Source organism: Catharus ustulatus, chromosome 9 (genome assembly GCF_009819885.2).
Source record: "Catharus ustulatus isolate bCatUst1 chromosome 9, bCatUst1.pri.v2, whole genome shotgun sequence".
NCBI classification, from domain to species: domain Eukaryota; kingdom Metazoa; phylum Chordata; class Aves; order Passeriformes; family Turdidae; genus Catharus; species Catharus ustulatus.
Genome location: NC_046229.1, coordinates 19,671,757 through 19,740,976, shown reverse-complemented (window position 1 = coordinate 19,740,976; position 69,220 = coordinate 19,671,757). Strand labels below are relative to the sequence as shown.

General features: G+C 39.4%; 1 protein-coding gene across 4 annotated transcripts; it reads right to left on the bottom strand.

Annotated features, from left to right (window-relative positions):
* Positions 1 to 22,331: 22,331 nt before the first annotated feature.
* On the bottom strand, positions 22,332 to 51,390 carry SNX7 (sorting nexin 7). 4 transcript variants are annotated; one of them, XM_033066858.2, is made up of 10 exons: positions 51,070 to 51,253; positions 44,834 to 45,016; positions 42,890 to 43,000; positions 42,299 to 42,463; positions 41,172 to 41,373; positions 39,141 to 39,340; positions 35,947 to 36,033; positions 30,519 to 30,671; positions 24,439 to 24,524; positions 22,658 to 22,743 (listed from the first exon to the last, which is right to left on the bottom strand). In XM_033066858.2, the coding sequence occupies exons 1-9, from the start codon at positions 51,241 to 51,243 to the stop codon at positions 24,471 to 24,473; spliced, it is 1,329 nt and encodes a 442-aa protein (XP_032922749.1). In that variant the 5' UTR covers positions 51,244 to 51,253; the 3' UTR covers positions 22,658 to 22,743; positions 24,439 to 24,470. The 4 variants fall into 4 exon arrangements, with proteins under 4 accessions (XP_032922748.1, XP_032922749.1, XP_032922746.1 ...); XM_033066857.2 differs by lacking the exon at positions 24,439 to 24,524 and having other exon boundaries at positions 22,332 to 22,743; XM_033066855.1 differs by lacking the exons at positions 22,658 to 22,743; positions 24,439 to 24,524 and adding an exon at positions 25,496 to 27,317 and having other exon boundaries at positions 51,070 to 51,390.
* Between the last annotated feature and the right edge of the window lie 17,830 nt (positions 51,391 to 69,220).

The window sequence follows — 69,220 nt, the reverse complement described above, 5'->3', positions numbered from 1 at the left end:
CACCAAGGTAAGCAGAACACATTACAGTTTGACTTTTTTTCCCAGCAAAACCAGCTAATTTGATCCTTGTTACTTCTGATTGCAAAGGACCTGGTCCTTCAGCCAGTCTCCCCTAACTCTACTTAAAAATGGCTTATTGCCTTGGAGACTCCTGTCCTCTGTAAACTTGCTCTTTTCAGCAGCAAAGAAGCAGCTGCTTAGAAATGAGCACTGTTCTTGTTTCTATTTCTCTCTTCTCCTGGTCTCTGTGTCCCTCCAGCTGGTAACAAAGAAGCAGGATGTTGCGGACAACAGCAAAAAGGTCTGAGCCCATCTTTCTCTTCCCCTATTTTTCAAAAATTGTGTTTTAAAGGTCACCTTAGTTGCAGATATGTTTGTAGCTGTCTTATTTCCTTTGCTAAATGGAGTTTAGCCTGATTTGTCATTCAAGATCTTAGTCATTTGGATGAGAAAATCTGTAGTACATTTTGTATTCTGGCTAAGCTCCAGGTATATTCTGCCTGACTTAATTTACTCAGTGCCACCAACAGACTGATAGAGTTTTTGCTTCCTGTACTTCAGTTTGGTGTAGGTTGTTGCCACCACTAAACCTGCCAATTCTAGGTGGTCACTGGGCAAAATGGCAGTGGCTGTGAAAAACACACCCTTGGCCAGCCACACAACACCCAGCAACACAGTGCTGGTTGGTGGTCTGGCCTCAGTAGCTTAGGGGATATTGCTACCAAGGTCCTTAGGAAGCTTTCACAAGGATGACAGGTGCATAAACTGTGTCCAGGCTGGGTTTTGGAATTTGACTCATGTTTACCTTGTTTGGAAAGAGTTTCATAAAGCAGGAAGAAGAACTAGAAGAGAAATATTACAAGGAAAACTCTGTCTGTGGGCAGGAAGAGACATAAGTTAACTTTGAAAGGCATTAATAGTTCACTAGGTTTCATATTTGCATATTCTGTGGCCCAGTGATGCCTCTCAGGGTTTGGCTGAAGTCTGGCAGAGATTGGTAGCTGAGATTTCTCACACCTTAGTGTCTGTGTCACTGTAGAAAATAGAATTAACTGAAGAACAGTGAGGTAAATGCATGAAACATTATTATAAAGTGCGAAGGAACAAGGGAATAGATGGGGAATACAGAGCTGGAAATATGGAAAATATGTTTAAAGGAGGACATTCAGTCTGGAAAGCAGTGCATACAAGAAGGCATATGCCCGTGCTTTGAAAGTCATTCTTCACAGAGAAATCACATTCTGATTTGTGTTTTGTATGGATGTGTTCTTTTTTATTTTGTAAACTCAAAAAAGTTCTCTAAGTGCTTATAAGAGATTACATTATTTATAAAAGTGTTTAATTTCCTTTTTATAGCTATTTTTATAGTGGTAGATTTCTTTTTGATTACTGTAAGCTTGAATTTAGGCCTGAACAGATGGTAGTAGAGCTAGCTTAGGTGGGTTACAGCTGACTGCTGGTAGCAATTTTGATTTTTTCTGTCTTTGGACCAAAGTTTTCAAATGCATTTTAACTTTCAAAAGTTAGTATTTTTTCAAAGGTGTTAACTGCTCATATCTATTTGAATGTGCTTATGTGAGGATGAAGCAGTCTAATATTAGGCTAAAAACTTGGATTTGGGTTTAACTTGCTGGCAGTTACGAGCTAATGCTGGAATGATCCTACAAGGGGCAGTTGAAAAGCTTCGTTTTTTTGGCTTTATGCAGTGAAGGATGACTGCATAGGATACTGAGTTGTGGAAATACATTGCTGTGGGACAGACACAGTGAAGGGCTTCCAGACGTGCTGAGGAGCTCAGCTTGAGGTTTTGGATTTCTCTCAAGCTCTTGATGAGCTCATTGGACACAGCCAGCAGGAACTGAAAGCACTGAGTGCCTCATCACTTTCTTTAGGGGGCAGAGGAGACCCAAACAGTCCGTGCAGAACAGATTAGCCTGGAAAGATTCCCAGGAATGGAAAGTATAAAAGCAGATTATACCTCCTTCCAGCAGGGTGGGGGAGAAGGCAGGCCTTGAATTCTCCCCTCTAGCATGTGCTCTGAGGACAGGCATGGCAAGAAGTGCTCTCCTGCGTGCAGTGGCCTTGCTGCTTCCCTCTGAGGTGTTTGTGCTGGCCGCATTGTCGAGATTGCCCAGCCAGCTCCTGCTAGGCCATGAAATAGTCTCTGCAGGAGGCTGTTTCTTTAGGCTGGGAAAGAGTGCTTGTATACCATAGCTGAGGGATTTGATAGAGTCTGTAGAAATGAAATGTCAAATGCTTTGGTTTCTGATGGGAGTTCAGAAGATTTTGTGTGCTTATGAAAAGCACTGTCTGTGCTATTCATTTGAGAATTTCAAGAGGCAGATCCGCGGGTTCTGAAGAACCCTTTCTTTCATAGTTCGTGGATTTTTAAAAGCTCTTACATTCCATATTAGAATATTGCTTCTGAAGGAAAGAAATCTTTAACTAGTGTACATTAGGAGTTTTCCCATTGCTTACAGGAAAGAGCTTTGCAATGTTCTCTTTGGGAAACCTAGTTCTGCTGCACTTAGCACAAGCAATTTAGAAGTATTTCTGCCCCCAGGTGTCTTTGAATAAACCAGAAAGAAAACAATGCAAGGCTAAATTTTCCAGTATCTCTGATGTTGACTTGAAGCTTCTAGTTTAGATTAATATCTTTTGGAAAGAGGGAAGAGAGAAGAGAGAGGGGAGGGGAGGAAAGGAGAATTGTTTTTTGGTATGTAGGCTGAAGGTTGGAGTTTTTAACCTCTATGGAAACCTGGGCAAGTCACTGGGAAGCAAAAGCCTATGACTTGTCCCACAGCTACTGAGCAGGCATCTAAGAGGAGTTACTCTAGGGTGGCTGACCCTTCAGAGGATGGAGAACCATTCCTGCTTTGATTACTCACACATCACAGCATGGATGATCATTCATGTTTTCCCAGTGTCAGTTTTCTCTTGGTGGTAAAACAAAGCAATGGCTCCTATAGGCGGGGATAGTGATTTTCAGGGCCAGATTGGTAATCCTTGTGATGCTGCTGAAAAGGAAATATTTACCCTGCTCTGTGGATTCTCACCACCCCTATCAATTTCTCTTGTATTCTCAGTGGTTGTCACAAGCTATCATGATCTGGTCACTGAATTTTTTTTCCACTATTTTAAAAATACATACTTAAATGTAATTTGTTAAATGAGGTCCCTACCAGTGGTTCTTGAGAACCGTGTTTTGGTCCAGGACAAATTAATCAAGGTACAAGTTTGTTTACAGAATAAACAAATTTGAAATGAAAATGCAGTGAAGTACTAACTTTGAAAGCACCAATGGTTCTGCTGTAATAAGTTTATCTTTGTGCCTGCAAGCAGTCTTTTAATGGAAAAAAGTATTAAACTGTGTTTATGACATATTATGGCATTTCCAGCATTTCATTGCATAATAATATTCCCATGTTAGAGAAAAATCTGTGTCCTTGCATTTAAGCATGAGACTGTTTCTCTGATGTTCAAGAGTTCATTTTAAAATGAAATTTTACAGTCCTTACCACCTTATAAACCCTAGCAGGATTTTATTAAAAATACTTTCTAGTATATTTGTGATAATTTATGCTACTTTGTCCAAACAACTGAACATACAATTTAATTTAGAGAAGCTTGTGATGATTAAAATATGAAAAAAACAAATCATACAAAAGCTGAGTTTCTTCTGTAATGCAATTAATATAATGAAATTCGTTCTGAGATTAAGTGCAGTTCCTGTATCTATATCTTATTTTTGTAATTTTTTCAGGTAATGATTTAAACTCTGAAACGTTATTAAAATATTTTAAATTTATGGAGTTATTCTGGTTATAATTTTCTGGATTTTATTCAACCTACCCACTGAGTTATAATACAATGTTAATAATACATGATATTTTAATTTTATTTGGTAATGTGTACACATTTAAAATAAGGGAAAAATGGTTCTCCAGGACTCATTGATGATTCACTGTAGTGCTGCACAGTGTACTTGAAATTCATTTCTAATATCATCTGCAGCTGTTACAACGGTGCATTGTACATTTGCAGGCTGAGATCACTTGGAAATAAAACCAAGATTTAAAATATTTCCAAGTAGTAAATAAGCAAAGAATGATGTGCTTTATGCTCTTTACTGCAGATCCTTTTACAGTTACTTCAAAACACCTCAGGACCTACCTAGTAGTTTATAGATAGTAATATCTAATTAAACTATATAATTTTCCTCCACTTATTACCTCCCTGAAACAGGCAGGTGGACGGGGAACCAAACAGAGCATGTGGAGGCTTAATTTTTGTTGATTTAGTGTCAATAAATTCTGTCTGGTAGTGGATTGCTGCCAACTGAATAGTTGTTTTTTGTTTCCTTTTCCCCTTCAGGAGTAGGAAAACTATTTTTTAAGGGGGCTGGGAATAGAAATAGCTTTATATGATAGCAATGATACAGGAAAATTACCCTTACTCTGTTACCATGTGTGGCTCCTGGAGCAGTGATAATCACAGTATCAAGGCACTCCCTTACATGAACAAGAAAGAGCAAGAAAGAGCATTTATTGAAGGAAATAATGGATTTAAATAGTGTACATCGTGGGAAACAATTTACAAACATTTCATTGAACAGAGGAGGAGACACCCCTAGAAATACAGTCCGTGCGGCTAGCCACATGCGCCACAGGTGTTATATCTGTGGTTTGGGTTTGTGTCCTTGAAGAGCCTGAGAGCCAGGCTCAAGCAGCCTGAGAAGCTGGGCTGCTTTCTTGGTTCCCAGCAGTATTGTAACGACATTACTCAATCATGCATCTTGCACAATTTTTACAGCTATTTCCAACGTACTAGTGAGTATTTATTTTAATGGCTATTGCTGACACTTGTAAAAACTGTTTGCTGTTCATAACCACAGTACAACTTCTGTGTGTGTGCGTGTTACCACAGACTTATTTTTAATTCTACAAATGGCATTGTGGGTTTCTGAGAGCTAATTTTTCTACCCTAGTGATTTCCTCTGTCTCCTCTTTGCTCCTGCTGGGTTTGGAAGCTGACATGTGCCACGACTCAATCTGTCACCCATCCTCTGTCCGCTTGTCTTGCCACAGCAGTGCAAGGAGTGCCTGCTGTTCAGGGGACACCCTCTGACCGCTCCTCCAGGCCTGGGGCAGTCCTGGCACTGGCACTTCTCTAGGAGAAGTTAACTGTTTCAGCAGGAATTGTGCCCCCCCCATTTGATTGGGAAGATCTAAAATACTCTATTGCAGAAATCGCCTGCTGTTGTGAGCAAGAATGGTTTAGAAAAGTTTCTGATTGCAAGTTGAAGTTTCTGAACTTGAAACTGAGCTCTTTGTAGCTGCCAATCCCTGATGAGCACATTTTGGGATAAAAGTCTTTATTCTCTTCTTTTCTCACTAGAGACTTACCTTGATGTTTAGCAGTATTTACAGTTTAAACTGACCTGATTGGAAGTGAGAAAATCAGGAATGTGGCATTATTTCTGCTTTCTGCCTGACTAAATATACAGATGCTTTATTAAAACAGAACTGTGGTTTAAGTTGTTTTGTCAAAGTGGGTTTTGTCAGTAATAAAGTACAAGGTGCAGTTACTTCATTAGGGGGAAATAATATTGCAAGTTTGACAAAGATGATTTGTGCAGACAGAAAATAGTGTGTGGCTCATAAACTGCTAAGGAAAATAACATAAATCATGGCAAGGCATAATGTAATGCACTGCAATTTCTTGCATGTTGTTTTCTTAGCCAGACAGAATTTCTTCTGATATTAAAAACTGTGGAAAACTTTTTCTTTTTTTGTTTTTTCAATAGTAGTGTGAACAGCATGGAGTAATAAAGAAATTATAATACAGAGAAGAGACATTATTTTTTTGCAGTACTAAATAGAGATAAATTAATGATTGTGCAGATTACAAGAATATGAATCACTGAAAAGCAGCATATAGAGACTGTGGTGCACCTAGAGGAAGTGTGGTTTCAGGGCTAGAGCTGTTTAGCTGTAACCAGAAATCAGGTATAATGTAAAAGTTTTGGGGTGTTTTAGTTTAAGTTGTAGAACATTTACACTTGCTTCACTTACACTGTGGAATGAGCCTGATCAATGTTTAAATTGATTAGCAGTTTACTCAGGGGTTTTGACTTCCTAGGCTGATGCTCTTCCAATATTTCCTACATTAAAAGTAATAAACTGCAGTAAATCTGATCACCACCAAAGTTAGTTCTTTGAGAATCAGTAGTATTTTTAAAAGCTAAATATATTGTTATCTCTTCAACTGGGGTTTTTCATTTGAGAAGACACAGCTATCTGAACACACTGTGTGAACTGAGCAGATCTGACTGTAACATTTTTAGCTTATTGTGTATCATACAGTTTTCCACAATATGCAAGGAGATGATGTTTTGGGGCAAACTATTGAATTCCTGTGAGTTATTATTTTGATGTGGTTAATTACATGTACAGTTGTAAGCTTAAGGTATTCCATTCCTTTTGGCAACAATTCATCAGTGCATGAAATTGTAGAGAACACCCTGGATTTTCATACATAAAATTTCTTTCCTTCCTTACTGCATTTCAAAACCCCTCCTCACTTTGCAATTGTCATTGCTGTAGGAAAAGTAGTGTTTTCAAAGGCAGTCATTTAATTGTGATAACATGACAACTGTAATATTTTTTTCTTGTGAGCAGATCTGTGTGTTTCTCTTAGGTTTTCAAGGAAGTACCTTCCCATAACAAATGCTACAGTCTGCAGAATTCTTAATGTTAGATGGTGCTTTAAGAGATGGGCAGACAGTGAATTAGAAATGCTGATCCTCTCATGCCAAGCTGGAACTTTGATTAGTCATTAGCAATAAATATGAAAGTCATACCAAAACATCTTCCTCTCTCATAGACAAAGATTATGGGTCATGCCTGTCTCCTTTGAAGTAATCCCTCCCTTTGCAAAAATGACCAGCAGCCAAGGTGTGTCAGTGGCAGCAAGCAGTAGAGTTGCCCATGAAATATTATGTCAATTATGTAAGGATGAAGGACATAATATATATATATATCAAGTGCCTTGTATAGATAGCAATAACTGCTGTTTACCTAGGTCAATCTTTTTAATAGCGTTTTTTCTCCCAGTGCACCCTGTTTCCTAGTGGATAATCTGGGCTGTGTTGCTTCTCTAAAGCCCCATTCAACTGTGGCATCTCTCTCACTGAGGTGAGCAAGCCAATATCAGTGCATTTTCCAAGTGCTTTTCAAGTGACCTCTTTGCTCCCAGAGCCAGAGGTGGTGCCAGGCTTTCCCTAGGACTGTTTGGCCCCACATGGAGAGCAGGGGCAAGTCCACAGGACAAGGCTTTAAAGTGCCAAACTTCCCAGCAGCAGCTGTACAGGGAGTGTGACAGAGCTGTGCAGGGTCACCCACACCTGAGCAGCCACGGGGCACGAGCTCACAGGTGGCACAGGGTGGAATGGCAGGGCCAGGGTGACTCTTGCCCTCCTCTGAGTGGATGTACTGGGGCATGGAAAGCTGGAACCTGGACGCTGGCAATGAATGGCTCTGCTCGTAAGGAGGGATAACGGGCTGCATAAGCTTCGGTGTTGTAATAACCCCTGTAAGTATAAATGAGCTGTTGATCACAGTAATTGCATAAACATTGATTAATTATTTTCATTGTGTTTTTCAGCTGTTTTTGTCTTATAAACCGAATTTTAACAGTGATAACAATGTGAAAAAATCAATAGTATTCTGAACAAAATCTAGATTCACGAGAGGGCTATTTTGCAGTTTGATTTTAATCCTTAACTGCTTGATTTACTTTCTAGGAAATCCATCATGTTCTCAAAGAGCAAGTACTGTAAATTTTGAGACAGGGTAAAAAAGGAAGCCACATCATCCAAAGAAATAATGAACATGAACCCCTGATTTAAATTCAAAGCTCAATTCAGCCTTAACTATAGAACTGCAGCTGGCACCTCATAACACTCAAGCAGTCAGTTGAATTTATCCTCAATGTCCACAAATGCACTTAGAAACTTTCTTTAGAGCTTCATTTTTCTTCAGTGCCTGCCCATGGGTTTAGGCCTTTTGCAGACTTCCCAGTAGTCCTGTTTCCCTGGGTGTGTGGAAAGTTCAGTAGCAAACCTGCAAACATCCCGTGCATTCAGTTCTCCGCAGCTGTGCAAACAGCACAATGCAGTTCCAATACTCTGCTTTAAACATGCTCATGGATAATTGAACTTCAAAGCAACAGCTCTGCTAATTCTTTTATGGAGATGCAAATTACTAGTGTGACTTCTCACCAGATAGGGGGTTTATTGGAACAATCAGTCTGATCTAAATCCTCCCCAAGGCATGGGCACAGTTGGGGGTATTTCTGCAAGTCTAATCCATACTTTACTCACTGGCAGGGTAAAAAACTAATAGTAGCCTAGAGTCAGCAAAGTTTTCACATTCAAATCCCAATACTTGAATTACCTCCCCTAATAATCTGCATTATTCTGGTATTATGTGCAGGGATCAGGCATCAAGATAAAAGTTTAAACAAGAAAAAGAAACCAGGGTCTTTACAAAGATTTAGTATGGAAAGATGGAGTATTTAATAAAATCAGTTTTTCTTTCAGCAACACTGTGCCTAATGGTTGCTAAAATATGTGACATATTTGGCTCCAGTATACATATTTTCTGGTACTTTTTTTTAATGCTCCTTAATTTGATAAATGCTTGGCATCTTCTGCTCTGACCATTACCATTGTACTGCCAGCATTTAAATGAAAGGTTGAAAAATACATTATGTTCCCAAAGGCAGCCAAGGCAATTTACCATCTTGCTTTCCAGTTCACAGACATGAAAGTTTAACTTCTAGCTGTTGGGAAGTCCAAGTCTAATTAAATCAATATAGAAAATTAACTCCCAAGAGGAATAAATAGCTTTGGTTATGCCTTCACAATTATGCCTCTCTCCACAGGTGCACCTAAAAAGAGCTGAAGTAATACTTTTTTTTTAAAGCAAGATATTGTGAACACTTGTAAATAAGTGCGAATTTCAGCTTCAAAATCCAATTTAAATTTCCCTGGAAGACCACATAAAAACTTACTGCCTATATTCTAAGTAGCTGCTTCTTTGTGATACGAGAAGATAATCTTTTTTTCAGTCAGTGGTAAGGATCTGTGGGCTGAAATTTTGCACCTTTCAAGGTCTTTCCATCTGAAATGCATGTGTGTGTGTGTAGAGGGAACTGTCTGTTCTTCAGTCTGAAATGTGGCTGGGTTTTTACATGCTTTGGCAGGTTGGGAAGTTCTCAAAGGGAATTACATTCAGGACAGCTATGCTAGTTTGGGGTGGGGTATAGTTAATTTTCTTCACAGTAGCTGCTCTGGGGCTGTGTTTTGGATTTGTGCTGAAAACAGTGTAGATAACACAGGGATGGTTTGGCTGTTGCTGAGCAGCACTTGCACAGAATCAAGGCCCGTTCTGTTCCTCACCTCAACCCACAGTGAGGAGATTGGGAGTACACAAGAAGTTGGGAGGGGACACAGCCAGGACAGGTGACCCCAACTGACCCAAGGGATATCCCAATCCATGTGGAGTCATGCTCAGCACATGAAGCTCAAGGAAAGAGAAGGGAGGAGGGGACATTCAGAGTCATGATATTTTGTCTTCTCAAGTCACCATTATGTGGTGGATATGGCTGAACACCTGCCTGCCCATGGGAAGTACTGAATGAATTTCTTGTTTTATTTTGCTTGCCTGCATATGTGACTTTTGCTTTATTTATAAAACTGTTTTTATCTCAACCCACGAGTTTTCTCACTTTTAGTCATCTGATTTTCTCGCCCATCCACCAGAGAGTAGTGAATGAGCTCTGTGTGTCATCTAGGGTTAAACTACAACAGCCCTTGTTGGTGCTCATTGTGGAGCTCAAAGGGTTTGAAATAATGACAGGTTTGATTGGAATGTGCTAGATGGAATTTGTGGCTGTTACTGCTGTTTGGCTAATAATTGACAGGCTCCTGTGCTTGCCATGGGGCTCACTGGCCTCACTGTCCATTAGAGTCCAGGGCTCATCAGTGGCTGCTTTGTGCTTTGGCTGCAGCTGCAGCCTGTGCTGCTGATCCCCTCACTCTGGGACGTTCCGATCCGGCACCAGCGATGGCCTGGGCTGGCACCGGCCGGGGCAGCACCGCTGCTCCTGTGCTGCTGCAGCTCCAGCCTGGGCTGGGGCCACGGGACTGGCACCTGGGGCTGAGAACAGGGGGAACAGGCACAGCTGCAAGTGTGTCTGGCCAGGGAAAAGCCACAGCAGAGCAGGTGTATCTGGAAGTGTTCCTGGCCAGGGGAAAGCCCAGAACAGACACACCTGGATGTGGCCGTGGCTGTGTCAGTGCCACAGCAGGGACGTCCTGCAGACGTCGGGCCCAAGGTACAGCTTGGAGCACCAGGGGCTGTTCCTGAGGCCGTGCTGGAGCACCTGAAATGGTGTGGCCATGGATAAACCCACAGCAGGGCAGGAACAGCCTGCAGGGACTGCAGCCAGGGCAAGGCTGGTTGGGCAGGTTTGCTTTCTGAGGGGACAGTGGCTGAGGGGGAGGCCGTGCTGGAGCAGATCTGTTTCTGAGGGCACTGAGGCCCAAGGCCAGGGCCGTGCTGGAACAGCAGCCCCTCAAAGCTATGGATTTACCCACAGCCCCTCAGCTGCCCCTCTGTGGCTGCGGATAAATCCAAGCAGCAGCAGATGTCCCCTGAAGAGCCTGTGGCTGAAGAAATGGCTCCACTGGGGCAGGTACAGCCCTGAGGCACTGCAGTCTCTGGGTAACCCCAAGCCAGGGGTAAGGGGGTAAGTTCATCGCAGTGTTAATCACGATGGTCTAGTCCAAAGGATCTGGGAGTGGATACCATAATGGAAATAGCTTTAACTTGTTGAATTGCATTTTATGGAATTATTGTAGCGGGAGCCAACTGAACCAAAGGAGAACAAGCCTTATGTGAAGCAGCCCAAGTGCTCAGTGGCCATCTGGAGATAAACCGTGCCAATCTCAAAGGGTGAAAAATGGAATGAGAATTTTGTTTCATGGGGTGAGTGTGGCAACAACTGCTAGCAGCTCATTGGTTCACACATCACTTACACTAATACTGGGGCAGTAGCAGATTATCCTGTGTAGTCAGATTTTACCAAATAGAAAAATCCTCTCTTCCCTGTGCAGTGCCAGATCTGTGCATTAGAGCTGGAGTGCCACTGAGCAGGCACAGAGAGCGGGAGTTGGACAAGTAGTATGTACCATTTACTTATTTATTCATTATCTCTTTTTTTTCCTCTTCTCCTCTGTACTCTTTAACTGGAGACTCTTTGCATTTTTTATTTTACTTCCTTGTGCTCCATTTCCCAATCTTATTTTTTCTCTACTGTTAACTTCCTCTGGGAATTTTTTTCATGTTCATTTTTTTCATATTTTTGAGACAAGAAATACATCAGAGATGCTTTGAGTTTGAAGAGAATTTTAAAACAAACGGCCTTTTAGGGGCTTCTGGGCTAGTGCAGATTTACTTCTTTCTTTGGTGAGGAGCATGGGATGGGCCCAGAGCATCTGGCTGGTCAGACAACCTTGGCAGGCAGGTGCTGTCCCCAGCAAAAACCAGAACAAACTAGGAGCAGCCTGGTGGAAGCTGCTCACTGAAACTAAAAAAGGCACCCCATCCTCATAACTAACCACTGCCTCCATTCCTCTGCCTCACTGATGGAAAGAGAAATACTGTAAACATAATCTGAAATTTTCCCAAGCCTCGGTATTTGGTAGGTGAACAAGAGAAATATGCGAGTGATAGAAAGCCCACAGTAAGAGGCACATTCTTGTAGTGTCTTATTAGCAAGCAGCATGGAGGTGAGCGATGGTGCCCTTCAAAAGCTGCATGGACACCATGATGCAGCTTCCCTGGTAGGGCAGTGCCATGAAAACCAATCGTGAGCTAGGGAGAGGGAAATCAGGAGGTGGTGATTCCCAGGGCAGTCCCCAGGAACTGGCACAGGGGCAGGGGCATGAGTGAGCATCCCAGTGCAAACACACCTGCTCTTGCACCCTTCTAGGAGTTTATCATGCCACCAAATTATCCTCTTAATAGAAAGGAAATGCTAAAAGCGAGTGCAGCCATGTGCAAGCATCCCTGAAAGACATGGCCTGCTGGCACTTCTTTAAATCTGGCATTTAAAATTGCTCAGACAGATGGAATGAAAGTATGTAATAAAATGTGACATTTTATTTTATCATCTACATTTGTTAAGTGAATTCTTCTGATCTTTCCCACTTCCAGTAGCACTGAGTGAGTCAGATTCTGACAATTTGCAGTTTGCAAAAACCAGCTCCAGGGGTCAGACAGAAAAACAATAAGTAATAATTAATTACAAGATACACAGAATCTGGTTATGGTGTGTGACAGCTCAGCCTAACAGAAAAAAATACATAATTCCAAAAAGTCACAGCTTTATAAGCAATGATTTTCAGACTACTTCTCAGTGTCATTTGTCTATGTTTTGGTCTTCCTTATATATATATTTCTAAGTATCAAGGTTGTAATAGGAATTCAGAAGTGAAAATATATTTGTTTTCCTCTGTCTTCTAAGTTAGTCGCACTTGTTTGCTTTGGTGTGTCACATAGTACCTTCCCTTGGTCTCTTCAAAGCACAGCTCTGTCAGACACATGTTGTCCCTCCCTCTCAGTGCTTCTCTCCCTGCTGCCCTGGACACACTCCCAGAGCCTCTGCAGAGCACAGGTACAGCTGGCAGCTCTCAGACTCAGCAGATTGCCACACTCATTTCACTTCCAATTTTGTTGCTCAAGAGGAGCAAACCCTGAGGGTCAACACTCTCAGCTTAGCATTGCTAATGAAAGGAGGTGGAAAACTGAGCACAGACCCAGCCCTGATGCTTTGAAAGATTGCCCCCATCCCTCCTTTGATGATTTGGTCAGGGACCTCAGCAGCCATTATGTCACTTAATGTTCATTTAGTGCTACACTGGGAATATTAAGCAGTAAATGATTGAACTTTTAATTTGCAATTAAATTAAAAGCAGCCTTCTCACTGCAAGAGAAATGTCATTGAGAACTAACTTCATATCTGACAGATTTTGCAAACAGCTTTTCTGCAGTTTATAGGTAACTCTTTTATAGGGCCTAGCCCTGCGTTTGCAATGAGTACTTGCTTCTGCTACAAACACAAATCCTCTGCACCCTGGGACATAGCAAAAATACCTGTGCAGAGGTAAAAATATTAATTCTACTGTGGCAGCAAGTAGGAGTTCCAGCTTCCAGGCAGAAACTTCTGTGTTCATGCTTTCTCAACAAAACTGAAACATACCTGGGCCTTGAACGCTGGCAATCTAAAGATTGCAGTGTTTACGTAGATGCTTACACAAATGCCTGGGAACAACCCTAAACTACTAAAACTTTTTTATTTCTGGCACCAATATTTCCATCAAGAAGCCAAAGTAGCCAAGAAAGTACCGCCACCTGCTTATGAGTTATAGAAATGTGACCTCCTGTTACTGCCAGGCATAAACTCCTGAAAGCTCAGTCCCTCATGCCCCAAAGTGTAGTACCCCTCATCCATGTTAACAGAGAGAGGTCAGAGCACCCTGGCTACCACTGGTGACTGAAAAATATACAGCTGAATATAAGTGAAGCCTCTGATTTGCATGTCTTCAGTCTTGGTTTCCCTTGTCTCAGGGCAGGGGAAACTCCGGCAGTGTTGTTGCTCTTGGTATCAGTGCTATCTCTGGCTATATAGAGTCACAGAACCATAGAATGGTTTGGGTTGGAAGAACCTTAAAGAACATCTAGTTCCAGCTCCCCTGCACAGGCAGGGACACCTTCCACTAGACCATGGTTCCCATCCAACCTGACCTGGAACACTTCCAGGAATGAGGTATGCACATCTTCTTTGGGCAACCTGTTCCAGGGTTCACACCCTCACAGGGAATGTAAATCATAAGTACTTTTAAGAAACTTGTCATTTGGTATAACCTATGCTGTTTGGTGGTGCTGAGGATCAAAGGAAGTAAGTAAATGAAGAGAGCATCACAGCCCATTGACTCTCATGTCCTTTCTTTCCAAGCAGTCTGAAAAATATTCACTTATTTGGTGGGCATTTTCTTCTATATCATAACTTGTGAAGTGAACGTTGAGGAGCATTTTCAAGAAGCCAGTTGCAAGTGGGGATATTTTCAGCAAGTGCACCAAACACTGCATGGGAAGAAGAGCTTCCATCAGGGGATGGTGGATGAAAGTTGAGGTTTTGCCACTTGGGTTTTTGGTTGCACCTCTGAACAATACACAGACCAAGAATTATTTGCAAAAATTATTCCATGACACTTTTGAAATAATGAATATTTCAAGTGAATTATTATGGACCATACTTGAATAGGAAAAGAAGCAAAATAGTTGATGAATTATTCATGCAGCTTTAGCACTGATGTAATAAATATTACATGGTGTCAGAGGGAAATGAAGAATTTTGAAATGAAGAAAGAAATTAACTATGAAGGAAAAGCACCTGAAAATTGGAGAAGGTGAATATAAAGATTTGAGATACATGAATAATAATGAAGAGACTTAACAGGGGGAAATAAAAAGGGGGACAACTCTGAGTCACTTCAAGAGGTAAAATAATCTTCCTCTCTAGTTCTTTCTCTCCAGAGAATACACAAGCTTCCCAAACCTCCTTCAGCTCTGTCTAAAAACAAAATGAGGGAGACAAAAGAAGACCCCTCTAGAGTCTAGACCCCCCTAGAGGTGGGAACATATCTAGATATGCCTAAGGGAGTTACATGATCAGAGGTACTGGCTTACAAATAATAATGTAATATTTGGAGGAAAATGCCATTTTAATATCAAATAATGCCTTATTTACTTTGCAAAGTGACTTTTCTCAACTTAATACTTAATACTGAAGTAGGACAACAGGATTGTGTATTTCTTAAGGACAGAATCTGTAAGGCCTTTATTGTGCTTTGGGTACACATTCAGCAGATTTAGCTGCTGTGCCTCTGATCACATGTGAATGGTCAGTCAAATCTGCTTTGACATACAGCATCAAGGAGCAACAGCTTTAATTCCAGGTTTCATCTTCTGTTCAGATGTAGTGTGTACAGATTCTCATTAGTCTTATCAGTTGACTCTTCATTTTAATATTCAAAAAACCCAATTTTTAAAAATCCTATTTTTGTATGAGAGAGGAATTTAACCTTCTTTTGCTTCCAAATGCATTCCTATTGAATTGACCTCTCTTTTACAACAGTAAGTAGAAAATAGGAGAGAAGAAAGAAGCTGAAAAACTCCATCATATTCCAAACAGATTCTGAAACAGATTATTTTTCTGAAGTAGAAATGGGGACACATTACACATTTTTCCCCTATTGACAGTGGACTTGGGCTCCTTTTAACCTCAGGAGTAAAATATTAAAATGAAATGTTTTACGTTCGTCATTTCCGTAAATGTCTCATTTACAAAATCTGTCATGGGCACACCAGTCGCCTCCTCATTGGACATTTACCAGCCTTGGCATATCAATCCATCTCTTGCACATCTGCTCAGAAAATGTAATTAGTTATACCCATATGCTGCAGAAGTACATGATAAAATTCAAGAAACAGAAAAGGCCAAGAGACTTGACAGCCTTTCTCTTTCCTACTATGTATATTTCGTTGAAGACTTAGGAAACTGAGAAGCTTTTCTTGCCCTCTGCCACAGGGTGGGGATATCACCGTGTCCTAAGCAACTTCCAGAGATAAGGCAAAGCAATGTATAGTTTGTTCTAATAGTGATCACTTTGGAACAATGATTTATGGTTTAAAAATACCTAGTATTCCTCAAATAGGCACACCTTCTTTCCCTGGTCATTAAAATACTTGCAAGGAAATATTAGCTAAGATGGATAGGGAGCCTTATCAGAAGTTTTGACATGGGAGTTCAAGATGAGAAGCTCTTGCTACACCAAATGACACTCATATGGAGCAAATATGGAAACTCTCAGCTTGTTGATCAGGTGTTTGTGGCAAGTGGCAAAGGAGAGAGGGACTTGCAATTCAAACTGGAGCTCTGCCTCAGCAACCAAAAGTTGGTTCAATGGCACCTTGGTGCCACTGGCTTGTGGGTAGAACTATTCCATGTTCACCAGTGTTAAGCCCGTGCATCCACTGGACATGTCTCTGAAAAGGGACAAGCAGAGGCCTGGTGTAATTCCCTTGGACTTCATTCAGGATCCTTTTATTCACTAGACAATAGTAATTATCTTGCCACAGATACTGAAACAGAGCTATTACAACTGTGATTTATCCATTGATCCCAGCTTCTTCAAAGTTCACCCCAAAGAATGAAATACACTCTGGATAGTTTCATCTCCATGGCAAGGATTTGCAGCTTTTCTCAAAATCAATTGCAATGAAACATTAGTTAAGTTTTTCACTGATAGTACAGTATCAGCCTCAGTTGGTGGCGTGTTTAAAACCCAAGATTACCTTTCAATTCTCAAGAGATCTGAGCTTTCAACAGGACCTCATAGAGTGGATCAGAAGCTGCTGGCCACTAGTTAAATAATACAGAACAAAACAAATTCTGAAAAGACTGAATTCTGTCAACTCTGTTTTCGTGTTTCTTACTGAAATCCAAAACAATGTGTCTGTGAACAACTGTTCACTACATGAACAAAGTCATGGTGATGTGGCATTACAGAAACACCGTTTTAAGTTCATCTCTGACATACCACCTTTAGTTATGTATGTTGTTCAATGGCTGTACCTTTTTCTTAAAAAAAAAATCCCAAACCCACTTTCAAATTATTAGCATTCTTTTACTTCAGTAGGGGGTTCAAAATCAAAGCTGCTGTACCTCCAGCCTTCACCTTTTCTTTTAGGATTAAGTGGGGAAAAAAGAAAAGCTTTCATAATTATAGAGATTTAGCTCTCTTTATAAACTGGCTATTTTAAGATCTGTTTACAAGATGACAATATGAAACATCATTCAAAAACAGTGTGAATTGATTATGTTTTCTGAAGAACATGTAGCAGTAGAATATGCATTTGTAGCTGTTACACTGCCCTATAATTAAGACTTTATTGCTTCCCTTCTAAACACTTTGCTGCTGCTGAAGAACAATTGAGATAATTTAAATGTAACAATGGAAAATGCTGTCCCCTCCCCCCAAAAAAATCACCTTCCCGCCTTTTAGAAAAAGATGGCAGAAAGACTGTGACATTGCCAAATACAGAAGTAACTCAAGATACTGATTATAATTTTCTGCTCCTGTTTCTTTTCAATGAGCAAATTCTCCCCAGATACTATTAATAATTTGAATGTTGATCAGTTGGGAGACAGTCTTTGGTCTCTTCATTCACTTCCATGGACTCTGGATCACAGCATGGTGATGGTGTAGTCAACAATCATACTGGGAATGTTCATGTATCTCAGAATAAATGAACAACCCCAAAAACCCAAGAGGCACCATATAGATAAATCTGAAAGCTTAGAATTACTCAGAGACTCATTTCTGCTTTGATCTTACATTTTTTTAAACTAAAATTAATACTTATAAATAAATTAAATAACTGTACCACAAATAATGAATTAGAACAATCTAACATCTGGATCCATGTTATTGGAGAAGGAATACAAAGGAAAATATTCAAATCTCTGCAGTGTATTTGTTCTGAATAAGTATTTTTGATAAATGAGATGACATATTACAAAGCAGAGATGAAATAGTACTATTTCCATAAAGGTCTTCCAGAAAAAAATGCTTCTAAGGGAAAATGAATATATATAGCAATAGCATTGATGAGCTTTGTCAAATTGCAGATGATTTTCCAGGCATGGAAGCCAGAATTCCCATGGCAACCCTCACAAACTTCACATACACATTCAGTGTAGGTAGCAAGCCATACAATGTAGAAACATTTCAAGTTAAGGGTTAAAAACGAAGCTAAATATAATTTAAACCATGAAAATAAATATCCTTCTAATTGTATCCAAGGTATTTTTTTTCCTTCTGTCCTATTTTCTGATTTTCTGTATTCTGAAATCTCTGTCTAGATTGCAATCCAAGTAACAGATGCCAGTTATCTTTGTACTGCTCCCAGAATCTGAGTAAGAGACAAAGTGCAGTTCTTCCTTTTGCTCCTTGGCATCTCTGGGCAGTGGGGTAGCCAGGAGAAAGGGAGTAACCCTTGCCCAGGTGTGCCTGGCTCCCTGCACTCCCTGCTCTGTGTCACCTCCTCAGTCCTGGCGCTGTGCACTCTGTCCTGGCATGGCTGTAAAAGTCCTTATTAAACCTGGGCCAGGTGCTCAGTGCATGAGCAGGAACCTGGGCCCTTATAGAGAGGGGAAAAAAAGGTAAAAAATGCCAGGGGATGTCTTCTGTTGGTGTCTCTGCATTTTAACCAGATAGGTTTTTTCAGTTTGGTTATAAGAACCTGGCTGAGATTTTCCAGGTTGACCCAGTACTGCCATTCTGTGTTAGATATTCTGGATAGGGTTGATCATCATCTCTACAGAGAGTCCCTCTGCTTCAGCAAAAAACTCACACATGAAGAAAAGGCTAATAGAAATAAAAGGTTCTAGGTTCAGCTTGTAGCAGAAATGTATTTGCTGTACCTTTATGTGACAAAATGAGGCACAACTGTATTTGTATAACATTTTAAAATTCTTTTAACAATTGCATGTCATGGTGCACAATCATTATCACAGATTAGAAATGAGTTGATTTTTTTGCTTTAGCCCCTCCCCTTTTATACTTCTCCATTAATTTTCTTTCCTACAACAAGATGGTAACAAAACAGGTGCAGTCATAGGAATAAAGGAACATCTGGAATGCACCAATAAATATTGAATAACTTACTTTACAATGTTAAGCTGTCACAGTTAATTCCCTTCTAAAATTTGTCCTGTCCTGTCAGTGAATGAACATAGCCTCTGAAGAGCTATTATTACAAATCTTTTTCTATCCTTGCTTTAGATTTACTTTTGTATCAGCTGAGTATCTGCCAGGTTTTTTTGTTTATTGCAAAAAGTATTGCTGGTGGACAAAAGCAGGAGAGGAAGTACTGAATTACTGAATTCTTGTAATAATTTTTCCTTAATAAAATAATTGCTGTCAATTTCCACCCAATTTCACAGACTCATATCCTACTTTCTGGGTTCAAAAGGATCCTCATAAATTTCCCTCTTTAAACTTTTATCAGATAGAAACTTTGGACTCTTGTGCTGTGTTATTGAAGAATCAAGCAATGAAAAGAGATGAAAAAGCAGTAGTGATTCTGAAACTTCAGTGAGCTGCTGCTCCTTCACAGACCCTGCCAGCCTTAAGGGCTCAGTACCAGCTTTGTGGGGCCCAAGCAATTCTTACAGGCTCGTGGGCAGGAGATCCTGATGTTCACAGCAGCTCTGGCTTTGTCTTCTAACCTGACAAATAATGCAGCGTCTGAGAAGTGAGGAATTCTGTGACAGCTGTACATGTACAGAGATTTTGCTCAGCTCTCATTTGACATACTAATTCTTTACCTCCTCTGACCATCCTCTTCCGAAGCCGGGGGAGTGGAGAGAGAGAGCGAGGGAGAGAGAGCCAGCAGCTGCCCCAGCTCGTTCTTTACCTGCCCAATTCTTGTCCCTTACCTGCCCAATTCTTTTCCTTTACCTGCCCATTCTCGGCGTATCTCTGCCCCTCAGAGAGAAACCCTCAGGCAAAGATTAGTGCAACCAGATGCCTTCCTCCTCTGAGCTTGGCTACTTCGTTTTTCTTAAGTACCCAGTTGTTAGTGTTTCCTAGCAACTGTGGGAAAAACTCTAAAAGTAAAAATTAACACAAGGAAAGAAACCTAACCCCCAATAAGGCCCTAGGTATGAACCACTGACATACACAGAGGCAGTATGAAAATCCAGTAAGAGGCAGACTGATTTTCAGTAATCAAATTAAACACTTTCTAATCATAAGCCTAAGGAAGGCAAGACTCCATTTAAGAAAAATCTTTGGAAATAAGACTAAATATACAATAGACTTTCTAAAATGATAAGTTTCAGAAGTATAACAAAAAGGACACTGTTTGATTGTGCTTATTTTTACATGATGATAGAACTACTAAAAAATCAGGAAAATAAATACATGGTCCCAAAAAGGCCTCTATCAAACTGACTGCTGAAGTCTTTCCCCCATAAGTTATGGCCTAGCTAAGAGAAAAAGAAATTAAAACTAAATCATGAACATAATGAACATTTTAACCAAGAATGCAAAATGTCCAATGGTGCTTCTGATTTCCAAATGTCTCAGATAACAACATTCTAGTCCAGCAGAATAGACAGGTAAAATCAATGCAACACACATTGGCACGCTCCATCTCAGCTAACCAGACATTGTATGTCCTTAGAGGTGCCTAAATTAGCAGCATGGTAGTAATTTTTGGTCATACTCAAGTATTTCCAACCTTCCAGTAAGCCTGTTCAGGCTCAGCTCCTTGAATCTCCACTGATCTGGTATTCAAAGTGTTACTGCTGTCTGTCTTTTTGCAATCCTGTTTATAGAACTGCACACTACAGAGAGATTAGGAGCTAAAAACAGCAGGCTAAATTGAGTATTAATAAATGCAAATAAATGCTCACTGGGGAAAAGCCAATTCTCCTATATATACACACTGATGGATATTAAATTATTTAGTAACCTTCAGAAAAGCTTTGTGGACAGTTCTGTGGAATGGCAGCTCAGCATTCAGTGGTACTTCAAAAAATAAATTAGGAAGATGATGACAAAAATCAAAGCATAATTATGACAACATGTACATTTCTGGTGTGTCTGCATTTTGAACACTGGTTGCAGCGGAACTAGAAAATACAGAGAAAAGCAGTAACAATGAGCACAGATGTGAAGTGCCTTTTGTACAATATGGTATTAAGCTCTGGCTTTTCCTCTGGGACAACAGGCAGTACTTGGAAAACACTCTAGAGGTCTGTAAATTCTTGACTGGCACAGGGAAGACAAATAGGTAACAGTTGCTCATCTCTTCTCACAATTTACGAGGCAGAAGGCATTACCTGAAGTTGTTGGGCAGCTGGTTTAGAAAATCACAAAATTAATTGATTTTTCCTACATATTAAGTTGTGGAATTCACTGATATTCAGCATGGTAAAACCTATGAGTTCAGATGGGAAAAAAAAAAAAAAAAAGGGAACGCCATTAAGGTTATTAAGCACATTGATAAAAACTCTCATGTTACAAAAAATCATCAGAAAGTTACAGTGGGAAAAGAGCACAGTCCAGCCACGTTGTTCTTCCCTGCCTGCTGCAAGGATCCACTGCCAGCATGGCTGCAGAAGACCCTGTGAGGCACAGCCCTTCAGCACTGCACTGCCCTCCACACTGGGAGAGATGCATGCTCCCTGCAGGATTTCAGGAGCATCTTAACTGACCCTTCATAGATGAAAAAAAAACCAAGCTGAGCTTTCACTACTACTTTATGGAGCAGCATGAGAGCATTTTCCTAGCATTGCTGAAAAGGTCATGCTGGTTTTCCAGGTCTTACTTGCAATATGCATTTTTTAAGATCAAAGCCATGAAATCCTTACGCAGCTTAGACAGGTCCACAGCCACCCAGGAGCAGCCATGTGCTCTGGAATTGTCCCCTGCAGCCATTAGGTGACTGACTAGAGCAAGCTCTCAAAATGCCACCACAAAAGCTGCAGGTGGTAGCTGAAGCCCTGCTCTTTTGTAAGGCCAGAGCCCTGGTTAGGCTGTCTCTGATTCCTGCACCTCAAGCCTGTGGCTTGCTCAGACCTTAACCACCAGAAACTACAGCTGCAGACTGGAGGACCTTTTGGGTGGAATAATTCAGTGACTGCAAGACTTTAATGCATATTGCAGGAGTGAATCAGTAGATAATTTTAATGCAAGCCTCTTATTTTCTTAACCCTTCTCTTCCACACTGACTATCTAAAGAGGAAAGAAGTTAAGGATTACAGGAGGGTCGGCCATGGGAGCAGTTTCACTCTGACTAATGGTATCACTGTAAACAGACTGTTTCTTGAACTGTCACTTCTTTATCTTTAAAAAATGTCAAATTGAAGATGTCTAATAAGCATGTAAATATTGCAAACTGAAAACTAAATTATCAACACTTCAAACCAGCATTAGTCTCACAGAACATTTGTCATCTTTATGTCCTATGTTGTCATTGGGTAAAATCTATTAAAATAATCCTAAAGTCCTAGTCCTTGAGGACTATGTGATGTAATTCTTCAAGTACAAGAAATTACTCAAGAAAGAGAATCTAAGAAGCATGCTAAAATAACAAAATACTTCCAAAAACGACTAGGATACAGACTGATGACAAACTTTACTTATTCAACTTTTTATTAAAATTGAGCTATTTTTACATATTTAAAATACTTTATATCAAAATTACACAATATTTATGAAAACAATTGTATGCAAATGCATAAAAATATGTAAAATCAGAGCTAAGCAGTATAAAGCAATATATAGCATGTTTCAAAATGTATTTCAGGACTAGAATACCTGAGTGTTCAGTAAGCTGGTTTCCTGCATTTCACTGATTTTAACAGTTAAATTTAATAATGTATGTGATCTCATACAAAGCACTTTGGTTGGGAGAGGCTGCATGGAAAAGGCAGAGATCAAGCAGAGATTATTACTCAAGGCCTGTCTTCAGAATCTTCGTCCACATGAAGATCCACTGTTTGAGATGTTAGGAAGGACTCCCATGTAGCAAGGCACTTAAAAAAACCAAACACATACATATGAGTACAGCAGAGAGATTTCTGTAAGCTGTTAGCCAAGGATAACATGAATTTTAAAAAGTAGCAGAATATATACACATTGTCACAAGCTGCTTTTGTAGGACCAGGGTAAGAGCAAAATACGGTTTCCTAGGCAGCTCAGTGATATGCAAAATGTTAGCTAACATGCTGAGTGAGCTGTAAAGGTCAATTTTACATAATGACAAGCACACACTGTGAGCACTGTAATTGTATGTTGTAGCATGGAAGATGCTAACATTAATTATGCTCTTCTTTAATCTCTTCCTTTAGTTACAGGCAAAGATCTCTTCCAAACAGAAAGCACATTGTCAGGCACTGTTCCCTTGTAATCTCTGTGGATTCCTAATGTATACCCAATTTTCCTTCCAAGTTAAATTAAACCATTTTTTTCCTAAATAAGGAGAGAATTCATTTTTCCCCAGAGTAATGGGAAAGAAATAGAACTTGAGAGGCAAGGGCTGGGAGTAGGGAAATCATTATCCTGACAAGTGGTGTTTCTTGGCTTATGGAAAAATGTATTTACAATTGTAAAAACTATTTTTTTTATTTGAAGCATCAATTCTGCAGGCAGTAAAATGTAAAAAAGAAACCAAAAAAACCCCCAAATGACTTTGGTTCAATTTGGTTTAAATGAGTTGGCAGCTTGGCAAGCCATTCTAAATCATAAATTTAGAGAGAGCCATGGCAAGGCTATCACCTGTAGTGAGCTGAGGCTTGTCACCCAAAGCACCAGGTTTCTACTATTTCAAGTCTGTCAGTAGAACAGGACAGGCAAATTGCTGCAATAATTTCCTTGTTCTGATGCTACTGAAAAAAAGCCCTTGAAATGGAAATATTCTTACAAAATTTTGACTTACACATTCATACCTATTGTTCTTGACAATGCAGCTGATTTACTATTTATTCTAGACATTTTTTTCATGAAGAATCTTTGTTATGCACCATAAATAAGTCTTTTGAAACTTCCCAGGAAATATATATTGAAACCTGGACAGCCCACCCCATTTACCAGAAGTTTGAATTAATTCAGTGCCCTGAAAATAGCGTTATTTCCTGACTGAAATCTTTTGCCATAAAGTATTCAAGCCACAGCAGCTTGCTAAAAGCCCAGCTCATTGAAAACACCTCATATCCATCTGTCATTGCTTAGGAGACATGGAAATGACCCTGCCTGAAGTTGCAGCTACCTGACTCCATTAGACATTTCTTGTGAATGACTTCCAAACTCTGCCATTAAATATGGAGATTTAATCATACTACACTGAAGTGCTAGGTCCTGGTGTAACTGCATGTCTGTGTGTAAGCAGGTGAGTGGGAGGATCTGATAATGTCAAAGATAAGCTCAAAGAGAAAAACAAAGAATACAGACAAGATGACAGGAGCTGGGGGAATCCATGATGATACAAGGATACAGAACCAGGGATACCCATAAATACCCATAGACACAAGTACCAAGAAAAAGAAAAAATCAAATCAGCAGTAGCTTTGTCTCTGAAGACACAAGAAAGTAGAATATGCGGGTCTGCAAGACAATGACAGCACTTAAAACAGCCAACTGAACTAAAAGATCACAATGAAAAAGTATGAGCTTATTTTTGCACAGATTTTTGGCTATTATCAGGCATGGTAGAGATCATTCCTGTTACTCACATTTTGTCTCCTAGACTATGGATATCATGAATTTACTGCCCCAGTCTTTCTCTTCTGATCTTGCTGACAAAAGCTCCAAGTAACTTCTGCACACAACAACATTACGGTGCTATTCAGAGTATATCTAAGGTTTGAGTTACTGTGAAAAGAGAGGACTAACAGGGTACAATTCATACAGGAATCTGCTTTCTTCATTGACTTTTTGGAGAAATGTTATTTTGAAATAGTACACCTGGGAGAAACAGTGAAGATACTGCCAGCCTGAACAGTGAACCACAAGTGTTGAAAACTTATTTCTGACTTAAAAGGACTTTTTGACCTTTAGTATGAAGCCTTTAAGTTTGATCATTAGATTCTCCCCAACTTCACGTGATGCTGTGGCAGCTGAGTCTATCTGAGAGGCCTGAGCTGGAATGTGGCCTCTAGGTTTTGAAATGCCAGTGAGGCAGCTGCTGGCAATGTGTCTTCACTGTGGCACTCAAACTCATGAATTTGTTTGTTAAGAGTCCAGCCCGGATTACCATCCTAGAAAGCTGCAAGGCACAGCTGTTTTTTCTAAGCTTTTTCTAGGTGTACTACAAGAAAACATCCCTTTTTCTTGAAGAGTCTTTCATTAGCAATTGCAGATTTTTTTTCTGAACCATAGTTTAACTGAATTACCACATAATGTTTTGTTATTCTGAAATTTCAGTAATGTGAATTAAAATATATGTATCAGCACTGGCTGCAATGTAAAAATGGCTTTGTGTTATCTTTGCAACACTGAGCCAAGCTGCACATGTTAAAATTCAATCACAACACATTGCTTAACCAGATAGATATGGTCTACTGAAGTCTGTCCAGACAAAGATGCAAAGCATTTTTTCACACAAGTTATTCAGCCTTTAATTTATCCCTGTTTATATAACCAAAACACATTTTTTCAAAATGTAAGAGCAATGGTGGCTCATTTCACTGTCAGACATCAGAGTGCTGCTACAGCTGACAAATTTTATAATTAACCACACCAAAACAAAACTAGGTCTCTGTGCCTTAGGCTCAAGCTTTTCATATTGTGAAGCATGAACTGCATAAACGACATTTTGTTAGTGATGTATACTTCAACATTATTACAGAATGATATGACTCCATTCTCCTGGGAGGTTGAAAATGGAGATCTAAATAGAGGATCAGCCAGTTTTCACAAAGGAGACAGAAAGGGAAAAAAAATCCAGAAAATCCAAACTGAGGAAATTAAATGTGTTTGCACTGGATTGAAATTCATAATCCAATTACGTACTCGTAAAAGACTAATGGAAAACATAAAAAAGGCTAAATACACAAAATGAAATACAAAGAACTTAAATAAGGCTACTTTACCTAAAATATTCTGATTACCACTGGAGGACACATATCTACTCTGCAACATCATTCTTAGAAAAGTAGCAAAAAGTTTTTCATGTAGTACAATTGCATATATAATGAAAAAGGATGTAAGGATGCTAGCAGAAGCAGTGTGTCACATGCCATGTGTGTTTCTGTTCCAGTTCCCAGTTATCTGTGGCTGATACCTTAAAAATAACACTTATGATGGCATTTTTTGGAGTAGAGTCTGAAAATAAAGTCTTGTTTGTGTCTGAGAGAAACAGAAAATATTTTCATGATTTCTGTGTGCAGGGAAACAAAAACTAGACCACACAGAAATAGTAATTCCCACTCTAGAAAATGTCTTCCCAAAATTATTTTTAAAAAATTTTACAGGCTGAAGTGAATGAGGGTTCAAAGATGGATCTGTCTTTGATCAAAGGGACATTCAGGCTCAGATGGGAGAGCTTTTGAAAATCTCATGAAGTTTGGTAGCTGAACTCCCAGCCATGGCTGAGGTAGGATGTGAACAACACACAGGAGCAGCCAACTTTCTGCTACATGGCCAAATGACTGCTGAAATGCATCATTACAGAGGCCTCTAGGGCAAATAACAAATCTCATTTATTTTTCTACAGCTTTAACAAGGCCAAGAGGTACATAAGGGCTTTGTAGTTAGAGGGAAGTTGTTGTAATGGGAAACAAGTATTGTTTTGCCATAATGAATCTTTTGAATCAATTTATGCCTGTACAACAATGTAATTCACAGAAATACAGTAGACTGTGCTTGAAATACTTAAGAAAATCAGAAAATAAAAAGGTGTGCTAATACCAACAGGAAGCTGACTATATCAAAGGTAACTGATTATCTGATTGAGTTTAACAGGATTAATTTCACATGTGATAAATAAAATCAAATGCTACGCTTTAAAAGAAAGCTTCATCCATGGTCAAGAAAAAACACATTCTTTCAATGCCAAAACTAACAATCATCCTAGAATAGGAAAAAACACCAATTTGCCTTCATTTCCTGGAGTTTCCAACAAGCAGTGGAAACCCAAACTCTGCTGGATTTACAATGTCTAACTAGTCTTTGGATTGGGCTGTAAAACCTAGCCACTTATTCTGGTGCTTTTCTGGAGAAGAATAGGTTACCAAAATTCTTTGGCTGCATATGGACTAGCTATACTAAACACATGAGAAAAAAAAGGACAAATTTAGCATATGTTTAATTGCTTCTATTCTTCGAAGCCAGAATTCAACAGTGCCTGGTGTGGTTCTGCTACTCTGCAGCAGCAACACTTCAAACCTGCCAGCTAAATAACACTGCCAGCACCACCACTAACTCTGTATCCTGCTTTGGGTTTAGTAATGCTGCATCTTTAGAATATCTGTTTCTAAATTAATGAAAATATTCATGGTGACAATCAGTTTCTCAGATGAAAGCTCCACCCTGTGGACAGTTTGTGATTCCAGCTGTTTGGCAGATACCTCTTCTGGACTAAGCTGTCAGACAATGGTGTCATGACTAAGGCCTGATGAAAAGGAATAAAATAAATGGTACAGTGTTAACACATGCTGAATCAATGCTATTTACTTCAGAAATAGTAAATTTATGAACTTCTAAAAATTACAACCTTTTCATATTGTGTCAGAAAGTCCTCCTTATTTTAGCAATGCATTTACTGTCATTGTTAGTACAATATTTTTTTGGATTTAAGACTTTGTGGAATACAGAGAGACTTAACTATGTATTCAACTCTTTTTCCAGAGGAAAGGAAGTACAGAGCTGTATGAATCATTGAGACTAGCTACAGGAATACCAAATGCTTGGTCAGTCATGGTAGTTCTTGGCTCCTAAATGATTTTAAATATATTGTAAGAAAGCTTACACATTATGACTTGAAAGCTTTTGTTTTCACAGGGCTGCACAGGAGCACTCTGTAAATCTGCAACACTGGGCTTTTATTCACATCTTTGTCACCACAGCATTGAGACACAAAACAGCTGTAGAAACAAAGGAACACTTCTTATTCAAGTATAATAAATGCAGATAGCCAATGAACTGGAAGACTACAGACTCTTACATTTGCAAATCTGGAGAAACATAATGAAAGGTAAAACTTTTAGAGTAACATTTAATTAATGTGAACATTAATTTAGCTTAAAGAGATACTCTTTTATGTCAGCTAAGTGATGCTTGACAAGTTGACAGCAGACTCCTTAGGCAACAACATTTAAGGAAAACCCAAACAAATGTAAGGTCATACTTTTTGCCCAAATTGTGACAAAGATGAAATGACATTTTAGAAATTCTAGTGTACTTTGGCATGCTGCTATGTTTTTTTTTTTCCAAAATAGCTTGGGTTTCATACAATTTTGAAGGACTGCATTCTCTACTAGAGCAGGCATCAGAAAATACAAGATGCCTGTCTCTCATTACTCTGTGGCTCCCAAAATTTAAGGGATGCAGAGAATGACCGTGAACAGAAATTACTCCTTTGGTTGTGTGCCTGGGAACTGCAGTCAGCAAGGGGAATAATGAGAAGCACAGCGAAATGCTGCTGTAGAAAATGAAAAGAAGAAAGACAAGAGAATGGGCACTGCTCATAGAGAGGCAAGAAGAGTTTAACTGAGGGGTGGGGGAAGTTGTGGAAAGGATGAGAAGCAGGTAGTCACTGAGTTGGAAAGCAGGAGATGATTCCTCATACGTATTGGCCAGAAGAACTGGGCAACTGAATCACATTCATAACATCCATGGTGCCTGGGAAAATGCACAGAACATGCTTTGGGGAAGAGAAAAGACAGGAAATAACATGAGGGATGTTACAGCAAGACAAGCTTAGCAAGCAACAAATGGTGCATCAAAAGTCGGAATGAGTAACTTCAGACGTGAAAGAATGCTAATAAAGCAAGTAATAATTGAACAAGTGAAAAACACTGCAATAGACACTGTGTTTGTGCATGAGTTTAATGAGTCAGACTCAAACTACTACATTTAAGGTTGGATTTTCTTTCCTACCCAAAGCATAAAAATAATTTTCTGTTTCTCAGGTTTCTGAGATTCCCTTCCTGAAGTTTCACTCCCAAACAGCAGGAGCAGATGCCAGAGCTTCATTTCCTGCTGCTTTCAGGAGTACACACTTGTAGTTTGAGATACACGGGCCTCTGACAGTAATCAGTAAACACTTCTCTAATAATTAACCATCACCATTAACCATGGGTCTTAAATAAATGTATTTTAGGTCAAAACTCTCAATCAAAATATTCACTTGATCAAGTTCTTTTGAATATCAGGATTAGATAATGATTTTCTGATAAAACAGAAAGAAATTGGTAACTTTGGTAATGCTCACTTTGCAAACAAGGAGTGATACAGTTGGCACAGTGTTGCTTATTACTGGAGTAAGATAAGGTGCTTTTTCTAAAATGTAGATCTACAAAGATGTAACAGCAAAACCATTTAATGAAGATTTCAATATTCAAGAAAAGCACCAACAAAAGATCATGTCTCAGTATAAACCAATTTTTCTGGTATTTCAGAGGCTACTTAAGAAGAACCTCTGGCAGTTGCAGAGACAGCTGAATAATTTTCTGCAGTTTATGGCTTAAGAATAGTAATTTCATGTGTACAATTGGAGCTTTGGTGTTCTGGATTAAACTTCTAATTCAGCAAACAGCATTCTAGATAGAAAAAATAACCAAAAGAGTATTTTTATGTTTTAGCTAATCAATCCCAAAGAAAATATTCTAATATATTCAGCACTGTTTTAACATACATATTCCTGCTATAGAAGTCAGAGACCATCAATAAATGAAGACAATGCTAGAGGATGCCAAAAGCTTGCTGCCTGATTTCTGAAAATATTTTGATCTTAATATGTAACAACAGATTGTCAATGTCCATGCATCTCACAGACTGCATGTTAATTAATTCGACTTGATGATCAAGAGCTCTGTCTTTTCAATTATGTTTTAACAAAATGATTTGTAAAATCAGAGCACTGCTATTGGCTAATGTGCAATCCATAAAAGGCTCAGACTACAGGACTGAAGTTACAGATACCAAAATATATCTGTGAAAATGACTAATTTATGACTAATAGATGGCTCAGTGCATTCCATTTTCCCCCAAAAGTAAGGGGAAATTATTTTTCAAACTTGAAGACATCTGGGATATTTTCAAAATGCGCATTTCAATCAACATTGTATTCCCCATGAGGAAACTTCACAGAATGCTTAATATATTTTGTTACATCTTTTCAAATTCTCCTTCCTAGCACATATTCTTGGAAATTCTTACTGAGAATATTACCTGCAGCATTTGAGCTGAAAATAAAAATCTGATGGAATCACATTTAAAGGCTTTCCTCATATAGGTCTGAGCCTTTCGGAGGGCTTCTTCATGCTCTCACAGTAAAACGTTTCCAAACTGAAATACAGCAGCTGACATTGAACTGAAAATCATGTTCCAGGTTGTTGTTGTTAGTAAAACAAGAGTGCCCTCTGTCGATGATGAATTCAGGATCAACTGACTTGGGCACAATGAAATATATTCTGCTTGAAATCTGTCAAATTAAGGATAACTCACTATTCCCACAGAAACTGATTCCAAAGTTATCAAATGTTTGAACTAAAATGGGAAAAATTCCTCTTTACAGAGAACCCATGGACTTCCCCCAGGACTTCTTCACTGAAATAATGAAAAAATAACATTTTTTGAGAAAGAGTTTTACCTCTTCATAGTAACGGAGATTATTCTCAGCCACATTAGTGAATGTTGATCTCATATCCCACTGCATGTTCTGCTTCCACCTGTCCCAGTCCGCTTTCAGAGCATTATTGGCACGTTCAACTTTGTCTTCAAGTTTCCCAATCTCTTCTGAGAACTAAATATTAATTGTAAACATTAAAAAATGTTAGGAAAATCAACATTCCAAAATTATTGAAATCAATTGATGGTAGTGGAGATGAAGAGAACTGCAGAACCAAGGTTGGTATTTAACTTATCAAAAAAGTCTTTCCCTGGGGATAAATTTAAAATTAATTCTTAATTAATAACTCACTACAATTTCTGAAATATTAATAACAGAAAATATAGACCAGAATTAAAGTGTTCCTGGAGATATTTTTATTCACTGAGAAGTTACAGACTCTGGCACCTCTTCACTAGCACTTGACATTAATGCATCAAAAAAGAAATATATAGAGGGCTTTACTGAAGCAGAATCAATCGTACAAATTAGACTTGGCCAGAAAAGCTGAGAAAATCCTGACAGAATCTTTTATAACAGGAGAAAACAGAACAGGGAGAAGACAGCAGAAATCAAAATCACAAACTTTCTGATTTCTTGCCTGTCACATTACCATCTTTTCTTGTGGAACTGTGTGTGACCATATGAGGGAAAAAGAAATACAGGAGCAGAGAAGGAAATTAAATGAAAAGACTTCTACAGAGAAAAAACTCTTTCACAGCAATCCAGGACCCAAAACCTGGAGGGCTACTCTTCAGACATTACTTGCTTCTCATTACTGTAGATGCACAAACCGACTTGCCAGCAAATGGGAGTGAGTGGACAGCAGCCCTGTCTTTAATGAGTTTTTCTGGTTTCTCAGTAATTCGGTTACCTATTGTCATTTACTCATCAGCTGTGTCTGTTCTGGCTGGCACCAGGTTACAGAATGAGGTACATCTGTGGCTACAGTGCAGAATCATCTGCTGCAGAGATGGGACTGCAGAGCCACTGTCTGCAGCAGAAGGGTGGGCAGGGACAAACACCACCAAAATAAGGAACACCAAGCAGGAAAACTTATTCCTCAAATTGCTTCCATTGCAACTCAGGCTCCAAACACTTCTACATCTTTATATTCTGCCATAAAGCAAATAGTTTCTTCCTCATACCGCACCTGTGTAAAATTGGATAGCTACTTTTGCTTTCTGCAGAGCTGCTGTTTTCATTGATAGGAAGTTCAGGATTCCAGAACAAACATCCAGAACTGGTAGAACACAGAAATGTCAGAATTCAGAGCAAGACATGCAAAGTCTGGGTGCACAGGCTCCAGCTTGGACCATGCAGGGGAGAACAGTGATAGAGTGCAACAGCAGTGGTGCTGCCATCAGACACAGAGTCACCAAATACTGCCTGAAATGAACTCCTTAGTAAAACTAAAAATTTCATCTGAATCGATGTTATACACAGTCAATAATAAACATTTTTAGTTAGACTTGATTTCTACACTGACTTTCTTTGCCACACTTCTAGATTAATGGAATACTGGCTATTAATGAGGAACAAAAAGAAAAAAAAAATTCTACTTTACTGAAAAGCCCAAGTTCAGTTATATGGCCAGACGACAAATCAAGTTACAGACAAGGGTAATTTCAACTACCATCACTGCATTCAAAATGAAAAGGTTAATCCAAAGTTTAAATGTGGGGGAATTACCTTTAAAGGAATCACAGACAACTGGATTTGGTATTTTGACCATGTTCCATGCTAATTGCGTTCCCTTCAAATAGCAAAAGATGAATGTGCACAGAATACTGAAAATGATGACATTTTAAGATGATTTAGAGTAGGAAAAGCAGCTGAATCCATTCTCTGTTTTGCAAAAGAAAATAGTTCCTACATGGGAATGCATTGCTCTACACACATACAGAACTTCTCTGACTTAGAAGCCCTGGCTGCAGCAGCTTCCCTTTACTTCATTGTTTGTAACTTTACAGCTTCAAGTTCTTCTACAGTTTGTTTTTGTCTAGCCTTTTCTAGGAACCATGAATTTCATCCATACTGTAGTCAGAACATGGTATGGACAGACAGACTCTGTTACAGCACTCTATCTGCATGTGCAGCTTAAACATCCTACCCCAAAGCCCCAAAGAAACCAAGGCAAGGGTGTTGGACTTAAGGTCTAAAGACAGCATTATGCCACATGTCACTATGTCAAGTAGAGATGTTCAAGGTCTACTTTTTCAAAACTGAAAAAACCCATCAGTGCTACTCCCTTTAGCTGCCATGACAGCAGAAATGAAAGAATGGCTTGGACTTAAAAACGTCTACCTAGTGCATTCCTCATTTACAAGGTGTAAATTGTTACAATTGATCCGGCAAATCAAACAGGATTCTGAATCCATTTTCTTACATCGATCTCACTGAGGCAGACAGTGTGAGAAATGAAATCTCCCATCAGTGATGGCCAGAGGCCAGCACAGCACTAATCAGACATGGGAGCAGAGCACAGGAAGGTGGGAGCCAGGCACTGCTACAACAGAGTGCTACCAGACATGGACCGTGTGACTGTAGCCAAAGAGACCTGGCCCAATAGCCAAATTGCATGGTAAGTGACACAGCATTTTACACTATCTCACTGTGCAAAATGGATGGATTTCTATCTGCTACGTGAATTAATCCTACAGTTTGGTCATACTAACCCCTTTTTAGCCTGGAGTTAAAACACAAAATATATTCAGAATGTAATAGATTCAGCATTTCATCTCTTTACTACTCAGTTTCAAGCCTGAACACTAGAATCCTTAAAGTTGGCATTTAATGCTTATCTCGCTCTGTCAGAGCACATTTATACCAACCATTTTTCAGAATTATTATCAGCCCTAGTGGCAAGACTAAAACTATAAAAATGCCCAAACCACAGAGGGATACACTTCAGGATGGAGTATGGGAGTCATGGAGCAGCATATCCCACAATCTTTACAGCCACAGCTCTGGAGGTAAGAAATGTCTAGATAAGCAGGAGGGTACCAAAGTCCTGCCAATCTCTCTGTCAGAGCCTGCAATCAAAATCACAGTCTTCAAACCATCCATACCCTGAACAACTGCCTCCTTTGTGGACCAAATTTTGGAGTAGAAACCAAGGGTTTGACTTTTGTAGCGGCACCACAAGCAGCTTTCTAATACAGCTCAAGAAAACATTTTTTTCCCAGCCAATGAGGCTCATGTTCCCATAAGGTTTAATTTGCAATTCTAGCCTATTTCATCTGCACTGACCTTAGGGATGTTTTACGTTCTTCTGCTATAAAACCTTATGTTTGTTAAATCATTTAATGTTTGCCATGACCAATGCTAAATATCTCACAGCCTTTTATCAGCTCTAATGACAGTCTGAGACTACTTATCTGTGGTAGAAATGTACTTCAAATAAGATTAGGTTTCATGCCACTCATTGTCAGCAAAATTTCTGGCTACTAGATTGCACTGACAAGTTCAATCTGACATCTATGAGATCATTAGAAGCTGCAGGAGTTCTGCTTAGGAATAGATATGTGCAAATACACCAGTTCCTTCCAACAAAATACCTGTGTTTTGACCACTTTTTATTATGAAATAAGTCTGGTTAGAAGTGTCAGAAAAATATTTCAACACAAAAATTAAAACATAGTTAAAAAATGCCCAAGAATATAGTTAAGTCATTTGAATGGTTAAAAATTGCAGTATACCATTCTCTGTTGCCAAACTATCCTTACTAGAAGAAAAAGGCTTCAGCTTCTAATTAAGAAAAAGTCTTCAGGATACAGCTGCCACTCAATTAGAGAACACAGGATTTTATTATCAGATTAGACTAACAGACATCTGTTTTACTGCTCTTCTGAGACTGCAAAGGCGAATCAGGCTCTCAAAACCAGGATTCTCTGAAATTAGTAAGAAATAGAGGGGTTGAAAAGATAAAGCAAAGATCTGAACACCTGGGTAATCAGTGTCCAAAGCCTTTACCAAACCCTACTGGAAGCAAGTACAATCGTCTCGTGATGGAGTAAACCACTGTCAACCTCAAATCAACATGGTATGATGAATACTGTGCTAAAATAAAAATATTCCTTTTTTATTTGTAACAGTTGAGGAAAAGGGAGTGCATGCACGTTGTCTGAGAACTCCATCAGTTTATAATAGAAATGCATCCTGAAAAGATGGCATGTCCTGCCATATTATGGTGTTTTCCCTGCAGTAAACAACAATGGTTCTGCCTGCTAAACAAGCTGTATGGAGCTGCATTCATCACTGAATGCACCTGCCATGGCTACCCAACTCCCAGCCTAGGGGGCTTCTCCAACTCACCATCCTCTGTGCATTTGATAAGAGTTTCAGGCTTTAAACTAAGGAAAAAGGACAGGAGAAACAGCAAAGAAAGTAGAGAAACAACAAGAAATTACAGAACACAATGACAGTAAGTAAACAAAATGTCTTCTTCAGGAAAAAAAAAATCAAAACCAGAGATATTTACTTAATGTCCCACTGCAGTACACAGAGGCAAATTGTTACATAATATACCATAACCATTGTAGATATCAGAGATCAGCCATATATTCTCATTTATTCATCCCAGTGCCAAAAAAAATCAAATGATAATACGCATTTCAAGTGCCAAAAACTATCTAAGCAGCTCATCTTTACATGGAAACTAATTACAACAAGCCTAATAAAAAGTATCTGAAATGTTTAGGATTTTCTCCTTTGATGTACTAAAAAAGTTACTAGTCACTTTTACATATTATTTACACTGTGTAACACTTGGTGTTAATACTGTGCTAAAAGGACATTATTTAGGCTGGAGAGTTTAACAAACCAAAATTTTAAAAATGGCAATTCTCATCCCAGAAGTTGTTTTTAATTGGCTGCTGGGCCCTGCTAGTGGTTTGGGGATGCCTGTCCCCATGGGGTACCACAGTCTGACTTCACTAGAATGAATGAAGGTTTCATACTGGAAAAAAAAATATCCCTGGGCCCAACTAGAAAAAACAAACCTGAAAAACAGAATGCAGAACATTTTAGTTTACATAAGTTTAATGAACAGCTTTGCTGACTCTTTGCTGACTTTACCTCTCCTACATCAATGAAGCAGCAGCTACAAGAACACTGCAGCAACTGTTACTTTAACTATTTTAACAAACAGAAAAGCTAAAAATAAGCTGTGGTACAGTGTGTGCTGACAAAGGCCAGTGGTAGCCCACCATGACCAGCCCTTCCCTCCAGCAGCCCAACTGCTGAAGTGCTGCTTCTCTGGTGATGGCCTTTGCCTGGCACAAAGAGCCACCAGAGGGGCAGAGACAGCAGCCAGTGCCAGCCCGTGGCCTCAGGGGACAGGTGTCCTTCTGCCCCTCTCCTGCTGTCACAACAAGACCTGGAAGTCTGGCTTTTTGAAAATACTCACCAGATCCTTTTCTGTCTTTTTATTGGCTAAAGCATCAACTTTGGAATCCAGCTCGCCTTGAATTTGGTCTCTCCTTTTCAAAACACCCTTAGTATGGAAGGAAAAAAAAAAGAAAAAAAGAAGTAAACTGCACCACATTTAGCTCTTTCAGAAAGCCATCAAACAACTTGGCTATTTGATAAAGAAGATGACAGAATGATACCATTTAATAATTTTTACATGATACGTTTTATTAAAAAAACTAAAATAATGAATACTTATTTTCTCATACTTTCCATATTTCATCTTACAAGTTTTTCAATAATCTTACTAAATCCAAAATCAGTGCCACAAAAATCTGCCATACACAATATCACTGCCAGTTGTATGAGCAGAACTGCTACAGCAGTTTCTTTGGTAGCAGCTTAACTTACTATATATTCATTTAAAAACAGCAACATGAGTTTGCCAAATCTCATGAACAAAAGTATCTTCTTTGAGTAAAATTTACAATATAAAGTGGGATGACCAGGAATTATGAAATAGTGACTTTAATTTTATTTTGTAAGTGCCAAATATAGTTCTGGCATATCAGAAATAAATATCAGAAAAATCAGATAAAATTATCATAGGAATGACAGCTTTCCTACCATTGATATATGTGCTTATTTTCAGCATATGTGAATTTTACCTCCTTTGAAACTATCTTATCAGGTATTGGGTTTGTAACATAACGTCAAAAAAATAATGAGAAAGGGAAAGGAATATTATTTGTAAAGCTATGAAACAGGAACAGTATTACAGATTAAATTTTCATTTCCAGTGTTCATAAGCTCTGAGATCTTGATGAAGCCTTACAAATGTCTCTTTGTCTTAGCTTCCTCATCTGTAAAAGCACACTCTGGTATGCTTATCTTGCAAAAGTGTTGCAAGGCTTTAGTCCTTTTGAAAAAAAAATCAGAAGCAGGACATATATAATTACAAATCTCAAAACCTTCTGTTACATTACCTTGCCACAACTGGTTTTACTGCTTCTTCTGCAGAGATGTTCAGTATTCACCTCTAGCACAGGGCATGTTGAAACAGCACAGGGCACAAGCAGCTCTACCTTCTCTAGCTCTCTTATATGACTCAGTTCTCTCTGAAATCTTGACACTTTATCAAACATGATAGAATAATTTAGGAGCTTAATTTTCAAATAATTTTTCAATGTTTCTTTTTGAACAGGTAATCACTACAAAAAATTGGTAAACCTGACTTTGAGCAATAAATTAGCAATATAGACAATGCTCAGCAACAGCTTGGAATCTTTTGCTTAGATAAATACAGAAAATGTTTAGCTGGAAGCACAGAAGCAAAACAAATGCTTGGAACAGCTTTTCTTCATAATACAAATGCCTTCTCTTTTTGCCTATTTCTTTTGCTGCTTTTAAAACTTCTAATGTCTGCTTGGCAACATTTATCCCACATACACTTTAAATTACAAGACAAAACCAATTACTTTGATATTAAGGTGCTACATCTATAGACAAGTGCTGGCTTCTAATGGCAAACAAAGGCACTATATTTTTAAACCATATTATTATACCTTTAAAAGTTTTCTGTATAATATTTAATGGTACCTTGCCATAAAACCCACAAAAAATTTTATGGGGACCCATAACAAATTAATGCTGTAATTTGTACCCTGAGGGACAGCAGACTTGCTCTGTGGGTCAGTTAGAAAGGGGTTGGTTCAGATGTAAATATTTTAGCTATGAATTCAACTCTTTTCCCAGTAATAGGCTGAACTCTCAACACTGGAAAATACAAAGGTTGTGTTGTATTGTATTGATCACACCTTGCTCTGCACATTTGCATGTGATCTTGGCAGCACTGTAGCAAGAAAGGAGTGAGCAGAAAAAAAATGCAGTGGGCAACAGTTAAGTTGTGCAGGAAGAGACAGTCATCCTGGGACTTGTCCCCAAAAACCTCTCTATGCTCTGGACAAAACAGAGCGTCTGAGAAAGGGTGAAGGTGAGCCAGGCTGCAAAACAGAAGGCAAAGGGTGGGCAGCATCTCCTCAGTAGCATGAAGACTACAATTGCTTACGGGTAACAGACACAGAAATTCTGAAAAATAAGGTTGCAAGTGGGGGAGAAGATGACCCGCAATTGCTAGGACAGTGGTCTCTTCAGATCTTTAAGCTAAGCAGTACCTATCTCCATCTACCAGCAAATAATGAAGCCTCGGAGATACAGGACCTTTTGAATGGCACCTTTTTATGTGAAGCTTGTTTTAAAGACAGTAGTCATAGCACCAGAATTCTTCACTCTCAGTAGCTAAGCCTTACTGAGAAAGTGGCAATACCCTGCAGAGTGCCACCAAAGGCTCAGTTAACTTGGGTCTTGCTCTAGCTGTGGCCTTAAGACTTGTGCATCTCCTACCCAGAAACCACTGCAGAAGGAGCTGGGTTCCCAGTAGTAACACAAAAACAGATTCTGCAGCTGGCATTGCTGAAAACCTAGACAAAGAGGGGTTTGTACACATGTTCTGCTTTCTGTGGCAGCAAAGTGGGAATTATGACATTGAATTCAGTTACTTAATTATGCTGATTATCCACTAGCACTGACTATATCAACTCTGGAGTCTGATTTTTTACATCCTCTCCAAGTGTAAGAAAAATACATACATAAAGGGAACTGAGAGCAGTAGCTTATGGCAAAGACTAACACATGCTTATATAATGGTGCAGGGACTGGAAGTTCCCAGCTGTTCTGGAAAAAGAAAACATACTTAGGAAGAGCTCCTAGAAAGGGAAAAACCTCTCCACACCTTTTCCCACACACAATCTGTTACTCAATGAGTTCATATTTTGGCAGTGTCAGGGAAGGTCTTTCTCAGCTGCTGTCCCCAAACCCTCTCTGCTACAATGCAGAGCTCACTGAGGATGCCAAAACTAGATACCCTAGCACAGCTACCCAGGGCTGCCTGCCAGGCAAAACTATCAAGCTCTTCTTGCTTGGAAGGGGCACCTCTTGCCTGATTAGCTGGAGAAACAGGACCAGTCGATTCCCCAATAATGGACAGGTATTACATGCTGTGCATGCTTTGTACTGAGTAAATAGAGGGACTGTAAAGTCATTTTCATCAGCTACAAATTCTCTCCTGGATATTGTCACTGGACTAAGCCAAATCTTACACTGAGCCATAAAGATTCCTTCAGCAGAGCTTACCATGAGAATTTCACTGTAGAGAACATATTCATGTAAGATGGGCAGCAGGTGCTCTGAGAGCCCTGCCATTCTCTTCTCTGTGGCCCTGCAGCAGCGCTCGATGCAGCTGGCAATGCCCTTCAGGGAGTCTGCAATGTCTTCTTCTGAAGCTGACCACAGCGTGTGGATGGGGCCATACTCCTTCATTTCATTAAAATAGTCTTAAAAGGAACATATACATGTGTTACTCTTCATTAACAGAGATCTAAGTGATACAACTGCAACTTCGTATTTACTGTGAACCAAGTAAGAGACTGACGCTAATGTCTAAATTTGCTCAAAAGACCAGGATAAGTAAACTCCAGTTCACTGTTTATTAATAAACCAATAGTTAATGTATTGTATTTAAGTAGCTTTGAGACATCTGTCAGCAAAAATGTCCCAGACATTTCAAAATGACACACATACTCAGGTAAACCTAAAGAGCTGTATTCAGACACCAGTGACCTGCATTTCTTCACACTGTCTTCATACAGAGCAACACAAGCCACAGCAGTTGATCTGACTTGCTGACTTCTGCTGCCCTGAACTCCTCTGCTTGTTGGTACACAGTAATGTTCCAAACAGTCTCAGTTATAAAACTAGAAGCTTTGTTATGTCCTAAAAGCTTCAGAAGGAATACTGAAGTTCACTCCTGCTCGGCAGGTATCTCCTTCAGTAGTTTTTATTAATTTAAATACAGGGATATCCCATTAATTACTTCTCTTATGTTTCTAGAGCAAGTGATAATCCATAAACAGAGAAAAGGCCCACAGATCACTGTGACATTTGGTAGGGCTAAACATGGGCAAACTGCAGTTCACAGGAGGACACTGTGAACACATCGGTCATTAACTGAAAATACAATTTTGTGACTACTAAATTTATAATGGAGAAATGTCCTAAGAAAGAGGAAAGCAGTCGTGTGGCATAAAGAGTGTAATGTTTACTTTGAGATTATTTGGACAAAAAAACCCCAAATCCTCTATGGAAGATGTAATCAAGAACCCCATGTTAAGGTACTTCAAGCAGGAGTGTTCTCTGTATCACAGCTATCAACAATTCCTATTCACAACAGTGTGGCCCTGCACACAAGTGTTGCTTCTAGAAAGGATATAACCTACAACATTTGGGAGCATGTCAAAATTCTTAAGCTTTTCCAAGAAATGTTTTGGCACTGATACCTTGAACTTACAGACCTCAGACAGCTACTTTCACTGGAGGGAACAATATCAATAATAACTCTTCCCCAACATGTATTTTTCTTTTATAACACCCTTTCAATTCAGTGAGGACACACTGAGATCTGGTGCTACTGGACAAGAAAGCTCAAGGACTCAGTTATTAACACCGTGAAGCTCTTGAAATTTTATTATATAAACAAGTAAATACTTCAAGTGCTGCCCAGTGGAAATTCTACTGAACAGGCATAGTCTGAGATCAGGATCATCTCAGAATTTCAGGAAAGTAAGTAACTTAGCATTCCAAGTAGCTGTGTGAACTGCTCTTACTTAACGAAAAGAAATCCATCCCCCTTGAGAAAACCCCAGTAGGCACAGCTTACCATGACAAAAATTATGGCAAACAGTAAAGTTATTAAAAAATTAAAATCTATTTTTTCAACAGAAAAAAGGTGCAGAACAAGACTAAACAAAGAGAAGTTTAAAGACCTGGAATCAAGACAGCCAGGTGTCACACTATGAGATTGCACAGAAGTACATTCCCTTGAAAGTTAAAAACCAAAGGTCATGCAGATTTCCAAAAAGCACATGTTAAAATCTTTTTCTAAGTTGCTTATAAGTAGCTGAATGACATGTTAAAACTCTTCCTATTAAAAAATTATTCAAACCTGAAAGCCTGTCAAAAACATGATCAGAAAGAAAACCACAATATAAACATAAAAATCTCCCTTTTTCCTTGCTTGCTGGAAAGATTATTTTGCCTGCCACAATGAAAACTAATTTACTTTTAAATTTCTTAAATCAATAAAACTGATACATGTTTTCTACTTACCCCTTTCTTCCTTGTAAATCCTATGAGCTATTTTATCTAGTAAGTTTATTTTCTGACTAAATGTTTCCATGTAATTGTTCATTTCTGTAAACATTTCAGGACGATTTTTAACTGCTCCTCTTACTGAGGATGCTACAGCTCTGACCGTCTGTCCCATCCTGCTCAGCAAACCAGGACCCTGCTTCTTGTGTGAGGAGAGTTCCTAAAGACAGAACAAGCTCTCTTTACTTCCAGGTACTTGTGTTAATTCTCTGAAAATAACAAATAAAGTGCCTTTTTTTTTTCTTTTAACAAAACTACAAATATAAACCTCTGTCTTTTTAATGTATAAATCTTATCATTACTAGACCAGTGTCAGAACCATCTCTGTCTTGTGCATTTATTAGCTAAGCCTTTCTGAGCAAACACAGGTATCAAGAATGGTTGAAGACGGCAGAGAACCTTCACCCCTTCACTCCTCAGGGTGAGTTAGCTAGTTTGCAATTTAGCTTTTTGAACAGGAAAGCAGAGGTAATGATTGCAGAAATAAGTCTTTGAGAACAGTAGACAATGCTGCTACTGCAGGAAGGAATCCATCCATTTTTTTAAAACTTATTTTATATGTTGCTAGCACAACCACTGCTGAAATTCATAGAAAGGCTTTTCTGCGTGCAAAACTCCAATTTGCAACTGGACACATTTTGCAACAATGCAACAAGAAAAACCTGTATTTTTCTTTTACAAGATCAGTAAAACTTGAAAAAAAAATTTTAAAAAGACAGTACCATGCAAAAACAATAATTAATTAAAACCACTGTTTTCTTCATAATGTTGGAAACTTCTATGTGTACCAAAAAACATGCAGAGTTGAAATAATATGAATTTGCCACAAAAATCGAAAATGCAGTAACAAAACCAACTTTGGAAGGTACAGCAATATTTATGGTCATGTGCATGATTACCAAAACCACAGAAGAAAAGGTTATCTCAGGTTATAAATACTCCACAAACCCCTGCCTGCTTCTGCCACTTCTGTACCAAGCCATGGGATGACACTACTGAGTACTGAACCAGGGTGGCTTCCCATGTACCCTACTAACACAACATGTGGTTTCACATAACTGTAAGTAAAAACCAAGGCATTTTACCCAGGCTTGTGCAGTAAGGAAAATTTTGAAGTCCTCATTAAAAGTTAAAGTTGGATGGTCAGCAATACGGTTCAAAAATTTATGTAAAGCTTTTCTTCGAGTCTCAATGAATTCGTCACTAAATCGTTCCACCATTCCCTTCATTATGAATTTCTCAGGCAACGGCTAAGGAAATAAAGAAGAAATATGTTGTATAATTAACATAATATTCAGAGTATTACAATAGTTCTTCTGCTTACTAAAAAACATAGGTGTACCTTGTAAAATTAAAATCCACCATGCAATAACCCAAAAGCTATATAAAGTTATGATTCAACGAAGATATACCATTTTTCTTGCAATATACAGTGCAGAAGAACACAAGTACAACTAAGAAAGGACATAAATTACTGCAAATTACTGCAAATGCCACAGTTAAACACCTAAGAAATACCTCTGTGATTTTTGTCACATACATATAAAGCTAAGGAAAATAGGTTGGCTTAATATTTGTGAAACTTCAGAAGCTGAAGAAAGATCTCCAATATCTCTGTATAAAACTGGAGCCATCTTATAAACAAAGAAAAATAACTTAAGTTTTAGCAAACGAACAGGAATAATCAGTGTTGGATGTGCTTCTTCAAGTTTACTCTTCAACCAAAGGAAATCCTGATACCGTCTTCGAACTTCATATTCACTGGAGTCAAATTCACCACGGGTTGTCTGAAAACCCAAAGCAGAAAAAAAAGGCTTAGGTTAGAATACTATGGAAAAAAAGTTTTAAATTTTTGAGAAAACTGAATACTTGAGAGAATGCATACATTCCGTTTGGTCCCTGTTACTGGTTTGCTGTTATTTTAAAGAACAATGATCAACTCCTTGAAGAGTTAACATATTTCAGCAAGACATCACAGTTCTATTGGGGAAAAAAAAAGTGAGTACAAAGCTGCACTTTGGGCAGTGACACATAATGATTATCTTACCACAATGTTTCCAAATTATTGCAATATTTACTTTAGTATGGCATTTTTCTTTCAGCAATCACAGTTATGTTCGTTACTTTTAGGGCACTTCCTTTAAAGTGATTAGCAATCTACAAGTGAGGAAAGTCCATTTTTTAGCACTCTGAACAAAGCCCAGAGAGCTGACACATGTCCTTGGGACCTGGTGACGTTACTCAATAATCCTCACATTCAAAACAGGGAAACTTCAGCATATCACAGCAATAACACTTCCTGCACTGCCTAATGATTCTGCAGCCCATCATCAATTCCAGTTTTGCAGCCCCCTGTTAGAATTTGCCAACAAACCTTTAATGCCTACAAAAAATGCTTATCACAGATTACAAAATTGTCAGACCATGAGATTTATTTTACCACTGTTCTGTCTTCTGGAGGCAAGCCACAAAGAGCCCATGTTTTCATGAATGTGTGCTATTTAGCATTCATTGTTGCACAGAGATTTATAATGCGATGCAAGTAAATTCTAAAAACCTCAAAACAGGCTTTTGTAATCTAAACATTTTTGAGGGTTGAATAAAAATTTTTTTCAAGGTATGTGGGAGGAATGCTATTACTTTATCATCAACAACCAGCACTCCAAATTAAACATGATAAGAGAGGATAGAAGAGATAAAAAAAGCAAAAGCAATCCACCTTACAGCCCTCTCATACTTGCCTGAAGAAAAAATGTTCTCTTGTCTACAGAAACAGGCATAAAGTGAAAATTATTGCTAGCAACCTAACAAAGACAGTTCTCTTCCTACTCATTAAATATTTTATGAGGAATTGAGATCTTCTCTTATTTAAAGATGAATAATGCCCATTTGAAAATTTGCTTTTAAATGAATCTTTTAAAAAGAACTCAAAGTAAAATAAATTAACAGTGCAATTCTCAAAATGGAGCCTGCAGAATATTTACTGGTAATCTCAGAAGACCCGGCTGGTCTCACAAGGCTGACTTTCTTCCTTATTTCCTGTAAATAACTTGCATTTAGGACAACTAAAAATACACTTAATTGTTTCCTAATACTACTTTTTCATTAGAGAATTGTGGCAGTATCCCCAGAAATCACAAGCAACTGTATATGGGAAGCAAACATCCATGTGTTAATGGATGCGGCAATTAGAAAATAATGGAATTGAAAGACTGTAGGGGGTAATGTTTATGCAAGACATAAGACTGGTAGCCTGTAAGTAATCCAGAAGTCATCAATACTTGTGCTAATATAGTGTCTTCAAAGTGGATCAGTCCTTTGGCTGTCTCCTGTTCCTGCTGAAGATCACAACAGAAAATGTTATTGCCTCACAGCACTCATTTTGCCACTGAAGAATTATTAACTGTTTTCTCAACATAAAGAATTTAAGCACGTGTGTATGAAGACACACAGTGGATTTTTTTCCATTATATAGCACAGTTTCATGCCATTTTAGTTGTCTGTAACTCATGGCAAAATTAAAGTTTAAAATTAGTAATATGCCAGAGAATGGTGTGCAAGAAGAGTGAAAATGCCAATTGTTATCAAAGTAAGCCATTAAACCATGAATAGATACTTACCTTTGTGACTACTCTGTATGTAATGAATGTTTCAATGGCTGTAATGTGGCTTTCAGGATCATCAACGGTAATGAAGAGATCTCTTATTTCTGGCCCATCTTCAAATTTATACTGGTTTATCATTGATGAGGGGGATATTGGCACTGAAGGACTGAATGAGTTTACCTCAGTCAGAGATGCATCCTACAGATAAGACATGAGAACATCCACATCAATAGTCATTGTATACAAACACGTCTCTGATGGCAAGCTTTAAAATAATCTGACAGAACAGATTAAATTCGGAGCAGATGAAAGAATTACATAGTACATAGCAAATCTATTATCCTTTTCAGTATTTGCTTTGGTGAGGATGAAAGAAATGAGATTTATTCTAAAATGGATGAAAGAACAAAATACTACCATTTGAGAAGAATGTTATGCATAGCTAGAAAGAGAACTTGCTTATGAACATTAAAATTAGTTATGAACCAAGCACCCATTAACTGTGTAGGGTACTTACCAGTTTTATTAAAATGATTAGAAGCCAGTTACTGAGGACTTATGATGTTTGAATTATCTCTAATTACCTGAACAGGATGGATAAAAAAAATGATGATTCAAAAAAACCAAGTCAAAATCCAAATCAGAATTTTTACTGGAATTGGATATTTCTGTTCAAGTTTGTTTTAAAATAAAATTTGAAATTGAAAACAATTACAGGTACATACGCTGAGTTTTTGTTTAGATTTTTAAGGAAAACAGTAAGTAAATATGCAGTAAATAATTGCTGCCTAATTTCTAAAAAAAAGTCAAGCCACTTTTTTGCTGAAGTGAAAAAACCTTTTTGATGCCACTGGCAACTTCCACACAAGTCAGTAAGAATATTATTTTCATAGCAAAGTTTAACATTACAGTAATTTCATGATTACAAGCCGCACCATTTTGACTAAAGTTTTGTTCTGTACCCGGAAGTGCGGCCTGTAGTCTGGAGCGGCCAATACATGAACAATATTCTAAAAGCTGCCAGCACGGAAGTGAGAGCCCGCGGCAGCCCCAAGCCAAGCTGGAGCCCGGCCAGTCCCAGCTGAGGTGGGAAAGCCTGGCAGAGGCGGGGCCAGCAGCGCGGGGGGCGGGCGGCAGAGCCCAGGCCAACAGTGCAGGGCGGGGGCGGGCGGCAGAGCCCGGGCCAGCAGCGCAGGGGAGCCCGGCGGTGCGGGGAAGCCCAGCAGAACTGGGGCCAGCAGTGTAGGGGAGCCCAGCAGAACCGGGCCCAGCAGCGTGGGGGAGCCCGGCGGCGCACGGGCCGGCAGTGCTGGCCAGGGTGAGCAAACGCGGCGGCGGTGCAGACGGGAGGTGGGGCCAGGTGAGCCTGGTGGCGGCAGCAGTGGCAGCACCGCCCGGCCGGCCCCGAGCGGCCCCGTCGAGCCGTAGCGCCGAGCTGGGCCACCCGGCCCCATCAGCAACCATGAGCGGGCCGAGCCTTCCTGGCCCCGCCCCGAGCCAGTAAACCCCGCTATGCCGCGATTCTGTTACTAATTGGCAAATTTGTGCAAGTTGCACACGGATTCTCGCTACGAACGAAAGTGCAGCTAATAATCCGTTGCAGCTTATGTATGGTCGAGGATCTAAATGTTGCCGACACCCCGGAAATGCGGCTTATAATCCGTGTGGCTTGTAATCATGAAATTACTGTAATCTACTTTCTAGAAGTTTTCTAAGAGGGTAGCTAGACTATACTATCAGGACAAAGAGTTGCTCTCTCCAGTGCCTTGTTAACTGTGGAGGAAGGAGAACGGGGATGTAGTTAAGGAGGAAACTGCTCAAATGGCAAGATGTAAAAGTGCGAGTCCACACTGGAGTCACAGCATCATCCCAAGGCTGATCTCACAGGAGCGAAGAGAACCCCACTGTAGTGCTGCTGAGCTGCAAGAGAGTTGCTTTTTGCCTTTGAATTCAACTAGATCAAAACTTTCTCTGGAAAGAAACACCTTATCTGGTTCTCTATCTTTGGATTTATCAGTGTACTCCCACAAATATGGAAGAGACATTTATACCAGGAATTATGCTCAGAAAGTGCTTATGTACCAGCTCTCCTCCCATCACTTGCGTGCAGTTCTTTCAACAGGGAGACAAAAGCAACACACAAGACTGAAGACAACACTTTACATATTACACAGTGCTTCCTTGTACACCTGTCAGTCATTTTACTTTTACTCACTGTGTTTCTACATGATTTCTATACAGCCAGCACTATCCTGAGTCGTGCAGAACAGAGCTGTTCCCAGAGCCCGCTAGCAGTGGCTGCCCATGGTCTAGGTGAAGAATGAGGACTGCTAGCTCAGAGCAGCCCATGCAATTCAAAGTGCTGAGGCAATGGCAAACTTCCAGGGAAAGAAAAATGCATGTGAGCATCTAAGGGACTTGAATGGCCATATAATTTGAGGAGTTATGACTCTGCAAGGCCTAAATTGGATCAAGGTAAATATGTTTCATATTTTTTCATTTTCCATGAGGCATTAATGTTTCATTCTTTCTTCTAGGTTGCTACTAAAAATTGCTCTATTCATGCAAGTGTCTGAACGTATATGTTTATGTGAAAGGGCTTATGAATATATAGTTTGAGAAACAAAATATGGGGAAGTCACAGAATAAGCAGCTTAAGTCTTGGTTTTGTTCAATAAAGCTCTAGTATTCACATGCACACAAATGAATACACGTGAGTTTAAACAAGCATCTGTCTCTTTATCCTCATGATAGTTCAGGTTTACTCCTAGTAATTCTTGAAGTTCATGTGACCTAAGTCCGATGTCATCACAGAAATACAGTAAAAAAAACCATGGTAATTTTCTATAGAGCTGTAATTTTGTGGTTGGAACTATGTATGCATACAGATGAGGGCAGGAGTTTTGTAGCACAGGAAAAACAGACAATTCTTCTAGCTCTTGGCTTGTGTAACCTTCTTCCATGCAAAGAGCATCAAGGCCCTGTCCCAGAAAATGATGTCCTTTCCCACACCTCCCCCATCCCCACCTACCTGCAGTACCCCTTCTCTTTCCAAGCCCCTTCCCTCCCAACAGAGCTGTGTGTGCCAGTCCACAAACAGGTTCATGCCTTTTGATTTACTGGCCAAGAGACTAAAGGGATGGAAAATCAATGAGCTCCTCGCAGCATGAGGCTTTTTTCTGGGTCTCCTTTCTCTAATATTTGCAGTTACTCCATCTGTCTCACATTTGACTGCAACTGGTCAGCGAGACTCCAAAATATGTAAGGGAAGAAAACACTCCTACAGCCGGGGCAGCCTCAAAAGAGGCTACACACACAGCTGAGACTGTAGATCATTGGAGAAGACACTAAGCCTGGGGGTTTGTCTAAACAAGGCTCCCTCCCACAGCATAGGTCCTTGACCCAAGGTTACCTCTGTGCTCCATCCATCCATCCATCCATCCATCCATCCATCCATCCATCCATCCATCCATCCATCCATCCATCCATCCATCCATCCATCCTCCATCCACCCATCCCAGCAAGGATCCAGAGCTTGCAATGATCTGAAGCCAGGATCCAAAACTGAGACTTGAGATAAAGGACATGGGCAGAGTCTGTCTTAAAAGTGAATTTTTTGGCCAAGGAACTATTCTGTCTCAAATCCTTGATGAACTTGAAGAAAAATCTTGAAGAAAAATCAGTCTCTATGCAATTCTGAAGTGGCATATACATGTTTTTCAGAAATATCATTAAGTTTTCTGCAATTATGAAATACAGACAAACACTGTGAAACAGAGTTTGAAAGCAGAGGTGCTAAAGATTTTAAGTATTAACCAAATTGCTGACAGCTTTGTCAATGCTACATATCAGTTATCAAGGAATGTAAAAGACAACTGGGTATTTATGATGCAGGCAGTACTCTATACTTAGAAGCTAAGGGAAGAAAGCAGGTTGAAAACATTCCTTCTGTGTGACTCATAACTCAGCTCCCAGAATTTGTCTCTGCTGAAAAGAATTCAGAACTTTTTCAGTGGCAGTGGAAACTAGGTTAAAAAGTGAAACGCACATCACATCATGAAATGCTTTATCAGACCTGCTGAAGATGCTGGTCTGTAATATTTGAGATATGTCAGAGGATATCAGGTCAATGGTTTATAACATTATCAGGTTAAATACCTACAGATTTTCATAAAATAAAAGCCCAGCGTTTACATTCTGAGTAATAACTTGGGATATTGAGGTTGACAATTTTTAAGAATCTCGTTTTTCACCATTTTGTTAGCTGGCACATTCCACTGCCCGGACTAAGAAAGATGAAGCTGATGGGAGTGGCAGGCAGCAAGCTCTGCTTGGCCTGCAAAGGCTACACCACTGCCTTGCAGACAGTGCAGGAAGAACCCCATTAACATGCAATTTAAAACAAGGTAGTCCTGGAACAGTATGTTATGGAAAAATTGCTTTTACAAAACTTAGTGGTAAGCTACATTTAGCCTGTCAGATTCCTTTGAATATATGGAACAGGAATAAATAGGGTGCAAAGCCCAACCAACCTCACAGATTTTCATCAGCTCAAAAGATCAGATCTCAAATTGCACTTGAAAACAAACCATGAATTTCTAGTTGATATATACAACCATTACATGCAGGTATCCAAGCTTTGGAAGGAAAGCTGTATTTTCATGACAAATTTTCTTGTTTGCAGGAATAACTTATCATGTAACATGCATTAATATATGTAGTTAAGATTTCATATATATAAAAAATAATTGGCATGAATACAGGTAGGAATTTAAAGATCTCACTATTTGCCATAAAGCAGCAGTAACTTGTATCAACTCCACTTGTTTTTATTTTTTTTTATTCCAAAGGAGAATTGCTCTTGACAAGTAAGCAGCATAAGCATCAATACACTGTGTTGGTAAGCAGATATCTTCATGCAAAAATACCTGAACTTCACTCATAAAAGGAAATGGATGCAGCACTGCTTTTGCATGCAAGTTCAGTGAATCATTCATCTTTTATGTCAAATCAGGACTGGTGCTTTCCAAGAAAATATAATTTAACTCGACCCTAGTTATGCTTCAGGAAAATACAGGTAACTTGGTGAAATTTAGCCTAATCTCTTGCACAGACTATTAAATCACCTAAAAGTCCCTTCTGGCATGAAAAGCCATGAGTTTCAAGAATTCTATTACAGTCAGAGTTCAAATACATAGCACCTAAGAAGGAAGTCTATTCCAATAGTTGTATTCATGCATACTACAGCAGTGTTTCTCACCTACAGAAATATAAAAACCACACATTTACTCCGTATGACAATCTGTCCCACCGAATAGAAATACACTGTCACTTTTTCAAATCAGAAATGTAACTGCTATTTCTCTCTCGTGGCACACATCCTGTCACAGCAGTTCACAAGTCTCAGATGGTGAATGACACCCTAGCCCCATATATATTTCTTTCACCCTAGCTCTCTGTATGCGCTTATATTTTAGATGCTGCCTTGAGAAGGCAAATAGATCCATGACATGCCATCTTCTTTAACTGCTGAGAGGTACGACATAACTTTAAACTGTACTAAATCAGTACTAAATGAGAAACAATATACGTGGAAGCCATACCCCCTTCACTGGTTTAATTTAAACCAGCACTATCAGCCAGACTGGCACTCGTGTACCTGGCTGTGTGCTCTCTGAACGTGGACTCCGATACATTGTCAGTTACGTTCATTTTATTCCCTTCATCAAAACTCAGATGTTATCTTCTCAAATCTCCTATGTGAAGGTGTGAGACGTCATCTTTTAAAAGAAAACTCAAACTAAAACTTGGAAACATTTATTTACATTCAAACACAACTGCAATCACTAAACACGACTGTTTATTTAATTTACAGATACATAATATGGCACCTGACGAACGTAAGTGATGATAAGGGTACAACGAGCCCAGATTAGACGGCACATTTAAGGTAAGCGCAGTCATGACTCGCACTGCTGGTCCGAAGCAGCAACTCCGCGTTTAGTGCCCGAGAAGCTGCCCGGGAGTGCGGGCGCCGCCGAGCGCTGCCCCCGGAGCAGCCCGGCCCGTCAGCAGCCCCGGGGACACCGGGAGCACCGGGAGCACCGCGCGTGCGAGGGGCGGGCGGGCACAGACCGCGATCGCCGCCGGGGCGGAGCCCTCCCGTCCCGTCCCGTCCCGCCCGGCGCCCGCTGGGGCAAAGTACCAGCGAGCCCGCCCGGCCGCCCCCGGCGCGGAGGGCGCTGCCGTACCTTGCTGAACACCTCCAGGTCGTCTTCCTCATCGTCCAGCGCCAGCACCTCGGCGGCGGCGAGCAGCGGCCCCCGGGCAGTGCCGAGGGCACCCGCAGCGAGATGCGAGTCGGTCCCGGGCCCTTCCCCGCCGGCGGGAAGCGCTGGCCCCGGTACCCGGCCCTCCGCGTCCATCCTGCCCTGCGAGCGGGGCGGCGGCCCCGGCACAGCCGCTCCCCGCGGGGCCGCAGTTGGCGGCTCCCCCGCCCGCCCCTGGCCGCGGCCGCCCGGTGGGGCGCGCTCAGTGCTCAGGAGTGGAAGCGGCGCGGGAGGGCCGCGCTGCCGGGCCGGGCTGGGAGCGAGCGGGGCCGGGCGGTGCCGAGCCTGCCGGCAGGCCCGGGCAGCGGGCGGGGGGACTGCGGCTGCGGCCTCTGCGGAGGCGGGACGGGGCGGCTCAACGCCCACAGGCGTGTTCGTGGCGGCGCGGGGGACCCCGCCCGGGCCGCCCCCGGCGCTGCCGGGGGACTGGGCGAGCCGCCCGCGGGGCTGCTGCCGGGCGGAGCCGCTGGACAGTGTGTGCAGTGCCTCGGTCTGGAGAGCTCCGTGCACTCCAACAGCCGCCCGCTCTGCCCTCGGCAGCCCCCGGGCCCACCAGGGATGTATCCAGGCTTTCTTTCCTGCGCTCTCCGGGTTGCTGTTTTTCCCCTCCTGGTAGGCGCCCAGGTACCGCCACCCGGGCAGCGGGCAACACCCGCCTTGCTGCTTTGTCTCTTGCCTCTCGTAGAGCTTCTCTTGGGCAGCCGCTCGTCGCTCGTACCTGGACCCTTTCTGGGGTCAGGCGTGTGTCCTGATGCTGAGGCCAGGGACTACTCTGGTGTCAGAAATATGCTTGTGAGAACAAAGTGACACCTGACGTTACATCAGGAAAGCAGCGGGGACAGAGACACCAAACATTTAAAAGCAGCGAAGCTGTCTTTTTTAAAAAAGTAAAACCATCGGAATTGTGGGATTTCAAAGTTGCCAGTATTGAACTGAAGTAATGGCGGGCGCTATTCATTGCAGGAGCCAGGGCCGGGCAGGGAAGGCAGCCGTGACCGGCCGTGGGCTGCAGCCCTCCCCTGACACCGCGTGTGCCGCCCTCGGGAGCTCCGCTGCGGGCCCGGGCTCGGCCCCGCGTCTGCCCGTGAGCAGCAGCGCTCAGCGTCTGCCCGCGCGCCGCTGAAACAGCTGAAGTCAACTTTGTTGTTAATGTACATTTCAGGAGTCGTGGGCGGGTTCTTAAACAGGCAGATACAAGACTGGCTTTGTGTAGCTTGGTTCTCTTGCTGTCAAATTTTAAAAGGCAAACCTCGTAATCAAACGAAAGTATTTTGAAAAAGTACTCCTTCTTGAAACACTGCCGGCAGCTGATGAGGAAATACATTTGATATTTCACGCTTTTCAGCGAAGTCTTGAACCACAACTTGAAATAAAGGGATTAAAATAAAAAAACACCGAATGTTCACTGAACTGTACGAACAGACAAAGACTATGTCTGCCTAATTAGAGAGTGTTTACTGAGACGTTTTAATTGTTTAAGAAATACTGTAAAACTCGTGAGGAGCCGGGGCGGGCCCGCTCCAGGCCGCAGGTGCCAGCGGCGTTTGCGGCGGGGGTCTCGCACGGCGGGACCGCGCCTGTCCTGGAGCCTCGGACGCTCGCTGGTGCCCGAGGACCTTCCAGTAAGTGAAAATGAACAGTTTCTGTAGTATTAGAGTAACAACAGAATAACTGGTACCAGATGCCCAGGTTTCTTTTCTTTCGGACTATCCCTGCCCTACTGCTCTTTGCTGTGCCTCAGCTCTGCGCCTCTGGGGTGCCCTTGATGTGCTGCCTTCCCACAGCCCGGGGTGCCCTTGGTGTGCTGCCTTCCCACAGCCCGGGGTGCCCTTGGTGTGCTGCATTCCCCACAGCCCGGGGTGCCCTTGGTGTGCTGCATTCCCCACAGCCTGGGGTGCCCTTGGTGTGCTGCATTCCCCACAGCCCGGGGTGCCCTTGGTGTGCCGCCTTCCCTCGGCTGGGCGCTGCTCACCCCCAGGTGCTGCCAGGGCCGTGCTGCGGCTCCTTGTGCTGCACGTGCTTCTCATCTGGCGTCAAATCTCCAGCCCTTCCCACCTCTGTTGTCTTTCAGGGTTCCTTTCCAGTGTCGTTGCTGCTCCTGTGTCCTTTGATCACCTTCAGGTACCAAAGACTGATGAAAAGTGACTACTGCAATATAAATTTTCGACTCTGTCTCTTGTCTGTCAGTGAGAAGTGTGGCTAATTTGTTTTCTGACTTTATATATACCTGATAGTATATAGTTTCCACTGGCTTAACCCTTGTGTCTACGTGTTCTGCTAGAGGCCTGCAGGTTTTCTGAATAGAATAAGTACCTACACCTTGTATAATACCCGAGTTTTTAATATGTCTGTATTTAAATTCAGATTATATACTTGTGAGGCAATAACAAAAAAAAAACTCATCAAGGATCACAATTTCAGACAATACACATCAGAGATGATAAATAAAGGACAGCCAGTCAAAGTATAAAATTGATGTATTGTAGGCTTGAATACTAAGGCTGTTGTCTGTATCAAACTAATCTTTCAAAGTTTTACCATGCTCTTGGATTCTTTATTTCTGTTTGGAAGAAATATCACAAGATGCTTTAATTTGATTTTTTCTTATTATAGCTTTTTATTAGCTCATTAATCAAGCTTAAGAAGACATATTTTTAGATTTCTTGCTGGCAGTGCTTATCTTTCTGTGCTTTATATTTGAAGTATCAATCTGTAAGGAAAAGATATTCATCGTCCTTCATTCTAGAAAAATATACATTGCATTTAACAGTCATTTGGAGGTTTAATCATCAAAAGGACCCCTGCTAAAACAAAATAGGAGACGGTTCTGTGATCATTTCCAGCTGCCCTCCCCACCCTCTACCCCAGTAGTCCCTAATTTCTGTTGAAAGGGCAATACATCTTCAGGGAACCTTCCCACCCATGCTGAGTCCCAGGGGTGTTGCCAGCTCCTCTCCCCTGCATTGTTTAGCAAAGAGAGCATTTTACAGACTCAGGAATTTCGTGCTCATTTCCTGCTGTAGGACCAGAGATGACTTTAAATAGTTGAATAATTGTTCTATTCAAAGATATTGCAAATAGTGTAAATACAGAGCTACACTTAGCAAAGGGGCTATGCAAGTTTCACTTGTACTTTTATTTCAGAAGTACTGCTATAGATCTTCGTTTTTCTTCATTTCCATGTGTATATATTCACAGGCTCCCTATTTCCTGGGCACCAGGGATTTTCACATTTCCTGATTACCTTCCCTGCACCTGTGGAATGAGATCTTGCCAATAATTAAGACTCAATATATTAGATGTTGTTATACCATGAATATTGTTGCCCCACTTATTTAAAGAAATAGGTATTGCAGTGAAACAATATTTGACAATATTTTGCTAAATAATTTATAACATTTTGTAAAATATGGTGTTTACTGAATTCCTATGCAATTTTCATGAAACACTCAAGCTTCCCAGGCCCTCCTACTCAGGAACACTAAATGGAATATTCTCATATGCCAGGGTTGAGCTGCAATCGCCTCCGAATTTTATTTATTCACTTAAGCCCAAGAAGCTATTTTGTATTACAGAAACGTCAATATTATTCCTACTTGCATTTTCTCTTTTTCTTTGGTAAGAGTGTTGATCCTAGCTAGTAATCCCTTCCAGAGTTGCTTTTCCTTGAACAAATTAAATTTACAAACACCGAAGCAGAACCAAGCTATTCCTTTGCTCTTATGTGCAGGCTGCATGTGATCCCTTTAGGCCACAATACCACTTTGAATACTTAATGTTGACTTGTCAAGTTTCACCAACTGCACAGTGATATGGACAGGATTAAATCTTGTTTTATTTCACCATCTCCCTAGCCAGGCAGCAGCAGGGTATGAAGGGCTCGTGGTGTTTCACTCTGTTCCACCACTGCAGTGCAAATAAGCATGTTAGTGAATCTGCTGACATTCAGCACCTTGACGCAAATGAGAACGTTTTTCTAGGTCTGAAATGGATTGTCAAGTAGCATTCTTGTCAGGGTTGTGTAGTGCATAAGCAGAAGTCATTATGTTTACACCCAGAAGATATTTTGATGGTGAATTAAGGGCTGACCTTCATATCATACCATTTATTAGAGCAAGCTTTTTAGTAAGCTCCATTTAATGGCTTAGAATAAGGTTAACTATTTATGTTCCATGCCTGAACTCACAAGAAAGTTGGAACATTAAAACTCTCTACATTGTGAGCTGCTTAGCTTTTCAGCTGCCTCTTGTTTTATGGTTGAAAGGTAAAGTTCTTGTGTTATTTTTGTTGTTGTTAATTTAAGTTTGGATGATTCTTTAATTGGAATATTGTAAAATGATTCATCTGTCAGATGGTGGATATCCTGCAAGCTTATTTTCCTCAGAGTCTATCAGACTGTTTTTCCTTTCTGACTGCCCAAAGGAAATTACAATGTAGTGTACTCCATAATCGTGTTATCTCTTTTATAGCTGCAGATCATTTTTGTGGCATTGCAGCTGTACAAAGCCCTGATCAATATCTGGAGATGTGCTATCCTTTTAAGTTATGTTACTGCCAAATTTTAGACATGAAAACATTCCAGGTGAAGCACTTTTGTGTTTCATATGTTTTGCAATATCTAAAAACAGTTATCAAGCTTCATTAGATATGAAAACATTGATTTTTTTGGGGGGGGGAGGTGAGGGGTTGTAATACTTGGCAGTGTTTGTTTTCAAATAGAGTCTATCTGTTCTAATGTAGCATTGTCTTTTCTGCTGAAAAAATGGTTTCCTGTTTTCATATAAATGTTTCTGTCCTTGTTTTTTGAGGAACTGTATATTTAGCAATCTGTACTATATGGTGTGAAATACTAGAGTATCTCCTAGTCAGAAAGTATGCAAAAATATTCATACATTACCTACATATAAAGGCTTATTGCATTAATTTGATACAGGAATTGGAGTTCTCCCTATTTAATTTTTCTCATGCCTAGTTTGGAACTCTAGGTAAAGAGAAACAGATTAATACTGAACCTCAGTTATCCTCTTTATCAATGACCAGGTGTAGTCCCACTTGTTAAATAAATTTTAAGAAGTGATAATGGCTGATATGAATGTTATTTCTTTTCAAGTATCTCTTTATAATCCATTTAAATTGAAGAATTCTGTGTTTCAGATGGTACAGTGTAACGGCTCTGAAAACGCTATGCAAACTGGTGATCATTTTTTGACATTTTAGGCACAGGTTTTGCCACCATTTCAAGGTTAATTAGCCCTTACAGAATTGGTTGTATGGATTTAGCAGTCTTTAATGTTCACACATGCTTTCAGTGACCCTCAAAACTTTTGTAATAGGTGAGCCCGAGTACATTTGTAGTAGGTGAGAGTACTTGAACCAATACAGAAGTCACATCATGGTTGAATTAACACTCCATATTTATGATGTTGTAATAGACTTTTTTTCAAGATAGCAAACTGTGTGCCTTTTGCCTTAGTTTATTACTACCAGGATGATTTCTAATCAAGTTTTATATAGGAGATTTTTTTTTAGTCCTCAAATTCACATCTGAACTATCGACATAAAATTTGGAACAACGTGCAATCTAATTAACAATTTAATATTAATTGAAATAAAGTGAGATGTATATATGTGTTCATAAAACACATAGAAAATTCATACTGCAGCTACACTGCTGGAGAATCTCTCACTTTTTTCTGAGCTCTTCCATAAAACTCTGTATAATAATAATTATGAAAGGCAGTGATTCAAGTAATTCTTGCTAAAAACTTCCACTTTTTTTCTACAAAGATCAGAAAATTAAAAAAGAAAACCCCATCATCATAATGCAGAAATAAAAGTGTGGTCTTGTTTAGTAGATTATGACCCAGAGGGAAGAATGTGAACAGCATGGCTGCAGAGAGAAATTTTAAGTGATGTATGTGAAACTGCCAAAATAAGAATTGGCTGAAGGAAGTGAGCCAGCAGTCTAACTACAATCAATATCCAGGTTAAGTAAACAATTACAGTCTGCCAGAGCTGGGGGAAAATCCACACAGCCTGACAGGGTACCTGAAACGTCTTCAGGTATAAATTCTGAATTTACTTCAAGGATAGCTTTTCTTGTCATTTGTAACTGATTTTTTTCTTTTTTTTTTTGTAATCTGTAAGGTAAAAACTGTTCTCGGTGTATGAAGAGGTGTTGCTAAGTCCTTGCAAACAAAGGATGTGTTTTAGTTAATAGTGGAGATTGTTTTGAAAATCTGGACACTGGGGAGACTTGGAAGTGAGCAAAGAGCATTTTATCTTCTCAGACAATCTGATTGGTCAGGGAAGCAGGCTTATTAATAAATTAAAAATACAAAGAAGTAATATTGGAGTCTTTTGTGAGCACTGAGCTTACCCAATATAGAAGATGTCAAGTTTAAAATGGGAACAGCTGTGTTTATGATATTTTAGGATAGTTTTCTTATCAAAGATTAACATGTGGAAAAGCCCTTGTGTGAAAACTTGGCAGATGGTCTAAGATTCTTCCTCCCCTTGACATCCTCTTCCTCTCCTAACTTTCTTTGTTATAAAGTTGCTAAATAGCTCAAAATAGTTTCAACACCGTTAGAAGAGACACCTAAATCTCAACAAGTGCTGAGATAGATTAATAGAAAAATGAATATTTTTTATGCTATGCCTTGATCTCTTACCCCTTAAGCAAAGCTTCTCAGGAAACCTCAAAACTTTCCTGCCAGAGTACCTACATATAAAACTGGTAATAAAGTAGACAACTGTTCTACTCATGTGCCCTAATTTTATATTTAACCCCCCCAAACATCTTCATGATTTAAAAATATCTGTTGCCTCTGATGGCCAGTAAAGTGACACAGTATTTATTTCCCATTTCTCAGGATACATAAAAAGCAACAAACCAGCCGCTGTCTGTTCCCTCACCACTGCATGACATGCCTGGGATTAGCCAAGGTATGTGATGTATCTGGTGGGAATGCTGTATAGCAAATGTGTGCATGAACACAAGTGCACAGGGCAACAGACTTCAGTAATTTTGTAGATTGGTTTTTTTAAAATTTCCTCTTAGCATGTCTTAGTGTATTTGCGTTGTGTAAACTTTGGACGCTCTCTCTCTTGAAAACTGAGAAGTATTTATCACCAGATACTGAGAATAACTATTGCCCAACTCTAGAAAAGAATAGCAGGGGGAACAATTTAAATTTCAAGACTTTGTACCATGATGTAGTCCAAGAATAGAGTGATTATGGTCAGACTGCAGCTGCAAGAGCTCTAGATCAGATGGGAAAGAAGTATTCCAGCAGATGTGATTTACAGTGGCAACACAAGCAGTCATTTGCTTCCCGCAGTTTTCTCTTTTGCGAGAAAATGAAACGACCAGATTGGTCTGTGTCTTAGAGGGGAAACAATGGAATTAATTAGGTCATTATTATGTCCAACAGATTTTTCACTTAGGATGATGTGATAGCAATGCAGTGATGATGTTGACCCTGTGGATTTGCAGGAGAAGTGCTGTTTAAAATGAGGTTGGTTGATAACTGTGGCATTGAAATACTGTGTTCTGGTGAGTTGCAGTGAGCTCTGTAGTTAGCATTGGTTCTTGTTTACTGCTGAGAGAAACAGAAAAGCTGTTAGGCAAGATGAAACTGCAGGGGAGAGTAGGTGTACCTCCCCAGCTCCTAGCAATTAAATCCCTATCATATTACATGAAAGCTTAAATACATTAAATTTCTCTTCTTTATTCATCTTTCTGATAAGCAATTGCTGAAAGGATACTGTAGACTTCAAAAAGGAAGACTATAGGAAGGAATATACTTAAGAGGCATGTAATACAATATTTACACTTAACTTACTCCACACTCTAAAAAAGTTTAGAAATCAGAGAGGTCAGTTCCTTCTGCTTTTAGTATTGTGCTTTTCTTACCCATGAAGCAAAGTTGCATGCTATTTTTGGCTTTGTTGAGCTTCTGAAGCATTAACAGAATAATATTTTCTTTTCTATATGCCATATCAATTAAGACAGCAAATGACCATCTGCTAGATTGCATTTCTCAGCCTGTGGCCACATTTACTATAGTAGTTGTTTTGGTGTTCTGTTAAAATTTCCCTTCAAACTGACGTAATGATTTATGCTACCAAATTGTTCACATTCATAAACTGTATATGAAACTATTGAAATAGACTAGAATTTTAGATTTTTCTTGTTCTTATGTGATATGCACGAGGAAGAGAGCAATGAACAGAGCACAACTATTGGAAAGGGTAGATTTTCCATGTGCAACATCTCTGAAAGCACCTTTAGTTTTGCTTAAGAGAAATTCCAGTTTAACCATTCTAGCACCTTTGAGACTTTGTCTTAGATGGGCAAACTCTGTTGAGGCCAGACTAATAGCTGAGTCTAGGGGGAAAGGTCTCATCAAGGGTGAACCCATCTGGTTTTGAACCAGCTTGGAATTACTCCAGCTCTTTAGCAGGCTGGAATACTTTAGGAGTGCCTTCATGTGAGTTTGTATTTCTGTTTCAGAAAGCCCTTCAAGCCACCAGGAGGAATGGTACAAGACTTGGAAGATTTACATTTGGCTCCCACTCTGCCAAAAATATCTCTTGTCATTTCCTATGAGCTGTATGGATTCTGTTTGAAGCTCTGTGCTGATAAGGCAATACAGAAGTGTTTTGGATATAGTGCTGCAGCCATTCTTGCCTTCAGCTGTTCCCTCTGCTAAAAAGAGTAATTGAAGAGATCGGAGCAAATCTCCTTTGATATCTGTGTGCCTTTGGAGGGCTTTAGGAGCATACCCTAAGAAGATTCCTAATTCCTGTGCTTTAGCAGAACGAATTCAGATTATTCACTAGAAAACAAATTAGCTGAAGGTTTCCATGAAAATATGCTACCGGTTTTAAGATGCTTTAACTTTAATTTTACAAAGAAACATGCGTGATAGGAGTAAGGAAAGTAGGTGAAAGGAAGCAATAAAAGCAAACATGGTACTTATGAACTTAAACCGAGATGAAAAAAGGCTTCAACAATCCACTGGTTATGCAATATATTTAAAAGTATAGCCTAAATAATAAATCTTTTTTTACTCATTACTTTTTAGTACAAACAAGCTAAGTAATACAGTAACATGCAGATCAGCGTAGAAGCTGGAGGAATGGGTCTCCAGTAAAAGTATGGCCTGAAATACAAATGATTTTTAAACAAAAGTATGTCTGTTTAAAAAATGAATCAGTCAATTTTTAGGTAACCACAATGCAGAGTGGAATGGATGTAAATTATCTGGTAGTTGATCAAAAGGTAGGTAATGATATGTACTGCTGCGTTCTGAAGAAGCTGAAAATAGGAAATAGCTTCGGTAATCTGCCTCTGGGGGCTGAAGTTGGCATGATGGGCAAAATGAGTCTGAAGCCAAGGAACAGGGTAAGACAGATTTTTGGACTGCCCAACCTATCTTTTCTTAACAGAAAAAGTCAGTTCAGGGGTTTTCCAATGATGATGGAGCTGACAGTGAGCAGAAACACAGTTCAGAAAATGAGATGTGGCACTGAGATAGGCTTTAGTGGGCATGGTGCATGAGGTCAAAGGTTGGACTTGATGATCTTCGAGGTTTTTTCCAACCTTAATGATTCTATGTTAGATGGATTACATGCATATAGTGGAAAAACAGGTGAGAAATCTCATGTGGTAATCACAAAAGGTAGAATTGCATATTAATTTATGAGGCAGGCAGATTAAAGAAATTAATAGCTTTAGTGTAGCTATGTTTTTTGAATCAAAACCACCTCAAAATCAGAGAATTATAGAAAAATTCTATTAGTTTTGTGAGTCTGTAGGATATTGTAGGATTGAATTTGCATACTAAAAGGGATCTTTTTAAAGCATTTTATATTTTAACATTCTGTGCGTGGTTAAAGCTTTTAAGTACTACTAGGAGTTGTGACCATATGGGTGGGCAGCCCTGCATATGGAAGTATTTAGCTTCTTCAGAATAGCTTGAAGAACAAATGCTGATAGTACTGGTTATTTCTGCTGATAATAGCTGACAGTTTTTTCACTTCATCAATACAGTTTCATTTAAGTAATGAAGATATTCTAGATGAGCTGATTGAGGAATGTATGATGTGTGATTCAGAAAAAATTAAATGACAAGAGGAAAAGAAATCTGTGTGTAAATGAGGATTTCAAAGCTCAATACTCTAGAGATGTGAATCAATCTACCAAAGAAGCCCTGAAACTTAAATGTGGAAAAGGTCTGGAATTTCCTTATTCAAAACTTTAACACTCTCTAGCATAAATACCTGGAACAAAGAAAGAATCATTGTAGAAATAATATAACTGGATCAATAGCCATATAATTAAAAATAAATTAACAGAATGTAAAAAGATTGCAGAAAGGACTGACAGGCATAGAAATGTATGCGAAAGAGTTAGAGAAGGATAGGAGTAAGGTGAATTAAAGTCAAGCAGAGTTAGATCTTGCACTGGATATTAAACATCATAGAATTACTCAGCCTTTAGCAAGCAGTTTCAGAAACAAACCACTAAGAACAGCACGTAGTCACTGTTCAGGCATTAAATGTGTTGCCCTAAAAATAATGAAATGTGTTATTCTGTCTTCATTAGAGGCATTGGTGCTGATTGTGGTGAGAAATGGAGGTTGCATTGTAGGAATACATCCACAGGCTTAATAAAAATCAGTGCAACTGAGATCCAAGCATTTTGATGGAATGAAGGATGGTGATCAACAGTTCCAGAAAGATCCTGGTTCATGTAGTCTCATATCTCACTGTATGACAGCAAATACACAGTGATTAGGGAGGAAGAATAATGATCCAAGTGGTTATATGTGCATTAGTCCTACCTTGAGGCTTGAGAACAACTTTTGAAGGAATCCTTCCTGTACCTACAAATAACTGCTTGGCTGATTGCAGCTTTGGTTGTAAACGTGAGCTGTCACAGGACTGCCAGTGTTGCAGTGCTGCAGGCAGTGCACACACACACACCTCCTCAGAGACCATGTGTTCTTAGGGGTCAGTTTACCCAGCTTTGGGCTGGAACACTTCTCTACAATTTGCACCTTTAAGTAGTATTAGACTTTTTTTTAAGTGTATGAGCATGACTCAGTCTAGAAATTATTCTTAATTCCTTGCCTGTAACTTAATTTGCATGCATACTGGGCAGATGAAGATTTGCACAAACAAAAATTTCAGTTGTAGGCTAATTTTTTCTCATACAATGCACCAAAACTTAATATAGGTGTGGAACAGAGATTATGGAGTTTCTGTGAGATTCCCCTCCCACTGATTTATGAGTACGGCAAACTCTTTGAAGTGATCTTAACTTTCTTGAGATTGAGAGAGATTGTGAAGAACACACTCGAGTCTACAAAGATTTTCTAATAAGAATTGAGTCCACTGGATGAATTTCAAATTTTGTCCTGTAAAGTAAGTGTTTTAGACCTCTTACTGGCACTAGGCATAAATTTTGAATTGCAACCTGCTTAGAAAAGTTAAATTTATTTCTAAATTGTGTTTAAGAGGTGATGTGAATGAGGTGAAAAAGCCCACAACAGATCCTTCCCCAATAGTTTTCCTGACAAAGGAATTTCCTTCTTGACCATCAGAACCAACAGCTTGACAAAAAGTATCCTAAATACCACATTTTCTCTACCATATCTGCAGGAAATGTAAGAAAAATAGAGTTAACCCGAATGTCAGCAAGTAAGTCACGTTTTGTGACCTGTGGTTTTCCCCACAGTTTAGGACTGTCTGTTGGACTGAGGTTGGAGAAGTTCTTTCCAGAGCTGAGACGAGATGATGGTGGGAATTTTTACAACATAGGTCATTTTAGTATTAAAATTATTGCTTAGAGTGCTTTTACTCTGTAAAGAGTGCTGGAAGAGGACTGTGTGATGAATAATAAGCTTAGGCAATGCTGATAAATTAAAAATAAAACATGGCTTTAGAATTTGCTCAGAAGAACTTGTTAATCTTTAAGTTTTCCCAAAATTAAATATCAAATTATTGGTAGTGCCTGGTATCCTTTGTAGGAATGTAATTCAGATACACTCACCAAAAGAGCTCACATCATTTGCAGAGTGATTGTGTCATCTTCCATTGAAATATTCCACACTGGTGATCTTGGCAGACTGACATGTTTTCACTTGACATTGCTGTAACCTCTGGGAAAGAAAGCCCTACTTTTCTGTGAATAATTCATTAGTGAGCCATCACGCTGAACTATTCCTTTCTTTTGAGGTAGCTACTTTTGGTTTTGGGCATTTTTTAAAAAAATTTTTTTAATGCTACCTTCCAGTCTTAACATTTCCTAAGTGTTCTTCCACAGAACTTCCTCTCCTAACATAGAACTAACTCTCATTTCTGATTCTTTGGTTTGTGAATTAATCCATTTAATTTTTCCAAAGGGTTCTGGATGAGAGCAGTGGAAAGCTGCTAATGCAGTGTGACATTTCTGATAGTGCTGGGTTGTCTGGAACTGAACAATAATGCCAGTAAATCAAACTTTCAGAAATCCAGCTAAGAAGCTTGGCTGGTTGTTTAGTAAAATGTGCTAAAATATGTTTGCAATGACTGTGTAGACTTACAGCGCCAGCAGTGAGCATGCAGGACACAAAATACACTTCTGGCAGAACCAGGAGAAGGAACCTTCTCGTATTTTACCAAGAATGGAGAGCTCAGTGTTCACAGGCATGTTTAAAGCACTGGTGATGTTTACACAGAGTTGGTTTGTCTGACTTCCGAAGTATAATGTGTCTTCACTTTGCCTGGATGAATGTTCCTATTGCTAGTGATGATTTTAAGAAACGAGTTGAAATAGGAGACCCAATACAGCTTTTTAAAATTTATGTTAGGTAAGCCTTTTTGGGGGGGGTTTGAAGGCTCTACCAATGACTTTTTTTCCCTAAAATCGTATTAGTAGCAGGTGTTCACTTTGTTCTTTACTTTTTCACTTTTAATATGTATTTTTTCATGTCTACTAGAAAAGCTTGACTCTCAGTTTAAAGCATGTTCTTGATAACAGACAGGCAAGGGCTGGATGAGCTGTTCTTCTCTTCTTATGTGCAATATCTTGGGTATTTGAAGGGCTCTTTAGTGATCCCTTCCTCAAAGAAACTCAAATAATTCCTGGTCTTTTATTAATCTGTCAGAGCACGGGTTGCTTCTGAATTTATCTTGGTATTTCTGTCTGAAACAGCTGTGCAGCCTATGCTTCAAATTGCCAGCATTAAATCAACATAGTTTTTCTCCTCATTCTTCATCAATTTGTCATATAGATAAGCCCACTACCTGCACTAGCAATCTTCCATTATCCACTGTTCTTGCTGGTTTCTTCCATATACTCCCATCAACACCCACAAAGGCTTTTTACCCTCAGATATATTCTGTCTTCCTTCTCTAGGTTTTTTAACTCCACTGCATAAAACAGTGTCTACAGATAGCTAATGACTCTAAAATTGAGCATGACTTATGACTTATTTTGCCAGTGATATAGCTAGGTGATTTGGACTTTAATATCTTGAGATCGTAGAAAGGAAATTAAAAAATTATAAAGATGATAAAAAGAAAAAAATCACAAGAAAAAGGCATATTGATGGTTTTGGTCATTTATGTAAACTCTATGTAAACTCTACATTATGTAAACTCTAACATCCAAATTTCTTTTCTAATTACTGAAAATGTACACATTTGAGAAACATAAATGAATGCACTGGACCCTCCATTTTGCACTGTGCAGAAAGTGTCCTTCATGATCAGAGTTCTACCCCATGAAATTTGATCTTCATTCAGATTCCTCTGGGGTTTTTTTAATATATTTGCCTGTCTTTAAATGTGCTTTTGTGACATCTGTAACCTCCACAACTAAGATGTGCTTATTTGCATTGTAAAAGAGTAAAGTGTTTCCAGTGCCAGTGTTATAATGAATACTATGTTTAAAAGATCATGCCTCATTTTTCTATGTGCTGTGTCGGCAGCAGTGTTGTAGTCTGTCCTAATATTTCACTGTATAAATTAGACAGCTAAGGAAGGGAGAAGGAGAGCAGCAGATATAGATTGAGTGACCTGTTCCATGTCACAACACACAACTTTGACAGCATGAGAAGCAGATTCCTAGCCCAACTACTAAATAAGGAGTCATCAGAAACCTAGTCTTGATTTTTAGGAAGAGGTGAGGAGTTTGGAATTGTCTTGAATTTTATTTTTGTCCTTTTTCTGCCTCTCTAAAAAAATTAATTATAACTGTGTACAATGGCTGTTGTAAACCTCTTTGAAATTGCTTCAGAAACTACTGCTTCCAGTTGTCATTCTGGAGTGTTTTTCTAAAATGGAAAAAAAAAATAGAATTAACATTTTTTCATAGGAAGAAAGCCATGTCAAAGGTTTCTGGTTTTTCTCCATTAGAGTTCAAGAACAAGCTGTAAAGGGGCATACGTTTTTCAATGTGTAACTTCATTTATGCACATATTGGATGCTAAAAAAAGAACTGATAGACTTATTAAAAAGGAATAGATACATTTGCATGGAGAAAGATTAGCAAAATAATCTAAATACCTGAAGAAATAAATAGTTGGGAATGGAAAAAAATGGAGACTCCCCTAAAAATGTTGTGCAAGGTGTTTACAAATAAATACTTGAAATGAAGTGAATCCTGTTTCAAATCACACCAAAGCTGCTGGTTCCCTTTGCTTCCCTATGGCTGCTGCAGGTGCCCCAGGCTTTTTCCTCCAGAGCAGCTGTGCTCCACTGATACAAATGGCACTTCCTGGAGCCTACATCTTCAGTAACATCTTTAGCACGAGAGTCATTGTAGTGTGCGGTGAGATATTTCAGTAATGCTTTCAAATGGCTACTAAACAACAGCACTGCATAAGCAAATCACAACTGCATGCTTGCAGATAGAGCTGCCAGTGACTCAGCTACCTATGAGTTATTCCCTTCAAAGAGGAGCCACTAGAAAAATTGTAGGGCAGCAAGGAAATGTATGAAAAAACCAGATGCTTAGTGATGTAGTCTTACTGCTGTCTGTTTTCCCATCTCCCTCCCAATTTTCAGTTTCTGCTTATGATCTCCAGAATACTGAGTTTTCATAGCTCAACTTATTTTTTTGCCTCACATCACAGGGAATGCCTAACAATGTCAAATATGAAAAAGCTGATTCAAAGTAGGCCTATGTCTTTAAAAAGGTCCCAGTTTTTACCTGCACAAAGTGGACATTTTGCTTGGGAGAGTGAAATATGATGTGCATTAACAGCATGCTTTGCCTTTTTCATAACAAAGGCCTCTTAATTTAGAATTTGTGCATTAAAACAGGAGTAAATCCAGTTGATGACTGTAAAGTTCACAGCCTGTTCTGCAGGATAGGAATTAATAGAATAAAGAATAAAGTTAAACAATGTTGAGGAATTGTAGCATAATGTTCCTTTCTCTTCCCTAGTATCCCACAGTAAATATTAAAAAGTCACATCTGAGTTGACTTTGGTGCAACATGTGTTCCTGGCTTCTCAGGACCTCATCCAGGACATGCAGAATTTGTCTGCCAAGGATTTTGCAGCTGTGGAAGTCGTTGATCTCAGAAGCGGTGCAGGACTCTTTGCCTAGCTCTAAGGACTTGAGTGTCAGGGTGGGATGCTGTTGTGTGAAGGTATTGAGATACCCAGTAAAGACTAATGTGCACTTCTTGGACCAACTAAACAGGGACTTAAAAGTTCTTCTGGCTGCTTAGAACCTGAGCACCACAACAACCAGCAGTATCTGGTCCAAGACTTTTTTATTTTCATAGCTTCATGCTTTGGTCATTAGCTTATTCTACCCTTAAGTACAGTTTACAGCTTGTCAGGTTTTTAATTTGAGGAGTTAAATTTGTCATCCTGCATTCATGAAGTTGTATCTGTACTATGAAAAGGAGAATAGTCATGCTTCAAACACCAGCATGTATTTCAGACAGACCCTGTATACTCATAAAATGTTAGATTTTAGGATTTTTCCAGTTACAACCATGACTGCTTTGTTTAATGTCAGGCTTCTCAAATTTCCTTTCCTAGCCAACGTTGTTTACCTATCTGTCCCTTCAAGAGAAAGGAGACACAGATCTTGCATTTGAGTTACTCTGTCTCCAGCCAGAAACATTGTGTAATACATTCTTTACTGTATTTTTTACAGAGTATGTGGTTCATGACATTTGCCCAGTGATTTACACTTAAATCTCATTTTTGCAACAGAATTTCAGTCTCATCTGCATTCCCTACTACATATTTTGTCATCAAAACTTAAATTAAAATTTGTAATACGTTATTTGGCACTCTGTCTATTTGTTAGGCAATTTATTTGGGAACAATTACGGTTATCTCCTAGGTGTTTCCATCATGGGTTTTTTTTTTTTTTTTTTGAAACACAGCATTTGGCTCTACAGTGTTTCAAGAAAAATCAGTGATTGAAATCTGAGCTGTATGCTACCATGATAGAAAGTATATCCTGGTTTTGTTTTCTGCTTGGGGAGGAATCAGGTTTCAGCTCAAATGGTCATGGTTGTCCCTCTGTATTTTGTTTCTGGTCGGTTGTTCTACAAACCTGCAGAGTAATGATACAGAATAAAAGCCTCCTGAATACATCCTAAATGTTTTGACATGTATATATTTTACATATATTTTATTTGCCAGCATAGAATATTTGGAATTTCAAGGTTTTAGTTTCCTTATAGTTTGGATAGGATTTTTGTGTGTCAGAAATGTCTGTCTTTATCTGCAACTGATTTTTTGCAGTACTGTAAGGCAATTATAAATATATCCAGTAAAAATATTCTCCTTTAATTCTTTAGTAGGTGTTGCTTAAATTCATCATTTTCTTTATATATGTATGTGAATTCGAAGACTAAAGATTAATATGTTAGGAGGTGCTGGGAAGGGGACAGTGGACAGTTACTCAGATTCAGCATAAGTGAGACTAGAGATGCAAACAACTGCTTTTAATATGGATAGCCAAACCTGATTTTCTTCTGATGGTTTGTTTAATTTCAAAAACGTGATTTTAAAGGTGAAGCTTTCTATGGAGCTGTCAAAATTTTATATTTCACATTTCTGAAATAATCATATTACATCTTCTTATGCATAACTAGAGAGACTGCACTTATTGCACTTAGCGCAAAAACAAATGCTAATGTGACTATCAGTACAGGACCAAACTTTATCTGAGATCTAGGGTGTTGCCATGGCAATTCCAATTGTTGGAAAAAAATTTTCTTTTGTGCTTCATTCTGACATTAGATTGCAAAATGATGATTATGAAGAAACATACAACCCAAAAGGGGGAGGATAAACCTCTTCTTGAAGATGTAAAACATACTTTCTATCACGTTTATTTTTTCTGAAACACTGAGTGTGTGCCGAGATTGTTGTGAGCTGTATTTTTTGCAGATTCAGATATATTGTTATTTCTCAAGCTGCCATAATAATACTCAATGTTATTTCTCCCAAATGTAATAATCAACATGATAAGGAACTTAAGAGACATATATCACATTTCCCACACAAAGTACCAGTTTCTAGTGTACATTATACTGCTGATGTGGCCTTTTTGCTTTTAACAACACTGCCTGTGTTAGTTGAAGCATATCTAAAATGCAGGTATTGCTTAAGTTATTTATATATATCAGCTCTATAATCTATATATAACAGAATAGCTCATGCTAGCCAATAGATCAGTCATTTCTGTTTAGTTATAAAATTGTTTTTCTACCAATACATCTTGCTGTGAGAAAATTGATATGGCTATTACCTGTTCCTTGCTAAATCAATACACAACAAGCTTTAAATAAATAAATAAATAACAACACACCCCTATGCCCCCCCAAACCACAACAACCAAACAGCAAAGCCACACAATACTTCCCAAAAAGAAGCAAATGAAGGAGTACAGTAAAATGTGGTTTGCACTGCAATTCATGCTGAAGTTTATTGTGTTTATACATTCTTTTAGGTAGGAAATGTATAAAATGGGAAATGTTTCCAGAACAGAACTAATTCTTGCAGTGCTGCATTGCTGCTTTATAAATAAATCATTGTCCTTT

What these genes read in the sequence shown, in the direction of transcription:
- SNX7 (XM_033066855.1), bottom strand. Translation starts at nt 51,243, where the DNA reads ATGGACGCGGAGGGCCGGGTACCGGGGCCAGCGCTTCCCGCCGGCGGG. An exon ending in CATACAGAGTAGTCACAAAG is followed by an intron (nt 43,001 to 44,833) that starts GTAAGTATCTAT and finishes TTGGGTTTTCAG; the next exon opens with ACAACCCGTGGTGAATTTGA. An exon ending in ATCCAACACTGATTATTCCT is followed by an intron (nt 42,464 to 42,889) that starts GTTCGTTTGCTA and finishes TTATTTCCTTAG; the next exon opens with CCGTTGCCTGAGAAATTCAT.